General features: G+C 34.2%; 6 protein-coding genes, 1 non-coding gene and 1 pseudogene across 9 annotated transcripts; 6 read left to right on the top strand and 2 right to left on the bottom strand.

Annotated features, from left to right (window-relative positions):
* LOC114726248 (chaperonin 60 subunit beta 4, chloroplastic-like) overlaps positions 1–9,079 on the top strand; it is a 12,818-nt pseudogene extending 3,739 nt beyond the window's left edge.
* A 6,221-nt stretch (positions 9,080–15,300) lies between these two features.
* Positions 15,301–16,971, top strand: LOC114726246 (uncharacterized). The gene has a single exon (XM_028912824.1). It carries the CDS (start codon positions 15,301–15,303, stop codon positions 16,969–16,971), a length of 1,671 nt encoding a protein of 556 aa, XP_028768657.1.
* Positions 16,972–26,279: 9,308 nt separating this feature from the next.
* On the top strand, positions 26,280–31,772 carry LOC114726224 (LAG1 longevity assurance homolog 3-like). Of its 2 annotated transcripts, none has more exons than XM_028912805.1 (7): positions 26,280–26,569; positions 27,633–27,862; positions 27,998–28,153; positions 28,741–28,926; positions 30,150–30,334; positions 30,807–30,883; positions 31,307–31,772. In XM_028912805.1, the coding sequence occupies exons 1-6, from the start codon at positions 26,432–26,434 to the stop codon at positions 30,836–30,838; spliced, it is 927 nt and encodes a 308-aa protein (XP_028768638.1). In that variant the 5' UTR covers positions 26,280–26,431; the 3' UTR covers positions 30,839–30,883; positions 31,307–31,772. The 2 variants fall into 2 exon arrangements, with proteins under 2 accessions (XP_028768638.1, XP_028768639.1); XM_028912806.1 differs by having other exon boundaries at positions 31,288–31,772.
* Positions 31,773–33,556: 1,784 nt separating this feature from the next.
* Positions 33,557–34,560, top strand: LOC114726225 (uncharacterized). Its single transcript, XM_028912807.1, has one exon. The coding sequence runs from the start codon at positions 33,642–33,644 to the stop codon at positions 34,434–34,436; it is 795 nt and encodes a 264-aa protein (XP_028768640.1). The 5' UTR covers positions 33,557–33,641; the 3' UTR covers positions 34,437–34,560.
* A 5,493-nt stretch (positions 34,561–40,053) lies between these two features.
* LOC114726222 (inorganic pyrophosphatase TTM2) lies at positions 40,054–50,614 on the top strand. Its single transcript, XM_028912801.1, has 12 exons — positions 40,054–40,215; positions 41,586–41,936; positions 43,316–43,430; positions 44,266–44,461; positions 44,541–44,654; positions 44,801–44,974; positions 46,968–47,162; positions 47,904–48,026; positions 48,094–48,212; positions 48,714–48,837; positions 48,968–49,216; positions 50,092–50,614. Exons 2-12 carry the CDS (start codon positions 41,600–41,602, stop codon positions 50,317–50,319), a joined length of 1,974 nt encoding a protein of 657 aa, XP_028768634.1. The 5' UTR covers positions 40,054–40,215; positions 41,586–41,599; the 3' UTR covers positions 50,320–50,614.
* Positions 50,615–51,740: 1,126 nt separating this feature from the next.
* LOC114726223 (F-box/FBD/LRR-repeat protein At1g13570-like) lies at positions 51,741–54,075 on the top strand. Of its 2 annotated transcripts, none has more exons than XM_028912802.1 (3): positions 51,741–51,913; positions 52,352–53,171; positions 53,303–53,686. In XM_028912802.1, the coding sequence occupies exons 2-3, from the start codon at positions 52,359–52,361 to the stop codon at positions 53,546–53,548; spliced, it is 1,059 nt and encodes a 352-aa protein (XP_028768635.1). In that variant the 5' UTR covers positions 51,741–51,913; positions 52,352–52,358; the 3' UTR covers positions 53,549–53,686. The 2 variants fall into 2 exon arrangements, with proteins under 2 accessions (XP_028768635.1, XP_028768637.1); XM_028912804.1 differs by lacking the exon at positions 51,741–51,913 and adding an exon at positions 53,722–54,075 and having other exon boundaries at positions 51,930–53,171; positions 53,303–53,473.
* Positions 54,076–55,948: 1,873 nt separating this feature from the next.
* LOC114726264 (protein NSP-INTERACTING KINASE 1-like) lies at positions 55,949–59,699 on the bottom strand. The gene is made up of 11 exons (XM_028912846.1): positions 59,288–59,699; positions 59,071–59,203; positions 58,907–58,978; positions 58,684–58,827; positions 58,524–58,595; positions 58,354–58,413; positions 58,144–58,235; positions 57,518–57,667; positions 57,069–57,410; positions 56,480–56,859; positions 55,949–56,382 (listed from the first exon to the last, which is right to left on the bottom strand). Exons 1-11 carry the CDS (start codon positions 59,385–59,387, stop codon positions 56,062–56,064), a joined length of 1,866 nt encoding a protein of 621 aa, XP_028768679.1. The 5' UTR covers positions 59,388–59,699; the 3' UTR covers positions 55,949–56,061.
* Positions 59,700–67,253: 7,554 nt separating this feature from the next.
* TRNAH-GUG (transfer RNA histidin (anticodon GUG)) lies at positions 67,254–67,325 on the bottom strand. Its single transcript has one exon. It is a non-coding gene; the product is annotated as a tRNA-His (tRNA).
* Between the last annotated feature and the right edge of the window lie 3,901 nt (positions 67,326–71,226).

Genomic DNA, 71,226 nt, shown 5'->3' with positions numbered 1-71,226 from the left:
CGGTTTTGGGACACATGTCAGAACTCAAAGCCACTCCAGTGGCAACGGGTGTACTCATGGGATTGCAGTCTTTCATGTTAAATCGCTCAAGAATCTTGTTGATATAATTCTCTTGTGAAAGAGAGAGGATTCGTTTTGAACGATTTCTTTGGATCTTAACTCCAAGTATATACTCTGCTTCACCCATGTCTTTCATTTCAAAATTCGACGAAAGCCATTCTTTAATAGCCACCACGAATCTAGACTATTTCCGGCTAATAGTATATCGTCTACATATAAGGATAATATGACAAAATTACCCTCAAACCGCTTAATGTAGACGCAGTGGTCTTCCTCTATCATTTGGAAGTCATATGAGGTTATTGCTTTGTGAAACCTCAAATACCACTGTCTGGATGACTGTTTCAATCCATAAATGGACCTTTTGAGTTTACAAACTTTATTTTCTTTTCCTTTTTCAATGAAACCTAATGGTTGTTCCATATAGATTTCTTCATCCAGATCACCATTCAGAAATGCGGTTTTTACATCCATTGATGTAATTCTAATCTAAACTGTTTACTATTGCCAGAATAAGTCTAATAGAATTGAAACGCACAACAGGTGAGAATGTATCTTCATAATCTATTCCTTCCTGTTGTGTGTACCCCTTTGCCACTAATCGAGCCTTGTATTTGTCAATTGATCCATCCACTTTTCTTTTAATTTTGAGAACCCACTTGTTCCCAATGGCTTTACGCCCTTTTGGAAGATCAACTAACACCCAAACTTGGTTCTTTTTCATTGAGTCCATTTCTTCTTCCATAGCTTTCATCCATTCATCTTTTGCAGGACCTGACAAGGCTTCTCGTACAGAACGGGGCTCATCATCCCCTTCTGGAGTAACTAAGAGAGATTCGCTTTCTATTTGAAAGCGTCTTTTGGGAACACTTTCCCTGTTACTCCTTCTGACGGGAGCTATTTGCTTATCTTTCTTTCTTTGTTCAGGTCTTGGTGTTGACCTTTCTTGGCTCCCACTCAGATTGACACACCTAGACGATTCTGGTCTGTCAATTTGTTCTGCACTGACTTGTTCCTGTGTCTCATAAAGAGATACAGTGCGGTCAACATCTCCTCTTTAGGAAATTCAGTCTCAATGAATGTGGCATCTCTTGATTCCATTTCAGTCACTGTTCCATCTTCGTTTTCACCTATGAAAACGTATCCTTTAGATTGTTCAGAGTACCTTATAAAAATACACTTCTTTCCTCTAGGACCCAATTTCCCATGCTTGTGGGAATCATCATGAACATATGCTGCTGACCCCCAGGGTCTTAGGACACTTAGATCCTGTTTGCGTTTTGTCCATAATTCATAGGGTGTGGAAGCGACTGATTTTGAGGGCACACGGTTAAGTATGAAGGTTGCCGTTAACAAAGCATCACCCCAATATGAAATTGGTAGGTTTGCTTGAGCCATCATAGACCTAACCATGTCTAGAAGAGTTCTATTCCTCCTCTCAGCCACTCCATTCTGTTGTGGAGTGCCAGGGATAGTCAGTTGTCTAATTATCCCTTTTTCTTCACAGAGCTGTTTAAATTGATCAGATAAATATTCACGACCTCGATCAGTACGTAATGCTTTAATTTTACTGTCCATTTGATTCTCTACCTCATTTATGTATCGTCTAAAGCACTCAAGTGCTTCAGACTTATGCGAGATCAAATAGACATGACCATATCGTGAAAAATCGTCAATAAAGGTAATAAAATACCAAGCTCCGTGTCTCGCCCTCACACTCATCGGACCACAGATATCAGAATGGATTAATTGCAATGGATTTTCAGCTCTTGTTCCCTTACCGAAAGGTTTTCTAGTTGCCTTACCAGCTAGACAATTTTCACATAAGGACATTTCCATGTTAGGGATTGTGCCCAACATTCCTTCTTTTGCTAGTTTAATCATTCTATTTTGATTAATATGTCCTAGTCTAGCATGCCAGATATTCATATCAGGATTGCTTGAAGAAATAGCAAAACAATCATGAGCGTTAAAACCAAAAGCAAGATCCATAACAAAAAATTTCTGGAATCTGAATGCTGAACCATAAAATTCAGAGTTAAAGGAAATGTCTGCAACTTTATCATGAAAATAAACATTAAACCCAAAGTCTACTAAGCAAATAACAGAAATTAAATTCCGTCGGATGTCGGTAGCATGAAGCACATCATGGAGTATCAAGGTCTTTCCACCACGCAAAGCAAGCTTGCAGGTGCCAATCCCTCGAACCTCGATTCTCGCATTGTTCCCAACATAAAGCCACTTGCTTTGATACGGCAACCGACGGTATTCCACGAAGGATCCCCGATCCCTGCTTACGTGGTCTGTGGAGCCTGAGTCTATAATCCAAGAAGAAGAAACAGGTTCTGTTAGAAAAACAGTACTAGAAACATATGAAACATGTGAATTCACATAATTCACTAATACCTTTTCGCTTTCAGCCTGTTTGGAACAGTCACGTGCGAAATGGCCCATTTGTTGGCAGGCGAAGCATTTGACCTTCTTCAGGTCTAGCTTCTTCTTCCCGCCTTTCTTTCCCTTCTTCTTAAATTGTTTCTTGCCCTTTTTAAATTGAGGACCGCCCTTCTTCCCTTTCTTTTGGGGCTTCTTGCCCTTTTTGAAATTGGGCTTAGATTGGGAAGTACCAGCATCCTCAGTTAAATAAGTCTGTCCAGAGCTCTTGTAAGCCTCTAGACGTTCATCTTCCAGCTCCAGATGCTTAGCTACATCGTTAAAAGTGATGATGTTTTCATTGTGGGTTAGGTTGACTTTCATGTGCTCCCAACTTGCAGGGAGTGACCTGATGACAGCCTGCACTTGCTGCTCATCAGACAGATTATGTCCAGCTTCCTTCAGTTCCCGGATCATATTGGCCATCTCTCTCAGATGTTGCTTCATAGGATTGTTTGGCTTGAGCTTATAGGTATCAAACTTAATCGTCAACCTCCTAAGCTTGGTCGTAGAGACACCGCCAAACTTATCCTTTAATGCTATCCACATGGCCTGTGCAGTTTTGTGCGACTCAAACTCACACATCAGGTCATCAGCCATGGAGCTCAAAAGCGTGATTCTTGCTATGCTATTCTTCTTTTTCCAGGTTAGATATGCCTCTTGGTCTCTCCTGTGCTGGTTTGTGTTGCCAGCCTCAGGTTCAACCATAGCAGTGGTGAGAGGCTCTATCGCATCCTGTTCCTCTAGGATATACTGGACCTTTCGGTGCCAGATGTCCCAGTTGTCCCCGTTAAGCTTTTCTCCCTTGTTCAATTCAGCAATTATGTTCTTGGTTGCCATTCTTAGTTCTGTGACAAATCTATCCCACATTAATCTATGTTCTCTTTAAAGAGAACCGAACCAAAGAACATTTCAGTTATATAGCACAATGAAGTATACAATGTAATGTGCCTATATTATCCTCAATCAGTAAATAATGAAATTACTAGATCCATGATCAGGAGAATACGTTTGTACCTCCCATCACACAGATACTAGCAACAATCATCATGTCCTATCAAGGATTTTATATAAGCACTTCAAAAAATGTAACCTTTAGAAGTCTTATCTTCTAAAAGCTCCCACTTATAAAAGGCATACACATGATATTCACAAATAATCATACAACAATAATTCAAGTAATTTCATTAAATGAAATAACATACTTAGTCTGTTTACAATGCATGAAACCACAAATTCACGGTGAATACAAATATTACATCATTTGATATGAACATAAAGGTAATCAAGCATTGCTTTTCTTAGGCTTCTAAGTTTGCGCGTTTTGTTCATGAAGGAGGACACTAGCTCTATGGCCCAAATCCAGTAAGACTTTCTTATGGGTTTGCCTTTAGGTCCGCCTCTAACTCTTATTGCTCTTATGTACTCCATTATGACTCTTAGGTAGAACTCTGTATTCTTCTTATCGGTCATGTAATGGACGTAGCTAGCGAGCACACCATTGATGCCTTTTATGTTTGTCAATTTAGCTGCATCACTTTCAGCTATTCTCATAGCTAAAGCAGGGGTACAGGGTTGATCCACCTCTTCGCCTTCCTCACTTCGGTTTTATTGGGAAGATCTAGCGAATCATTACAGACCAAATGAGGTTCGGTACGGAGGGGTTCAGTGGGAAACAAAGATTCTGACTCAGGTCCAGAATCCATTAACTCCTCCGGGATTTCTTGAGGAACCTCTTCAGGGTCCTCTTCAGGATCCTCATCCTCTGGCTCATATTCTGGAACTGCATTATCCATGTATGAGTATTCCAATGAACCATCTTGGATATTTTCAGTGCTACTAGAAGCCTCTTGCTTCATTTTCACCTAGAACAAAATAATTTAAATTATTCTGAATATTCTGGAATTTATTTCCGCATGAAAAATACCAGAAAATACACTGAAAATACTCACAAATAGATCCTTAATTATCTCCAAAATTACCAAATTATATATCAAAATAAAGATCTTGATTTTAGGGATTTTTAGAGACAAACCGCACCTCAAACGGACCCTCCACGCGCCTACACGCGCCCCTAGAAGGAAAAATTAGCGAAAAATTGTAAAAAAAATTTTCCCACTCGCCGTGTCGGCGCGTGTACTTCACGCGCCTCCATGCAGCTCGCCGCCGGCTACACGCGCCGAACCGGCGGCCTCCACGCTCCACGAACTGTCAGATGGTGGTCCCCACGTGCCAAGGTGGGGTGCCACGTGGCAGAACGCGCCACGTGGCGCTGCTTGGTCTTTTTTTTTTTTTTTTTAATCCGTTTTTTTTTTTTAAGACAGGCCCTTTTTTTTTTTTTTTTTAAAGTATTTGGACCGGTTGGGTTTGGGTCCATTTCGGCCCAACCGGTTCTCTTCAAAAAATTTTTTTTTTTTTTGTCTGGGCCGGATCCTGCCTCCAGCCCAGTACACCCTTTCCCTTTTTTTTTTTTTTGGTCTGGGCTGGATCCTACGTCCAGCCCAGTAAATACCCCCTTTTTTTTTATTTTTTTTTTACAGGAGGGGCCAAAACGACGCCGTTTTGGCCCCTGGAGGGTCTCCTTCAACCTCCAGCCGGGTCGTCTTGACCCGGCTTCTGCAACCGGGTCGGGTCCGACGGACCCGTCGGACCCGCTTTCTTCTCTCCTCCGTATCTCCGCCGTCCGGTGTCCGTTTTTAGCCTACTTTATATCATTTTCTTCGTTTTTTCGAGTTCTACGCAATGGGATAAATTTTGAAACCTAAAAACTTGATTTTAAGCAAACTCAAAAACGAGAACCGTACGGCCAAAAGAATATCAGTGTAAAACGATCTTCACAGAGGCAAAGAAGCAACCCAGTATGTCTAAACATAAATATAAGATACAAAAACTATCATATTGGAAGTAAAATGGAGGATTTGCATAATATATTGAAGCAAATCGCAAGTTACTCAGACCGAACAATCAGATAAAAATGCTGATATGAAAACGCAGGCCACTGAATCAATAGGAAAAAACACTGCTCTGATACCAATAAAGGTTTTCGGGCATACCTGGAGTCTGCAATGTAATCAGGTTGCCACGCGGAGGTCCGATCACGGTGACGGAGTCGGGTCTGTGTTTTCACAGCAAATGCACCACCAGCGTTTTTCAGAGAGGGAGGGAGGAGTCTTCTTTGGAAGGCAGAAGTCGTGCAGAGAGAGGAAGAGAAAACTAACGTGGCTTACTAAAACTGATCATACAGTTATTATGTTAAATCCACGTTTTGTTTCAAAACCAAAAAACCGTCTCTGCGTAACTGTTCCCTCCTTTTTGCATATTATGTAAAAAGGCTAAAATCACAAGTAGGGACCCATATGTTTTATAATTTACACCAGGACCCCAAGTGATACTGGGCTTGGGTCCAATCCACCAAGGGTGGACTAGCCCATTTCCCTACACTATCTAATGAACTTTCGTATTTTCCTCAAGTTGTTTCCTCGATGATTGAACAAGTTCAGAATAACGACGGCGAATATCTTGCTGCTAATGCTGACAAAATTGTTGTATTTTTCTGTTTGCTGACTATTACCTGTAGTTTCAAGCTTTGTGAATATTCATTTATAACCATGGCGACATTTTAGGTTGAAGATCATGAACTTACAGATGTTGCAGCAGTCAGTGCTGGAAATGATTATGCTGTGGGAAAATTAATCTCTGATGCTCTTGAACGAGTAGGTAGGAAAGGAGTGGTGACAATTGAAAATGGAAGGAGCACTGAAAATAGTCTACAGATTGTTGAAGGGATGCAGTTTGATCGTGGATATCTGTCTCAATATTTTGTCACTGACCGAAGAAAGATGATTGCGGAGTTCCATAACTGCAAGGTAGGACAACAAGTATTTAAGAACTAGGCATCAATTCTATGGAATAATTAGATTCTGCAAACTTGTTTGGTTGCAGTTACTATTGGTTGACAAAAAAATCACAAACCCAAAGGAGATGTTTAAAATATTGGACAGTGCCGTGAAAGAGAAGTATCCCATTGTGATAGTTGCAGAAGGCATTGAGCAGGAAGCGCTAGCTCCAGTAATTAGAAATAAACTCAAGGGTGTGCTGAAGGCAGCTGCTATTAAGGCTCCTGCCTTTGGTGAGCGCAAGAGCCACTACTTGGATGACATTGCCACCTTGACTGGAGGTAGAAGCTTAAGCGTCTAAATCTTATCCATATTAAGTGAGGTAGCATTAAAAAAGTAACCAAAAACTGGAAAAAGCAGTAAAATTAAATACTAGTGCAGTAATTTCTACCAGTTTCATCATAATATATTATGAGCCATTGCAAGGTATAGGACTTGACACCTACAAGTATGGGATTTTGATGCGACGCTTATATGAACCTTGGCTAGCTCTTAAAGTATGGTTCTCCTGAGGGTTTGTGTCATAATAAAACATCCATAATTTTTCAGTATGGACTGCCTTTTGTTCTGAATAAGAACTGATATAGTCTTCAAGTCATCATCAAATCTTATACTCTTGCACATCCTGAGCTCTTTGTTTATTTTGCAGGCACTGTAATCAGAGATGAGGCGGGGTTGACCCTGGAAAAGGCTAACAAGGGTGTACTAGGATCTGCGACTAAAGTTGTCATAAAAAAGAATTCAACATTGATAGTTACTGATGGGAGTACTAGGCCAGCGGTTGAGAAGAGGGTTTCTCGAATTAGGAAGCTTGTTGAGGTGCATCTAGCTTCATTTTCCCTTTCAGAACTTCACCGCTTCAAATTCATGACGTCATACAGAAACACATGGATACTTGACCGGTGAAAAGTTTTTATAGGAATGATGTATCTGCCTATCCTTTTGGTAACTGGAAAAAACTGTTTCATATTATGCAGAACACGGAAGAGAGTTTCCAAAAGAAGATACTGAATGAAAGGATAGCAAGATTATCTGGGGGCATTGCAATTCTTCAGGTAATATGAATTTTTTTTAATTCTTCCTGCAGATAATTGGGAATTTAAACATTATGGTTTCTGTGTAAGATAGAGACTATACTTTCTGAAACATGAGTCACAGGTAGGAGCGCAAACACAAGTAGAGTTGAAGGATAAGCAATTAAGAATTGAAGATGCTCTAAATGCAACCAAGGTATTCCTTATTCTTCGCTCCGATGTGATTCGTTATTAAGCATGGCTAAGATTCTAAGTTGGTATATTGCAGGCAGCAATTGAGGAAGGTGTCGTAGTTGGTGGTGGCTGTTGCCTTTTGAGGCTATCCACAAAGGTGGACAGTATCAAAGAACACCTAGACAACGAAGAACAGAAAGTAACTTCTTTTTCATTTTCATTTTTCCCCTTTCATTTAAGTTTGGACATTCCATACTTCTTTTATTATAAGACTATTATTAGGCTACGTTTTGGTCGTTTTAGAAATATAGTTGAGTTCCTACTTTACAGTTACTTGCAAGTCTTGGACTTGAGTTATGCCTAGATTACTCCAGATAACACAATTTGTTTGAATCTATCATATATCTGCAGATTGGAGCCGAGATCTTCAGAAGAGCTTTGAGTTATCCTACAAGATTAATAGCAAAAAACGCTGGTGTAAATGGCAATGTTATCATAGATAAGGTGCTGACTGTTTTGAGAGATTGTCTTCTCAAGGAGATCACTTAGTATAAAGTGTTTTAGATCTTCTGTTTTGTTTGTAGTTTGTAACCCACGGCAATAGATCTTAAGTATTTGACCTTTGCTCCTCAAATCTTGCAGATTTTATCAAATGATGACGTGAATTTTGGCTACAATGCTGCCAAAGACCGTTATGAAGATTTAATGCAGGCTGGGATAATGGATCCAACAAAGGTATGACTCAAAAGCATTTGAATACCTTTTGCACAAGTTGATAAATGGAGATAATAAGTAGACTATTTTCCTTAAATTATTTATTATGGGGATGCAAGTTATACTGAGGTTCTTTGATGGCTCCAGCTCAAAGATTTTGGCTTTTCAACGTCGTAACAAGTGTGACAGAGTATGAGAAGCCAAATGAGTATCTACAAACCCATTTGTCAATTCTGCTGTTGATATGCCCTATCAAATGCAAATGATGATTAATATCATAATGCTATTATTAGATTCTTGCATTGCTCAAGGTTTTGAACATTTCTGCAGGTAGTTAGATGTTGTCTGGAGCACTCAGCATCTGTGGCTAAGGCTTTTCTGACATCTAATGCTGTTGTGATTGATCGTATGGAGTTAAAACCTATCCCACGGAGAAAACCCTTAACACCCTCAGGTTCATCAATCTTAAAGACCCTAACTTTCTTATAACAGAAACTAAACAACTCACTGCATTCACAACTGATTGACAGCTGGGGTTTGATTCTTCAGGTTTAGGACCTATTGGCTACTGAGAAGGTTTTAGAGTTCAGCCAGGCTCTTAAACTTCTGATTTATTTGTCATCCAACAAGGTTACAGGGAGGAGTTCAATTAGGAAGCTCCAGTTTTTTGTGTAATGATTGGAAAAACCACCCCAGGATCGCACATGAAGTTGTTCACAGCTAAATTGGTTCCCCCATCGGCCAGTTCTAGCGGCAATTACTTTGTTATCTGAACTACTGCATCCGGTCCTAAATATATGTTCCTCCATTGGCCAGTTCTAGCGGCAATTACAGGAAGGGGGCCTATATATATGTCCTATCCTAAGGTTTACATCCTCCTTCAGTGATCAACTGAGGTATTCTTCCAATTAATCAATCAAGCAATGTGATTCAATGTTGTTTTAATTCCTGAAAATATTTCTAGCATTTATCCAAACGATTCAATTGGGTTCAAAAGTTAATTTTTCATCAAAGGTGGCATTTAATAAAATGATTTATTGCTTGGCTTTAACTCATGTATTGACAACTGAAAGAGATTTTATTGACCTATAGCAGTGGTAGTAATAATAAGAGATAGAGAATGGAGTGATATGACAATGGTTGGGTAACAAAGCTAATGGTTTCTTTTGAAAAAAAATTGGTTTTAAGTATTATAAAAAATCATATTAGTAGAGTTAGTTTTTATTAGGTCTTGGCTCTAATAATATTATAATCTAAATTAATAATTAAAAAAAAAAAAAGGAGTGATACGTGTGAAGTAAAATAGTACTACCTCTAATTATTAGCATAAAATCTTGTTTTAATTTTTATTTTGATTCTAAATATGAAACTCTAATTTATTTTGTCTATCATATTTGTCTATTTTTTTCAAGGTAATCTTTTTAACAATTATAGTTATAGCTAATACACTTGATTATCAAGAATATTTTAAGAAAAAAAACACTTATTTATTACAAATAATTAATTTAACATATTTTTTTAAACTATTTAAATTAGTCAACTAGTTTTTATATTTAGAATCGAACGTAGTAAATTATTGGAGTCTTCAGCTTCTTTTTACAATAAATAAATAAGAACTTTCGCGGCACAAATGCATATTTAAAGAACCTTGTGAGAGGTTGCCATAACTATATGTCCAAGTCATCACGATCCTCCAAATCTTCTTTGGGAGTTGAGTTCTGAATGCTCCTCCTGATCGTCTTCCTAGGTCACTCCATCAGTAACCGGAGTAATTTGAGTGGAATAAGAAGAGTAGAAGAGAACGACGACGGTGATCGTTTTGAATGTGACGGGAATATTGGATCTGGCAGTTGCTAGGATTTCCTTCGTCATTTTCTCAGCAGTTTTTGCGATCATTGCTTCCATTTTGTGCTGCACTGCGTTTTTCTTCCACGCCAAGAACCTCTCTTAAACCCTGAACTAGAGGACTTACAATGAGGATTATCATGATTCCACCAGTTTATGATGTTCCTGAATATTTTCTTGATTTAAAAGTCCAGCAAATAGATGCTATAGAAGATTGTGGGAAAACTCAAGCATGGTTAATGTGGTTTGGTTTGATTAATGTTTGTTTGGATGAGGGGAGAAAGGAGGGAAAGGAAACTAGGAAGAGAGAGAATGGGCGCGGAAGAGAAAGGGGTAGAGAAACTATTTTCTCTCTTTATGATTGGTGTTTTTTTTTTTTGGGTAAAAGGCAAAATGATATTAAGGTCTCTTTATGATTGGTTTGATAGGAGAAAACACAGAATTGGGGGAAAAAAAAATTAAGTGTTTAATTTCACAATAAAAGTAATATCATGTGGATAAATTTCATTTAAAAAAAATCATGTGGATAAAATGTAGGTCTCGTTTCTATTTATCCCTCTTGAGACAGTTTTGAAAAAGCATGCTCTCTCCTCGTGCTCTCCACTTCTTTCTTTTTGTCCTCTGCTTTGTATCCATTCTTTTTTTTTCCTTCCTATTTCTTTCTCTAATTTCCTTGTTCACCTACTTATCACTACATCCAAACGTAAGGTGAGAGTTTGTTTCAAGCCTAATGCTGAAAATTGTCTATGAAATACTACTATAACCTAAAATTCCGCTCAAGATCAAGCATGAATCTTTTTTTTTTTTTTGGTACTGAAGTGTGAATCTATTTAGATCTGAAAATATGGGTTAGCTTGCCAAAAGGTAACTGGTCCACTACCCCGCAAGTCAATTGTGGACTCATCTGCCAACCCATTTTTTTAATTTAATTTTTAAATTGAGTTACAAATTGTTGTGCATTAAAATCAAGTTATCTAATTAAATTAATCCCAAAATCTATTTTACATCATCATTCTGTCATTATAAAACTTATAATTATAAGTCAATATAAAAATCTTATTCAATCATGAGACCATGCTTTCAACACAAGACAAAAGTTATCCTTCATCAAATTCTTAATATAAAAGTTATTTAATTAATTTAAATAGATTAAAAATTAAATAAATTAGTTATAATTGGAAAATGTGACATTACCTCCTCAAAATATTCCTGAGTAACATTAGATTATATAAGACAAGTAAATCAGTTTTTTTTATAAAAAAAATAAATGAGACACAAATGAGTGATTTTTTTGCCAGCAAAGGTTATGCTTAAAAATAATATAAAACAAAAAATTCTTTTTTATAATTTATATAAAAAAGAGTTAAAGTGTATCCAGTACCTCAAAGTATTTTGTCGAGTGTATTTAATAACCTAAAATATTTTGTAATGTATCCAGCACTCTGAAATATTATTTTAGATGTGGATAGTATTTTTGAAGTATTTTTTTATACATTCAACACTTCAAAAAAAATTTTAAATGCATCAAGCATCTAAAAATATTTTTTAGAGTATTCAGCACCGAGGCAAAAAAACATATTTAAATATGCTGGAGCCACCAAAAAAATATTTTGGAGCACTGAATGCATTACAAAATATTCTGAGATACTGGATACAAATGAAAAAAATATTTGGAGGTGATTGATACCCATAAACCTTGTAAAAAAACAAAAAGTTTTAGGAAAAGAAGGGGAGGCCAACCCTCTTTTTTGGTGTGGTGGGAGTGTTTGGATGGAAACCAAACCATGGTTTTAAAAGTGCTTTTACGGTTTACGAAATAAATATGTGGATGAGTTTGTTTTGTTTTGCGGAAAAGTGTTTTTGAGTAAAAGCACTTTTGAGGGTTGCCAAACATTCTCTTAAGCTAGAAATTTTAACGGATAAGCCCATTAAACTCATGTTATATTGTCAGTTGGGGATGTTTCCATTAGTTTTTTTAAAAAATAATTTCAAAAAATTCAAAATAAATATACAAAAAAGAGTTTTATCTTGAAAAAACAGTCTTTTAAGCGGTTGTAATGTCCGTTCCTCAGAGGTTAAGGGGCCCAACCTGATATGGGTCTAACTTTAATCATAATTGAAATTTGCCCGTTGGGTGCGCGTGCGCGCGCGTGGGTAGTAGAGAGAAGTTAGCCAATCAGTTAAAGTTTGTGAATACAGGTTTACTCACAAATAAGTGAAATAACTAGGTATTTTTTAGATAAAATCAAAGGCAACTTTAATTTAAGGCCGAACAGCCGATGACCATGCCAGTTACCATTGAAAAAAAAAAAAAAAAAAAAGACAGTAAGAAGAAGAATTATTTAAGGCGGAACAAACAAACAAAAAAAGGTGATGTCACCTTGGGGCCCTTGTCACTGTTCGTTTTTGCACGTACCTGCCTTTAATTTAATTATTTGGGTCCGCTTTGGGTTTTTACGGCTGAACGTACGTCATTTACGAAGGAGCCCCAAGGAATTATTGGGTCTATAATATAGTCTATAACAGTAGTAAATATTCTCATGGGGGGTAGCCTTGTCTGGAAATTTTGGGCTTCAGGTAAAATTACCGTGAACTAGAAAATTTTACATATATTTTTGTACTATTTATCTTAACTGATTTGTTTGTTAAACGGTTACTATTGATCCACTTAACGGTTGTGGTATTTTCACCATTGTAAAATCTTTGTATATTTTTGCACTTAAGAAAAAAATTATGGTATGAAGGACCTATTTGGAATAGCTTATAAGTAGTTTTTTAATCGTGATTTGCGAAATACAAGGTAAATATGTGAAAAGAATTTTATCTTGATTTACATAAAATGTATTTATAAGTTATTTCAATCACAACAACAAATAGGGTCTAGATGTGCATGGGAGAATATTTTATAAGTAAATTTGTACCTTGACTCTTCAATTTATCATTATCTATAGTTTTACATTTGGGTTAAAGTTCATCTAATATTTTAAAGTATTTTTTTCAAGTGAGTTTAGTATTTTAGAATATTTTATTATATTATTTTTTTCTTAAAATAATTTTTAGAAAGGGTTAATGTACAAATTTTCTCTGAAAGTTTTCACTTTGGAGCGCTGTGCATCCAAAAGCTTTTTAAGGTACAATTTTGTTCTGAAAGTTTAAATTTGTAGCAATATTACCCCTTATCGTTAACAATATTAACACTCAATGTCACTATTTCAACAATCTATTTAGCGACACCGGATGCATAATATTTTTAGTATTGTTGGGAACTAAATATGAATATATTTTTTAATAAAAATTTAAATATTGATTTATCACGATAACCTAACTCTTAGAATGACCCCATTGGTTAGGCCAACATTTTGGGCACATCTTATGACTACGTAGAATTCAAATTGAAGAGATTGGGTTGGGGCAATACTTTGAGTAAATTTATGCGTATCAAATCATTGCACGCATACGCCTAAAAATGGCAATGTCTTGGCATACTTATGCATCAATCAACTTCACAACATCCGTTACACAATTATCCCTGGAACCACCTCATTAATTCCCGATGTGTTGGTTAGTCCTAAGCATGAAAGCAACGGACTTCACCTATAAGTGCAAAATCGGGTCCTTGTTCTCTTGCCCCACCTCGGTAACACTACGACTTAATTCTTAATATAAAAATTAATTTAATTTTTAATTTAGTCCTAAATATAAAATTAAGAAAATAACAAAAAAAGACCGATAAAATAGAAAAATTGTAAATAAGGACTATGACAATATTAGTATGTGTTTGGACAACAATAGTATGTGTTTTGAAAAAAAATTTATAAACCGGTTTCTGTGTGCAATTTTTCTAATTCGGTAGTCTTTTTTCTGTCATTTTTCCTGTAAAATTTTTATCTACTGTCTCTCATATTTATCCAATTTTTTACTAAAATAATCGTTATAGTAATGATAGTTTTAGCTATTACACTTGATTATTAAGAATATTTTAGAAAAAATAATATTTATTTATTACAAATAACTAACTTAACTAATTTTCTTAATCTATTCAAATTAATCAACTAGCTTTTATATTAAGGACTAAAGATAGTGGTAGTAATAATAATAACAACAACAATAATAATAGTCTAGGGTATTTTCCCTTCCAATGACAATAAACACCTTATGATGTTTGATTTAACTTATTTTAAGTGATTTTTTAGGGTAATTCAAAGCGCCTGTCTTGTCCGCCTTAAGGGTGGGAAAGGTCACCCAAATTTGAACCTGCGTACATATCTTATGACTATGTAGGTATATGCATTATATGGTCAGTTGTTGCAAGTTTTTTTTTTTTAAAAAAAATACTAGACTCATTCAACAATTTAGTATAGTTACTTATGTTTTTTCAACCCGTGTCCTACGAATATATAATATCATTGTTTTTATAAACTTATATTTAATCATATTTTATGATCTTTATAAATTTTCTTAACAATATTATGTTTTCATTAATAAATTTATGATCAATTTGCCGTTTTTCCCCCCTCAATGTTCCTTGTATCATTTTTTTTTGTTGGGAAATATTTAATTATATGTTGTATTTACTCAAAATACACAGGACACCATATGTCTTTTGAATGTGTGTAAAAGTACGTATGAAAAAAAAAGCAAAAGAAAAAAAAACACAATCGTTAAAATAATATAATGTTGGTTATTCGCTTACTTTTTATAACGAGATTCGCGTTATTTGGGAAATAAAAAGAGTAAACATATAAAGATAGATACACATAAACTTTCAGTGAAAGTGCGCTTAACATCATATGAATTCTGGACGTGTAAATATACACATGAAGAAACCATAACTGAAGAAACAAGTGGATCTGTTACGAAAGTGCTCTGAGTTTTCCATGCATACCAGTGAATCCTATGACCGGAAGCATCCACCTGATCGGTCAATGACTGATCAGGACCATGCAACCGGAATACCTGGACCCTTACTAAGCACGAATGAGATAGGAGGAAGTGGAATGGGTGCCGAACAACAAAAGGAAGCTGAAGGAGGTAAGGACACAAGAACAAAGGAGGAAAATAGAGGAAAAGTCGCATGAAAGGATGGTAACTTCACTGGAGAGGTGTCATTACAGCCAAGAGAAGAAGCCTGGATGGTCGAACCGGAAATGGTACCAGAAACACAGGAGGAGCCTCGACTGTCCTACAGGGAAGCACTGAAACCGAAAACGAACAAAAATGGGGAACGAAGCAAGGACAGCAAGATGGAGGATGCCTGGGATGGTAATCTCTTGTACAGCGATGAAAATGCCATGAAGGAGGGAGTTACGGTCTTGGACACTGATCATGGCCCACAGATAAACTTCACAGAAAAAGAAAGAAGGCGACTAGAACAGAGCTGGCAAAACTCCCTCATCGTGAAACTTCTGGGAGGGAACACTGGATTCATGCAACTGAGGCGCAAACTGCAAGTCCTTTGGGGAAAAAGTGGAAATGTGGATTTATCGGTGATAGGGAACGGATATATGATAGCTACCTTCCAGGAACTGGATGATTATTACTGGGCGTTAGAGGGAGGCCCTTGGATAATCCAAAACAGTTACCTAACGGTACAAACGTGGAAGAGGAACTTCAATCCATGGAATGAGAAGATTCAAAAGGTAACTGTCTGGGTAAGGTTACCGGGACTGCCAGGTGATTACTATGACAGAAAATTCTTCTACAACCTGGGCAATAAAATAGGTACTGCAATAAGGGTTGATGAGATGACACTATCAAGGGCGAGAACGATGTACGCACGTATGTGCGTTGAAGTCGATTTGAATGCACCTCTCTTGGGTTCATACACCATTGATGGGAATAGACTAAAGATCGAATATGAAGGACTCCAGATTATTTGCTACCATTGCGGCAGATTCGGTCACGACCACGATCACTGCCCCAGTAAGCAAAATGCAGTACAGAAAAACACTCAGGCTGAAGACGCTGCAAGCAAGAACGCTGATAAAAACGGAGTGAACAGACCGCCGGAAGTGGAACAGGGAAGCCGATTTGGAGAGTGGATGTTGGCACAACCTTCGAGGAGGGGAAGGCGGCCAATGCAAAAAGAGGGTCAGAATGTGTCAGCGATAAAGGGGCTGATCAAGGAGAGCCATACCTCAAGATACGCCGCCTTAGAATCTGAAGAAGCGGATTTCGAAAATAAAGAGAAAGACGGGATGGTACGAAAGCCCCCAAAGGACATGTCCAGTGCCCCAAGGGGGAAAGAGAAAAAAGGGCAGACAGACACGCAGCCGAAAAAAATGACGGATGGACAGGGAAGAAGTTCGAAAGGACGTAAACCAAGCGGGAAAAAAGTAGGAGATATCGAAACATCAAAAGATATGAGGTGGGGAACTGAACAAATTGAAGCAGAGACTGAGACTAGCATAGTAAAAAGGGGAAAAGAAGAGGCTTCAAGACTAGAAAAGGCCGGGAAAAAGAAGATGGAAAAAAGTGGGCCAGAGAAAATAGGCCAGGGCGAAAAAAGGGGGGAGCAACAAATTGGGCCCAAGGAAATAGACACTGGCCTAATCGAAGGGAACCAATTGGGACAATACCGAAGCACACAAGATGGGCCTCCGAGCATCAGTGGGGGCAGAACAAAAAATCATGCAGGGAACAACGGCCTAGACTCACTCCCAAATGATGCAGACGAAGTTATGGGCTGTGAGGAGGAGAAACCACCAGATAGTGATGACCCAATGGAAGGTGTGGGCTTAGCAGAATTAGAAAGCCATATTGAAGAACAGAGGAAGATTGAGCTGCGAGAAGAGAACGGGAGCCACAAGTTGCTGTAAGTGGCCTGTTTTCCTACCTCTCATGGACGTTAACATGATTTTAACGTGGAATGTTAGAGGAGCGGCCGGAAGAGACTTCGGCAATGCTCTAAAAGAACTTATGAGAAATTACAAAGCCAGCATAGTGATTTTGGTGGAAACTAGATGCAGCGGTAGCAAGGCGCAAAAAGCTATCAAAAAACTGGGATTTAAACACCAGGTAATTGAGGAAGCTTGTGGTCTTTCTGGGGGAATTTGGATTCTCTGGAATGATGATAAGATCAGCATAACAGTCATTTCACAACACAAACAATACATACACTGTGTAGTGGAAGGAGTAGGACGAGGTAATTGGAATCTCACAGCCATTTACGCAAGTCCGAGGGAACAGGAACGAAGAGAACTATGGGAGTGTTTAAGAACTATTGCAGGCAGTAACACGGAACCGTGGCTCCTCCTGGGGGATTTTAATGATATAAGGGATGAAAAGGAACAAAGAGGAGGTGGGACAATAAATGAAAGAAAATGCCGGAGGTTCAGTGAGAACATTGAGAATTGCGGGCTAATTGAATTAGGTGTAGAGGGGCCAAAAATGACTTGGAGAGGCCCATTAACTACACATGGAAACAGATTATTCAAACGCCTGGACCGTGGGCTATGTAATCAAGGCTGGAGGAATGAGTTCGCAGAGGCCTGGATAAGGGTAGGACCAAGAATCAGCTCGGATCACCATCCTTTAATTGTATTCTTGGGAAACAAACAGAAGGAAAAAAGGAACAGACCTTTCAGGTTTGAAGCTTGTTGGATGAAGCATGAAGATTTCAAAAATGTGGTAAGGAAAAATTGGGAAAAACCAAGAACCGTGTGGCAGAATCTTAAACAACTTGAGCCTAAACTCCTCGACTGGAATGTCAACGTGTTTGGACACATTGCACGGAAGAAGGCTGAGCTCCTAAGAAGACTGAATGGCATTCAACGATCACTACACTCTAAACACAACTTCTTTCTGGAAAATTTGGAAAGGAAGCTGCAAGAAGATCTCAGGAAACTGCTCGATGAAGAGGAATTACTCTGGTTCCAAAAAGCCAGGACGCAGTGGTTGAATGATGGGGATAGGAACACTTCCTATTACCACACCAAAACAAATATAAAGAGAAGGAGGAACAAGGTCAACGTGCTGAAAAATGAAGATAATGAATGGATAGAAGGCAAAGAGGAAACGGGACAAATGGTTAAGACGTTCTTCCAAAAATTATTCACGGAGGAAAGTGCTCAAAGAACCTGGCCACAGACGGAGCATGCTTGGCCGAAAGTGACAGACGATGAATGGAATAATATTTGTGGCGAAATCAGCGATGAGGAAATCAGAAATACTATGTTTGCAATTGGGGGACTTAAAGCACCAGGTGAAGACGGATATCCAGCAATCTTTTTTCAGAAACATTGGGAGATTGTGGGGGAAAGTGTCAAGCATTCGGTGAGAAACCTTTGGTACAATCCGGAGAATATCAAACAGGTAAATGCTACGCTTATTGCACTTATACCAAAGGTAGATATTCCTGAAAAAGTGACTCAGCTGAGACCAATTTCTCTGTGCAATGTGATCTACAAATGTTTATCAAAGATTATTGTTCAGAGACTCAAGTTAATCATGGGGAAAATTGTTTGCCCGTTCCAAGTGAGCTTTGTGCCTGGTAGGAATATTCAGGATAACATAATAATTGTTAATGAGATGGTGCACTCAATGAAACAGAAAAAAGGGAAGAAAGGCTTTATGGCGATTAAGGTAGACCTGGAGAAGGCCTATGACAGAGTCAATTGGTGCTTCATTGAGAGAATCTTGCAAGAGTTAGAATGCCCAGATAGTATGATCGAAAGAATTATGGCCTGCGTCCGAACTTCAGAAACAAAAATACTCTGGCATGGGGATAAGTTGGAACCTTTCCAAACATCTAGAGGGTTGAGATAGGGAGACCCACTCTCCCCCTATCTCTTTGTGCTTAGCATGGAAAAACTCACACACATGATTCTAGATAGAGTGAGAGAGAAACACTGGAAAGGAATGAGAGCTGGTAGAAAAGGACCCATTATTTCCCATATGATGTTTGCTGACGATCTTGTTCTTTTTGCAGAGGCTGACACTAAACAATTACATTTAATACTTGATTGTTTTCAGGAATTTGAGGATTGCTCGGGTCATAAACTAAGCAAAGAAAAAACCTACATTTACTTCTCACCAAATGTAGAAAGACGTGCTAGGAGAGAAATCTGCAGAATAAGCAACTTCAAAGAGGTGGAGGAGCTGGGAAGGTACCTGGGAGCCAACATCTCATACCCGAAACGAAGAAGAGAAAAGTTCCAGTCTATCGTGGAGAAGATAAGGAAGAAACTGGGAGGATGGAAAGCTGAAAGCTTATCTCTAGCAGGAAGGCTTACGCTAGTCAAGTCAGTGACCAGCGCTATGTCATTTTATCCAATGCAGCATGAAAAGATTCCTATAAGAGTAATTGCTGACATAGAACAAGAACAGAGAAAGTTTATATGGGGGGAACAGGAGGGGAAGAGAAGATGGCATGCCATTGCGTGGAATATACTATGCAAGCCGAAGTCAGAAGGAGGCATGGGTGTCAAATCCTTAAAAGCAATGAATGAGGCGTTTATCCTTAAACTTCTATGGAGGATGATACAGACTCCGAGTGACCTATGGGTGGAAGTGTTAAAAGGCAAATATGGGAGAGAGCAAGGGGAAGGGAGACAACTAATAGCAAAAGGAAGCGACTCTAAGCTGTGGAAAGAAATGACAAGAGTGTGGGAGGAATTTCATAGAAATATCCAATGGGAGGCAGGAAAAGCCAAGTGGAAACTAAACAAAAGTGGACTTTTCTCCACGGCTAGCGCTTACAACTGGATAAATCAGGGGAGAGACGCTAGAGAAAGAGCCAAATGGAAGTACATATGGAAGCTTAGAGTTCTAGAGAGAATAAAGGTTTTCATGTGGATGGCAACACACGGAAGACTACTGACAGGACAAATCACGGGAAGGTGGAGTGGTGAACACGCTTTATGTGGAAGATGCAACATGGAACCAGAAAGCATATTACATGCACTCAGAGACTGTACATGCATAAGCCATATATGGAAGAAACTAGTCCCATAGAAACTTTGGCGACCCTTCTTCTCCAAATCCTTGAAGAACTGGATACTGCAGAACCTTAAACCTCGCCGGAAAATGCAAGAGAATAGATGGGGACCGGAACTATTTGTAGTAGGATGCTGGTTTGCATGGAAATGGAGGAATCTGAGTGTACACGAAGAGAACTTTGAAATGAAACACAATGCGGCGTCCTTAATTACTCAGTACTTGGATCACTACAACAAGCGTTGGGATGGAAGGACATGCACAGTGATGGAAACCCGCGAGATACAAGTAGGATGGACAGCTCCGACAACGAACTGGTGCAAGCTGAATGTCGACGGGTCGTGGATGGCAAGGAATGATGCAGGATGCGGAGGTATTATAAGAGGAGATTGTGGGGAATGGCTAAGTGGCTTCACTATGAGGCTCTACTGGGTCGATGCGCTAGAGACAGAAGCAATAGGAATGTATGAGGGGCTGAAACTATGCTGGGACCTGGGATTCAAATGGTGGAAGTGGAAAGCGACTCACGAGAACTAATCATGGCCTTGGAAAAAAATGAAGTTCTAGAGGATTGTCAAAATATATATCTAAGAATTCGAGAACTGCTTGATAGAGACTGGTCAATCAGATTAAAGCACGTTTATAGGGAAGGAAATTTCTGTGCCGACAAATTAGCCTTGATGGGAAGGAAACAAGAGCGACAAAGAAGGATTTGGAATCAACCTCCAGAGGAGATCACTAGTTTGATGAGGAATGACCGTGAGGGAGTTTCGACTCTCCGTAGAATTAGTGCTTAGTTCTGAGCTTTGCTCCTTTTGTCACCAAAAAAAAAAAAATATACACATGAAGGGAGGAAAGAAGGGAGTCGATGGATCAACGAAAATTACAAAGAGCTAAAGGTGTGTTTGGCTCAAAAGAGAAAAAGAGAGGAGACAGATTTTAGTGGAGAAAAAGAAAAGAGAAGTGGGGAGAAGCATTTTAATATTATCTTGTTTGGATTGACAATAAAAGAGGAGAGAGGAAGGATTTTTTATCATATAATATATGATCTGATAAGAGTACTGCAATAGTTACCATCCCTTCTACATGTAATGGAAGATCGTAAAGGTAATATGAGAATATTAAAATTAATTATAAACATATTAGTCAAAACAAACAAAAATATTATCCTTCTCTTTCAAATCTCCCCAGTTTGAGAGGGGAGGGTTATGTGAAAAATTTTTCCTCCTAGACTAAAAGTTTTAGCAACCCAAATAAGGAAAGGTGAGCAAAATTACTCCTCTCCCCTTATTAGTCCCTTCCTACTGTTTTCTTTTTCTTTAAGCTTAGCTTGTCTTTGATTGTTAAAAAAAAAAAAAAAATGAAGCTTCTGTCCCCCCCCCCCCCCAAATTTTTTCATTGATTTGGAGAGATTTGTATAGATCAACTCACTTAATCTGAATCAGCATGGTAAAATTGATTAGTATAGTTTCATGTGTACTTTCGCATCTCCAAAAGCATATGACATTTGGCACGCTTTAGGCAAAAATTTATGAATATTACTGTGCCTTTGCTCTTTTTCATTTTTTTAAATAGTGTGGGCCTCACTATAAAAAAAAAGACTCACGTCATGTTATTTTAACAATTGTGCTATTTATCAATAAGGGTTTAATCTAGCGGTAAGGTTAACTCTCACAATATGGTAAATAAAAATTATATTTTTATTAGAAGAAGTGTTTATATTTAGTGGCTAACAATATTTTAAATAGGATTATTTTTAATAAGAGGATATTTATATTAAGAAAATACAATTGAACCATTTTTACTCTAACTTTACGCTTTCACATGTACTTTAAGTAAAAATGAGGGAATATTTGTGCACTTTTATCTTAAAGAGAATTAAAATGTGGTTGTCATGAAAGATGGACAAATGCTGACAACACGAGGGGCCAGCGTTCCCCATGTGGCTAAACCAATGAATGTGCATAGAAAGTGTGCATACGTAACATCTTCAGCCCAAGCGTAAAATCATTGTGGCACGTGTGGGCTCCTTTTCCCCATTCAGATACGCACACATATACAAAATTATCATGTTAGTAATATAAACATTTTTAGCTTCCTTTATAATATCCAGTAACTAACATAAAAGCTAGTTGATTAATTTGAGTAGATTAAAAATTAATTAAATTAGTTATTTATAATAAATATTTTTCATAGATATCCTCACTAATCAAGTGTCATTTGATAAAATATTTAATATATATAACTACTTTAAAAAATAGATAAATATACAAAATAAAATAAGTTAGGACCTTATGTTTAGTATTAAATTAAAAATTAAACTAATTCTTACTAAAAGACGAGTAGTTGTAAATCTTTGTTGCTTGTGCCAATAGATATAATAATCGTTTTCGTCCCGGCATCAACCTCCTCTTGTATGATATTCTTGTTCACTCTTTTAATTACTCAAAGCTATTTTCATATTCAGGAGATTTCTATTTGGGGTATGATTAAATATTGCATGTGGACACATCTCAAATATTTATTTGATTTGTGATGTTATGAGATATTAGTTTTTTTTTTTAGATTAGACTCTATTAATAAAATTGCTACTATTTTAAATAACATATGTCATATATTATAAATTATGCATAAAAATGTATATATATATATTATAATTCTCTGGTCTTAAATGTAAGATTTATTTTATAGTAAAATTTATATTATAAAATAGGTGTCATTTTTAGAATCAAAAGATTATATAATTATTATTACCAAAAAAAATTATATAATTATATAGATATTGTATTGCTATATCCTTGTATTTTTATGACTTGTTTGGATGTGCTTTATTTGCAGTCCGACGAATAAACTACAATTATTAATGAATTCATAGATAATTTTGACCCAAAAAAAATGGAATTAGATTTTTGTTTGTTTGTAATGAGAATGATTTAAGGCCTGTTTGGATAACATAAAAAACTATGGTTTTGAGACCCAAATCATGGTTTGGGTCCCAGACTTGCCAAACACCCAGGAAAAAAAAGAAACCATGATTTTGGATTAAAACCATGGTTTGGAGCTCAAAACCATGATTTCAGAAGAAGTGAATCCATTCTGCTTCTGGCTCAAATGGGAGAGTATGATTGTGCCTGTAGAGTAGATCTCAACGATAATATGATTTTAACATTTCTCAATTATTTTTTTATAAACATATTTAATCTTATATTTTATAAATATATATACATATTAATTATATTTTTTATATATTATTAATTATGTTGGTAAAAAAATATATTATTAACAATTTTATTTTTTCAAATTAAAATATATTATAAAATCTATCTTTTATGTAATTATCATATTAACTTATGTTTTTTTAGTAAAATTTCTACATATAAAAAGTTCTTCTGATAACAACTATCCAAACACTCTAATTTATTAGAATCACTTTTTCACAAAATCTATTCTTCACAAAATCTATTTTTTCCAGAATCTATTCTCCAGAAGCTATTCTCCAAACCATGATTTAGTTTCATCCAAACACCCCCTTAGTTTGGCTTTCAGTCCACTTGAATTGATTTGCATTAACTTTATTTATATATGTAAAAGGATAGATGTTTTTTTTTCTTAATTTTCAAATATTTTTCCTTTTTTCTTAGGTGAATATGTGAGCGTGCCCCCGTAGAACAGTAATCTATTAAGGATAAACGTGTTAAACAATAATCTATTGGCAATGAAAAATTTATCTAAATTATTTCAACTTTATACCAACAATTATTCTTATTTAACGATGATCACTTTAATTTACAAACTAAATCACATTTGATATAAAATTAAAAAAAACATATTTCATTTCTTTATATCAGATAAAATAAAATATATTAACTGAGAGTTTTTTTTGGTCAATAACTGAGAGTTAAGTATAAGCTATGCCACTTTAATTAATTTATAAAGAAATAAAATAATGATTTTTTGACAGCTATAACGATCCCCGCGTTAACAGCGACCCTTGTGGTGGCGCACATGATAGTTCCCCGTCCAAGGATACTTCTGTCTTTTACTATCTGATTCTTATGAATAAATATCAATTTTTTTTTAAAATGTAAATAATAGCAAAATCTCATCTTTGAATTAGTCTACTAATAATTAACAAGAGTTAAACTTTTCCATCAATCAACATCATTAATAAATGAAGTAATGAGGTTTAACTTTTCCTACACTTTTCCTGAAACTTCTTGTGCAGTAATTCAATATTTTTAATGTAATAACCATTAACCATATATTATATTTTATTGCCAAAAAAAACTATGCATTCTCTTTGCTTAAATAACCAATATTTATATCTTATATACTATTCTATATAAAATATTTAACAAAATATATAATTCCATATAATTTTAGAAATTTTTTTAATAAGTCAATGAAATTTTAAATTTATTATTTAAATTATTAAAAACTTTTGAACTCATTTAAAAACAAAAACATACTGTATAACTTTTTAATCTTGAATATTTTCAAAAATTTCTTCTTTTTTTCATGTTACAGTTAGTATGGTCTCAAGCTTCATTTTTATTCTTTTTGGCCAACAATTTATTCATCACGTTTACGCGTAATTAAATTCTCTCGTTCAGTGAAAAAATAAGAAAAGATTTTCTATTTTCTTAACAGAAACTCAATTTGAATTAAGAGATCCTTATAATATCATCCATTTTCAAATTAAGAACAAATGTTCTCTTAATAAAAATATGTTTGAGATACATCAACAAATTATTAGTTGAGGAGATAAGTGGTTTCGCCTCAATAAGACAAAGGACATAAATATGAATTCTAAAAAACGCACTTATTGAGAGAAATAAAAATCATTTGCGCTTTAAGTTTCAAAAGGAAAAACCCTTCATAAAAATAAAAAAAATGTTTGGAATCCTATTAAGCAGTAAAAGTAAGCATATTTTAAGGGAAATTCAAACGTTAGTTTGCACGTTAAAAAGCGACTAACTTTTTTGATTAGCCCATCCCAATTGGTGGTCAATTGTGTTGCTTTTAAATATCAACAATAAAATATGATTATTTCAGGATTTTTAAGCTGATAAAGAAAAGGATCTCTGAGTATTTACAGTGATGTGATCACACTTATTTATTTATTTATTTATCTATCCATTGCAAGTTGTTATTATCATGAACACTTTATCACACATGTTGTAGATAATTGATTATACGTATAAATAATTATCCAACACACGAGGCACAAGGATACACACATACATAATACTCTTCCTGTCCTAATTATAAGACCCAATTGACTTATTTGAAGAGATTAAGGAAGTAAGTTAAGTTAGTTATTTATAATAAATAAGTGTTGTCATTTCTAAAATATCCTTGCTAATTAAGTATATTGGCTAAAACTATCATTATTAGAAGGATTATCTTGGAAAAAATGCATAAATATAAGAGACAAAATGGATTGGGGTCTTATAATTAGGACCAAATAAAAAGTCAAATGAGGTCTTATAATAAGGACCGGAGGAGTATATCCCATTCCCAATATAAAATTTTTTTTTTTTACTTTGAGCATATTAAAAAAATTAAATTGTAATGTGATTTCTTTAAAATACTCGCATGTAACATTATATTATATATATCAATTTATAAATGAGATAAATTAATTTATAAAAAATAATAAATATAAAAGATAAAATGACTTGAAATTTTTTATTCAAATTAAATTTAGCCATCATCTAACCTCTAGGTATGACAAAATAAATACACAATTATTATAAATAATTAATAATCTAACTAATTTTTTTAATATCTTTAAAAACTTATTTAATATTTACATTTAGGGCAAAAAGATAAGTCTTAAATAAAATTGTTTATATGTTGCAAAATGACAAAATCTTACTGTCAATCATTAGAAATGAAACTAGAATTTTAGAATGAAGAGGACCTAAATTAAAAGAGATATATGATAAAATTTATATATTACTCTAGGTATGTATCTATTTGACCCAAAAAAAAAAAACTCTAGGCATCTATCGGAAAATATTAATTGTTAATATTGACATAAAACCTTGAATCTTGACCCCTATCGCCGGATAGGGGTAATTTTGTCAATCCACTGAGATTCGGGAATCAATATAAATGCCTCTTTTTAAGTTGCGGCCACTATAAACAATAATCGAGCCATTTGAGTCCAAACGAGCATCTGCTTCCCGTGGGCTACCGTTTCATTTCACCTTCAGGCTGCAGCGATAAGAAAAGCCTCGCGTCTTTCCGCTATCTTCATGCATATTGACTAGATTGATTCATTTCTTTCTCCTGTTTGTTTCTCGAGGAAATTTTCTGAACCTCCGAGATTCTGCCATGGATTGGATTCGGCCACTAAGCTCCGTTGACTGGCACCATGAATCTTACCCGGCCTATGAGGATTTCGCCATTCTCCCCTTCTTCGTCCTCCTCTTCCCCTCCGTGCGTTTTTTCCTCGACAGATTTGTGTTGGAGGTATTGTGTTTTGTACATTAATGTAACGGTTTTTCTGCCACGTGATCTCGACCTTTTGCTTTTACATGTTTTAGCTGGAGATTTGTCTGTGAATTTTCTCCATAGTGAACTGATTAGGATTTGGCAGAAGAATCTTCTTCCTTTGTTACTGGTGAATTGGATTCGTTTTTGCTGCTTTTCACATGCTTATGATTGCTTTGTTATTGGGCATCAATTGGATGTACACAGGCGAGCATTCAATTCTTAAATAGCTCTTGATTCGGTTTTAACTTGATGTTTATGCGAATTGTGTGCTCACTCTATAATCGAACTTAGCTGCCTTACATATTTTTCTCTCTTTTCCTTTCTCATCATTCGAGCAGTGGCGTTTTTTAAAAATTTAAAACTAGTGTGCATTTAATGTTGGTGCCGACTTGCTGGTTTTTGTAGCAAACAAAACTGTTTTTTCTCCAACATTTCGGCTTATTTAAAACCTATGCTAAAATTGTTTTCTATTCGTTGTGTATAATCTTGGTGCGCAAATGAATGTGTCAAGTCGCTGACAATTCTGCTTTTCTTTTATCTGAACAATAGTTATATGTTCCAAAAAAGTAGGACCTAGAAATAGTTATATGTTCCAAAAAAGTCTAGGACATTGATGCTCAATGCTCATAACGATCCGGTTACCTCTCAAGTAGTATTCTGGCTCCAATAACTGCCCTTCTGAATATTCATGCATCTTTGCTGCTGAATTTATCTTCCTGTTATTGCTTATTCAGATGTGCGTTATACCATTTGGTGTGATATTTTTTTCAGGCTTAACAATTATTGTACTGATTCTCTTGAGGATTAAAGACTCGATGAACCTTGATATGACAAATACCATTACTAAGACTCATCTAATTTACTAGCGGTTTTCCCCCTTCCCCACTTTACAAATAAATCAATCTATGCTCGACAACAAGATTTTATATTTCAACCAAACTGAAATAACTGGCAAAACTTGGCCATTTGCAATTATGTCTGTCAATGTTTTCAACCTTTCAGTTCTGTTTAGTCAATGTTAAGTAAATTCTATTTACAGAAAGTGGGCAGGTGGTTGATTTTTGGAAAGGGGCATGAGATGCTGGATTTTGAGACAGCTGAGAGGAGGAAGAAGATTAGAAAGTTTAAGGAATCAGCATGGAAATGTGTTTATTATCTGTCATCAGAAATTCTAGCTTTGACAGTAACTTATGATGAGCCTTGGTTTACTAATACAAGAAATTTTTGGGTGGGACCAGGTGATCAGGTCTGGCCAGATCAAAAGATTAAGTAAGACTCTTCTTCCCCCCAAATTAATGTGGTTATTCAATTCCTTTGTTTGATTTATTTTTGTAGTTTTTGGCCTTCTTGCATCTTTTCTAGTGAACTTTTGCATAGCAGAGTGATAACCTATTGAATTTTCAGGTTGAAATTAAAAGGACTCTACATGTTTGCTGCTGGATTTTACACATACTCCATATTTGCTTTGATATTTTGGGAAACAAGGCGCTCTGACTTTGGAGTGTCAATGGGCCATCATGTTGCCACTGTCATTCTGATTGTGCTGTCTTACATTTTTAGGTATATTTTCATTAACTTCTGTTTGTCTTAAACTAACATTTTAATTCCGCAGTTCTGCTTGCTTTGTTATCCAAGCATTTCTAAAGGGTGTTATGAATTGTACTTTTGTTGGCATTATTTGTTGCTGTCTGATATGTTTAAATTTACCTTAAACTTCTTAAAAAGAGCTAAAAGATATCAAGATTTAAGAACATCAATATCTGTTGTCTGTAATTTAACTCATTTTACTTAACATCTTAGCATCATCAATGACAAGTTATGTCATATTATGAATTTTATTAGCTGTTATCCGTCAGTTAAAAAAAAAACAAGAAGAAGGGGTGCTACTGATCTTATAGGAAACTATTTGTAGTTAACCGTGAAATAGTTGGCTTTATAACCAGATAAATTAATTTCTGGCTTTCATGGAACGCATGTATCTAAATGGGATAGGATAAGAGCCTGGAGCTTCTGTGAAATCCTTTGACTTTACAGTTGCAATTATGTGGCAATTATAGCTCCAATGTAAAATTATATGTTTATATATACACTTTTGTTTAAAAAGGCAATCTAACAGCATTGTGTTTTCTTGTCTTCACTCTTTTCAGGTTTGCTAGGGTTGGATCAATTGTTTTGGCGCTTCATGATGCTAGTGATGTATTTCTGGAGATGGGGAAATTGTCTAAGTACATTGGTGCTGAAATGATTGCTAGCATTGCATTTATTCTTTTCGTTCTGTCTTGGATCATATTGCGCCTCATCTATTATCCATTCTGGATCCTTTGGAGTACAAGGTTTGTATAAGTTATGTACTCATTTCACTTGTTTGTTTTCTTGTCTTTACCTGTTTAATGTTTTACTGTTAAGTTTTCTTGTAATCTAGGGGTAATTTACATTTTCTTGCATTCTTAACAAAGTTGAACATCTGCTAGTTCTTTTTTTTTCTTTTTTTTCCGGGTGTTGAAAATGTACTGGTTCAAGTGCTGTGCAGCTAAAAATTAGTTATTCTCCCTAAATTCATGTTGACTGTTAATAGAACTGATGGTCTTCAATTAACTTCGATGCAATGAAGCTATGGGTAGCATTTGATGCGTTTTCTGCTTTTACAAATTAAATGCTCAACATTGGAGGAGCTTTTTGGTGATTATTATATATTAAGGAATAACAATTCATAGCCTGGTCCTCTTGCAGAACAGCTACAGATTTCTGGTTGGGTCATCCATCCATGTCACAGTGTGCTGGTCATGCTGTCATGTTAGTTCAATTCATTGAAACGAAAACATTTCAATGATTTCTGGAAACTAAAGAAAATGATTTTTATACTAGTTTAGGAAGATTCTGAAGTGACTGTGTGACGATTTTTTTGTTATGCTTTGTCTTGACACTTTGTTCCTTGCCTGATTCCATATAAACATTTTTTGAACTGGGATCTATCTTGCACTGTGTCAGAATTTGATGAATCCTGATATTTCATTTGAAATGGTCTGAGGGGTTATTTTTAGACCAGTAGACCAGTTCAACTGGTCTATTTAGTTCCTCTTAAATTCTAAAAATTGCGTAATTCTGCATTATGTGGGAGTAACCGTTATTGAGTGAGGGGTTTATAGACTTACCTGGAATATGTCACCTATTTTGCGCTCTGTGGTTTCATACTGTCAATCCATTTGCTTTCCTACTTGATTCTTCATGCTATTGCATATCAATAATAGATGCAGCCATATGTTTAAATCAGTTATTTGTGTTTCAAGTTTTGATTTAGTTGGCATGAAATGTATCATTGATCATTTTGTAGTTTCGTTAAGAGAATCTTCAAAGCTGAAACTTAGCGTGAACAGAACTAGAAAAGTGATACTTATTCATGAGAGGCTGTGACTAAATCTTTCAGCAAACTTCTTACAGAAACAAAATAATACAAATATCATTTCTGATTTTGCAAAAAATTTAATTATTCAGTTAAATTGGGATATCGTATCATTTGACACCTCTTTCAATTAGTCGTTCTTTTTCTCTATGGCAGTTATGAGGTTGTACTCACCTTGGATAAGGAAAAGCACCCAGTTGATGGTCCAATATACTATTATGTGTTCAATAGCCTTCTATACTGCTTGCTTGTACTGCATATTTATTGGTGGGTGCTCATCTACCGGATGCTTGTTAAACAAATCCAAGCTAGAGGCAAACTTAGTGAAGATGTTCGATCTGGTAAGCATGAATGTGTTTTATACGTGGCTTCCTGATTTGAACATTGCTCTCTGCAAATTCTGTTCCCCATCATGCGCTATGGAAGTGGACACATATTAAAAATGATTGTGATTATGAAGTGCTGGTCATTGCCTACGCAGCACACTTCGATGCGTTTATTATGGCGAAGGCATTTAGTTGTTGTGTTTGATAATGGTTAATTGTCCGAGTCTCAATTTCAATCAAGAATAGCTTCAATTAATTATCATGCTTCCAATGCAGGTTTCTATCTTAATTTTAATGAATGGCAATTTATTAATTCCTAAATACTATTTCTGGTCTTAAATATAAGACCTTATTTGTAATTTATAAACGAGGTCTTGTATTTAGTACCGGAGGTAGTATGAAATATCCTTATCTAGTTTTCTGTTCCTATTTCCTGGTGAATTACTGGTATCTGTCTGTAAGTTGTTTCTCTTCATCTTTTATGCAGATTCTGAAGATGAAGATGAACATGAAGATTAAGCAGGAGAGAAGGATTTGCATGGATAACCTAAACCGAAGACATAGGTGAGATTCAATTGGTGAAAAGCTACTATACACGATAGAGATCTTAAGTGATGGTCTAATTTAAAAAGGAAATTGCAAAAATATTCCATAAAGAGCCGAGTTTTGACCCTTTCTCGCCCAGCATGTTTTTTGTGTAGTAATTTTGTGCTTGTCTTCACTGATTTATTATTATTATTTTTTCCGAACTTGTCTTGTATTCACTGATTTGTATACTGGAATTAAGGCAAACGAGATATTGTAAAATTCCTTTGTTAGTTGGAGATAAAACCCGCTAAGATTATACTCCTCCGGTCCTAAATATAAGACCCTTATACTAGTGTGTATAAGGGTCTTATATTTAGGATCGGAGGAGTAATAAATTATTTACACATGGATTTTGTTACTGCCATTGATTTGAGCGATAGTTTGGGTTATTTCTTGCAGATAAAAGAATTGTTTAAGATCCACACCTCTTCTTTGCCCTTGCCCTTGGCTCCCACGACAATCTTGTGGATCAACGTAATCTCCACGTGGAGGGTTGTGGTTATACTACTAATTCAAGAGGAAGTAGATGGAGAGAATTTTCAATCTTCGTCTAAACTTTTGATTTACGTGGCTCAACTCTGATTTTCAGTCTGCAGCTCACAATTTGTTGTAACGATATTGGTTTTGCTTGAGTCGTTGTCATCCACTCCTGATTTCAACGGCGAGCTGTGAAGGATTTTGCTCGCTTTTCTCTTGGGTATGAAGAACTATACCTCATTTTGTCTTCCCTTGTTTTCCTTTTGGGGTTCAATGTTATGCACTTTATTTGTTGGGAGGAACATTCTTAGACTTGGACTTGGGTGCAAGAAATTATTCTATGGTACAGTGAATATCGAACTTAATGCTGAGATTGTTTAAGCTTCAAGTCTTGATTAAAAGGAAAACATTTGGCGAGTAAACTGGTTCATTTTAGTGGGGTAGCTTGATTGATAATCAGCCGGATACAAGCCCCTCTTGGTTATTGTGCCGTTATCAATTATCAAAATGAAATTTGCAGAATTCACGGTGACTAATGATCTTAGGGCTCGCTATGGATGGGTCCCAAGACGTATATACATGTAAGTCTCATTAATTAGTAAAAAGATTGATAATATTTGATCCTCACGTCTACACGAATTTTTGTTTTTGTCTCAAGTTTTAAATTATATGTTTTAATTTTTCAATAGGCAAGATGATACAAGTTTTTGTTAAATTATGTGAAGTAATATTTTAAAATATTTTAAATGAAAAGAAAATTAAAAATTTAGAATTAAAAATTATAATATTAATTTTTTGTAAAAGTATATTTTGAAAGGATGTAGGACTTGATTGCAATTGATGTTTGCTATAAAAGGACATAGATTCCTTGACCTCCCCTCTTTCATTGATGTTGAAAGGGCCGGCGGCCGTTATTAATACTTTAGCTTTTATTAGTTAAATATCACATATTTACAAAAAAATTTTTAAGAATTACAAGATAATTTTCTTACATTTATAATTCAACGTTTTAACATATTAATACTTTAATATTTACAAATAAAATATAAACTTCTTAAGTTTTTAAATAAATATCTAAATTTAAATTTTAATATTTTTAAGTTGATTTCTTAGATTTACAATCTAATCCTCTGTGAAATTTTAGCACAATTTATTTTAGTTCACAATTTCTTAAAAAAAAAAAGATGCAATTCGTGTGAATGCAGGTCCTAATATATATACACGCATGCGGGCCAAAAATATATAGAGTTGATCAATAAAGGTATTTAAAAATGGAAAAAAGGACAAAAGGGACTAACGGCGCATGACTTGAGATGGGACCAAGTTTTTTGTCGTCTTTCGTTAGTTTTTTGCAGACTAATGAAATCTAGGGTTGAATAAATGCGCCCAATCAACCAATGTATGTAGCTGAATTAGTAGCCAACCAGATTCAGTCAATGAGCCTATATGACTTCTGAGTAACTTGCTGACCGATCATTCCGATTTAGTCATTACAGCATTGAAGATAACTGTGAGTTTCAGTTAAGCGGACAAATCGGCAGGACAGCGGACTTAACTGTGAGAAAGGATCAGCACACGAAATTTCAGAGAAAATTCACAGTTGTCCTTTACTCCATAAACCATGAAATTTAACAAAAATAACATATTATATCTTGTCTTTAATATAAGAATATAATTGACATTTAATTTATTCTTAAATATAAAATTTTTATCTATTTTATTTTTCATATTTATTTATTTTTTAAAAGTAGTTCTTATAGTATTTGTACTCGTTAAATATTCTGTCAAATGATAGTTTTAACTAATACATATAATTTGTAAGGGTATTTTGTGAATAACATCTATTTATTATAAATAACTTGCTTAACAATTTTTTTTAATCTCTTTAAATTAGTCAATTAACTCTTATATTAAAAATTATAAAATATAAAAAAAAATAGGAGCATGAAAATATAAGGACCGCAACCCTCCAAATTATTCTAGGGAACGATTTAATAAAGCATAGGGAGTGAAGTGAAAATGAGGGTCAACCATATGGACTAATAAGCAAAATAATTTCCTTCATCCGTTCTAATACGACCCAGCCCGGATGCATTGGGCCGACCCAACTTGAACCACAAGCAAAAGAGCTTTTTCAATTCAACTTTTCTTTTTCTTATTACTTCTGAAAAAGCCATCGAGTTCTTGTTTCGTTTGGTTGCCCTTGATCTGCTGCTGCGAGCTGAGCTACTGCGGAAGAAGAAGAAAGATCAGAAAAATGGAAGATGTTATTACAGAAGCTCCTCCTCCTTCCAGATTCTCCGAAGAAGACCTCAGCAATTTCACTTCTCCATCCCCACCCATTCCTTCTCCATTTCTCTTGTTCTCTGACCGTCACCTTCAATCCCTCCGACCTTCCCTCCTCATCATTCTTCTTTCTTCCCCTTCCCTCTATCTCTTCCACTCTCTCCCCCATAAAACATTAATTGGATCCCTCATCCTCCCTGAGATCCCTCTCTCCGGCAAGTCTATCGAGCCCTCTCTCACCGACGCCACCTGCAACATCTACTCCCTCGATTCTCACGATGCTGTTGTTGTATCCGTTCAGTGTGCTGTCTCCCCCGAGCGGTCTCATTCTGTGGCGAAGCTTCTGATTGGTGATCGAATTGCGCCTAAAAGGGTTGTCATTTTGGATTCAATTCGGATCCAGAATTTTCGCAGTCGGTTGTCGTCGGACGAGGCGTTTGCCTTCAAGCTGGAGACTTCGGCGGAGAGGAAAAGTGGGGTTGATGAGAAATTGTTGAAGGGTCTGGAGTATTATCCTTCTGGGAGCGTCGTCGATGGGTTGAGTGCTGCCCTTCTGGGGCGATGCCAGATTCTGAATATCAGAGGAGTTTTATGCGTTTCTTGGCCTGAATTTGATGCTTCTGTGGTGTCTCTGGTGAAGGGTTTAATGCAAAGAGATGTCTTACCGGGCTTGGACCTAAGTTTGAGCCATGAAAAAGGTGATGAACTTCCTGTTAAGTTTGGTCGGAGTAAGGACCATCTTTCTCAATTTGATTTGTACACTTGATGTATTAATCAACTATGACATTATGCTAGGCTGTTTTCTTCTTCAATTCTGAAATATATAGTTTGCTCATGCAAGACTTCGAACAAGAATGTCTATGGTTTTAACGTTTACTGATTTTAGATCATGATGTCTTGGTTTTCTAGTTGATGGCTATAATTAGCTTGCTCATTGAGTTCGAGTACAATTACAAAAAGAAGCTCGGAAATGGCAGGATTTAATTATGAGGAGAGCTGAAATTAAAATTCATATACAAGGTTTGTGTAAGTTTTGAGAGTAAGAGATGCAAAACAGCTATATAACATCATACCAAGAGAAAAATTGAAATCTTGGGGTTACCCTGAGAGCTCCCTCTTCTGTATGTACCATAACGACAAGTCATATCTCATCAGGTGTAGGATTGCTATACGGATTGCACTGTGTCTTTATCTTGGATATATCATTCACCAAAAACCTCAGCTAAAAAGAGTCTTCTGGCTAAATTATATATCATTTACCAAAAGCCTCAGCTAAAACGAGTCTTATGGTTAAATTAGTTTCACCGTCTATCCCTGTTAAATCATGCATTTTAATCGGTGGTTTCTAGATCAATCAACGCAAGTCACAAAGATAATAAATTTCACATTTGCGGTAACTTCTGGTATTACTTCTTCTTATCTGCATTTACAAGGGATTGATATCCCTTGATGCGTGATGTATCAGAGGTCCCTATCATGTGGATCCTGAAAGCTTCCTTTGATGTTTGACATACCCTGCAAGGGGTTTAGTTAATGTGTTACTTCTTGTGGTTCTTTGCTTGTGAAGTCTGGCAGTTAACCAGTGACAGAACTTTTGGCCTCAATACACATCTGGATTGAATCTGTTTGTTGAGTTTTTTTTTTTCTCTCGTGTTGTAAGAAATGCATTTTTCTCAGACCAAATTTTGCGTCCATGATTGAAGCTGCTTCTCTTTTTCGAAAGATGCTTCTCGAGCGGTAGAAGCCAGTGCTGATTGAAATATAGCTTCTGCTTGGTTTGAATTGAGAGAGATCGTATGTGTCTTGATAAAGAATATTCACATCCCCACGTTGATTCAGCAGATATTCATCACTGAAAAATCAATGATTTGTAGTCCAAAAATAAAAAAAATCGATTATTGTTTTTTTGGGAAAGAAACTGAATTCAAGATATTAATTACAAAATACTCTAAATCAAAACGAAGGCTAACAGCTTCAGATTAAGATAACCCTCTCATCATCCCCCATCTCTCTTTAGACATGGTGGTTGATCAAAGATTTTATAGCTTCCTAACATCTCAGGGGCCAGTTAATTTTCCCCTCATCTTCTTTGCTAGTCATCTATCACTGTCTAGGATTTCACTGGTAAACGAGCATGCTTGTTTTCTTGTGGAAATATGGACTTTAGCCTTGCCTAGAAAAACATAGAGGAGATATGAGGTGAACAAGGAATAAACAGAGAAAGAAGCGCGAAAGGGAGCGTAGAAGATGCATCCAGAAATAATAGTCAGATGAAGAAAAAATGCATTTGATTCAAAAGCCCGAGAGGATTACGAGTGGAATTGACAGCTCCAATAGGCAGAACAATAGTGATGAGTCTTCTTTCATTAACTGGAGTCGGTGAAATAAATGGCATGATATCATTATACCCGATTAATGGGATAATTTTTCTTCAAAGAACAATTGAAAAAATCAATTTCATCCGAAAGCTTAATGATTTTTTGAAATCTATAAATTTGTGATTCTTAGTTGTAGTTAATGTGCTAAAAGGAAAATGACACAAAAAAAGAGATCATCCTCAACTTCATTTTTTTTTTTGAAAAAATATTACTATTCATCATAAATTTTAAATTAAATACAAAAAAGCATGTATTTAGATTTTTTTTCTAGAATTATCTCTTTATATTTTTATTCATTTGTGTTGATTTTCAAATGGATATAAGCAGCTAGTCTTTTGAAGAAAAGAAAAAACAATGAGTTATATTAATGGCAAGAAGTCACATGCAAGGTTTTGGTAACGTCAAGAGAGAAGAAAAACGTTGGCCATGCCTATTATACCCTTTAACCATCATTCATTTGGCTTTTGATGTAAAACCTAATTAATTAATTAATTTGAATAGATTAAGGATGTTAGTTGTATTAGTTAATATGATATATTTTTTAAAACACTCTAATTATCTTTTTTAATTTCTTCCCTCCTTCTTCCCCTTGGTTAATATTGAGAAAATATCAATAAAATTAATTTTTAAAAAATAATAAACATGTAAAATAGATCTTACATAATATTAATTCTTATATATTAAGATCTAAAAAAAGTAATAATTCTTTTTTTTAAAATAATCAAAAGTATAAAAATTGATGGTATAACCATCATATTATTGTACTAAGTTGGGCTTAAGCAGCAAGTTGCTGGTTCTCCTCATTTCTCCAACGGAATTGCATTGTTTTCAATGACAAATTGACAAGGATCTCTCTGTCTCGAAGTCGCAACCCTAATCCAAATTTTCAACTCCGTACGAAACCTATATTGAATATTTGAATTACTCCTTTTTCTTTTGGTTGGTAGGAGTGTGAGATGATCTCATCAATGTAACTATAGAACAGATTCCTTCAAGTGGATTAATAGAATTTTTTTAAAAGAAAAAAAAAAGAAAAGAAAGAATAGATTCCTTCAAAGTCACAAATAGTGGTTATGGTTTTAGCTCCCATTGTCTTCTTTGAGATGATTGTTACTTGCCATAAAAAATAATGCCAAAAATCTCCCATGGCAAGATTTGTTGTCTAAAGCTACTCAAGAATTTGGATCATTTAGCGGATGAAATACAATTCTTTTTTTTTTAATTATATGTAAATTTTTTGTTTACACATAGTTAAATATATGCCGTGCACAACTAAAAAAGGGTTGCACATAGATTTGCACCTAAGTTCTTAAATAAATGTTAGGTTCTTTTGACAATAAAACCCACAATAAATATTATAAAATTTCATAATTCTAAAATAATTATTGAATTCTTTGTCATTGAATATGACAAAGTGAAGTTTAAGTAACGAGAGTCTTATTATTGATGTCAACGTAAGTGATAAAAAGGCTATTTTAATTGTTACTCTCACTTGTCTTTTATATAAATTGTCTTCCTAAAAAATTTCACATTTGAAAATTATTTTAATTAATTATTATTAATACTAAAGCGTGTGGAGCATCAATTTCTAGTGAGGGGATGGGGAATTTATGTTTTGCAAATTTGTAGTATTTATTAGGGACGAAGATGAAAATGAAAATAATTTCTAAACAATATCGCGTGCTGGGTCCAATTATTATATGTGAAAAATGTTCGCTCTATTAAAAAAATTGAGTTATATTGACAATGGAGAATGTTATTTTTTATTACTCCTCTGGTTCTTAATATAGAACCCAATTGTTAAGTTAGTTTTGATCCTAAATATAAGATCTTTTCTCATATTTATCAGTTTTATCTAATTACTCTCTATGAATACTCTCTCAACCATAATCAAATAAGAGGGAGAGGAGTATTAAAAAAGATGATTATGATGTTTTAGGAAAAACGTGTCACTTTTTTTATAATTAACTATTTACCTAACTTTTTTAATCAAATTAGTTAAGTGAGTTTTATGAAGATGGGAGGAGTATTACTAATTCTATGGAAAAAAAATCGCCAACTTTAATACTTTTGACTTGTGAGTTATGACTTGTTCAATTCTTTCCTGATTTGATCTTCCAGTTTCCAACTTCCACCTCACGTCGTTTACTCAGGTCAAATTAAAAAAAATTAATTCTATTGTGAGTTCTTCTAATTTGGTTAAACTTTATTTTTGATCTTTGTAGTTTTAAAATACTTCTAATCCTTAATAGAATCTTGTTTAATTTTTATTTGATTCTAAATATAAATCCCGATCCATTTTGTCTATAATATTTATGCATTTTTGTCTAAATTTAACAAATAATCCATATACTGTTTATAAATTTTGGTTTTAGTTCCTATACAGCTATACTTAAACTCATATCAAAATTCTCATGAAATTATAAAAATTAAAGCCGATAATTTGAAAGTATAGGGGACAAAACTAAAATTAAATGAATCAAAGTGTAAGAGAAATGATACTAACCAAAATAAAAAATAAAAACTCTCATCATTTATTGCTACTGGAGCAAGATTGAATTCATTATTTTACACTTGGAGATAGAAATTAATTTTTCAATGCAAAATCAATTCTAAAAATAAAGATAAATGTCAAGTTTATTTTTATTGGTGCTGAATAATTTTAATTAAAGAAAACTTTTAATAATTGAAATATAGGTGTCACGTGCGTATGGATAAATTTTCATCGTGGTCATGATGAAGAAGATGATCGAGTCCAATAAAGATTCTCATAGATTATTCGCCCGATTATTTTATATACTTAAAATTAAACTTTTAATCATTGAAAGCTTCTTTCAAAAATCATTGAAAGCTTGTCTTAAAAATATCATCTCAATTGATAGGCTGACACTATATATAAAAAAAAAAAAGAGAAAGCCATCAGGTCTTGAATTTTTTCAAAGCCAAAAAAAAAAAAAACAGGTGAATTGTGTTTTGATTTTTGAAAGCTCAATAACACCGCCATATACCTCAAAGCTTGCTTATGAATATCTCAATAATATTGTGAGCAACCAATCTTAAAATTTTTATTGAGAAAAGTCTCTACTGACACAATAAAATTATCTTTAGTAAACAAAATAATTCGTAATTAAAAAATAAATATCTCAATGACAAAATAAAATTCGAACCTATGTTTATGGATATGAATTGTTAGGCTCTCAATTTTTGGAACTTTTTTACCTCCTTTAACTAATTAGAATTTAATCCTCAAAATTTAGGTTAATCACATTAGTGAGAGTTGCAATAAGGTCCCAAAAAATATATTAAAAAAAACGTTTCATAATAATTGAGCAGTTTGTAATAATAATTTCAGAACTAAAAATGATAACGAGTTTCAACTGCTTGCTTACCAATAAAACTTTTTAATAATTGTCTTTCTTCTTTATAATTTTATAGTAATTCTAAGATGACATCAAGCACCTATATTTATTTTAGGTGAGATTGAGAACTCCGCTTGCAAATTCCTTTCACAAGTTGAAAGATGAAAAAAAAAACGATAAAAAAAACACTAAGTTTTATTTTTAATACAATAAAAGATTTAAATTTTAATATAATATTTGGTCTTTATATTTTGCCTAATTTCAGTTTTAATTCATATAGTTTCAAACTATACATTTTGATTTCTCAATACAAAGAAAGTTCGGGTTTTTTTTTTCAAATATATGGGTTAACATCTTAAATGAAGAAAATTTAAAAGACTAAAATCTATAATTTAAAATTATAAGAATCAAAACTAAAATAAAAATAAATTAGAAGAATAAAAAATTTATATTAACCTGAAAATTTATTAATGAACGGGAACGAAAATTTCGCCGGTGAATTGACTTCTAATGAACAAAAGTTACATAAATATGCGCACACATACCAGCTTGACTTGCGCAGTTCGGAAGTGGGTTCTTTTTGTCTCCATATATTGTTATCTAGATCGTTTTATTGATTCTGTAAAAATATTTTGTTCGTCAAAAAATCCAGGAAAATCACATTCCGTTCTTTTAGCGGCAAGGTTGCGAGGGTGTTACAGAGAGAATAATTTGAATGCACAGCTTGCAGAACCGACCTTGAGGGGATTCCCAGCTTGCTCTGGCTGTTGTTGCTGAACTCAGTCCTTGAGACAGACATACAGCCTCGGTGAGTGTTTTGATCATTACGAACGTGTGAAGTGCGTGAGCTCTGATTCACATTCTCTTCTGGGTATCATTTTTTCTGTTAAAGATTGTATTGTTTCCTGTCTTATGAATACATAATTGTTCCTGTTGCGACGTTTTGCTTGGCCATCACTGTTTTGGACCAAGAAAGACCCCTAGAACAGAGTTTCTAAGGTCCTTCTTCCTTGGTTAAGCATGGCTGCTGTTGCTTTTGAACTATGGCTTTGCTCTGATTTTGTTATGACATCATCTGGATGATCCTTCCCGCGCTCTTGTGGTAGCTTGGCCAATTATTTATTTATTTATGTTGGATAAAAATGCTGACTGTTTCGTTTTTTGGGTGTGCATTCAAGATGAGGTTATATGTGGTGCTTTAAATGAGATCAATTAATGGAATCCAAAAAGCTAGTAGCTGAGTAAGTTTGGAGAAAATTATGTATCCGTGATTATTAGAGTCCGCTATTCTTATGCACCTTCTAAAAACGATTTTTCAGTTTTACCAAAAAGATTCCGGTTTTGGTCTGCTTGCTTTTCCATGAGCGCTCCTTATTAACTCTTGCTTATTTATTTTTGTCGCGGCACAAGTTGATTCCGCATGGGGTCATTTAATTGAACATTGGGCATGTTTTTCTTTATGGCTTGTAATGCTTTCAGTTCCGGGATGACTTATCATGTCAAATGAGTTTGTTATGACATCTCGATATGATTGTTGTCTATAAAGTTATCTTTTTACGTACAATACGGATATGCATTTATGCCTCTTATAGCCAAAGGTCCTAAGGATGGAACCCGTGGCATCATTTTTGTCTTCTGGCTCTGTTAATCATTACGCAAGCAATTTTTCACTTCTCACCTATTGTGGTTAGACTTTGTATGCAGCATTTATACTTTCTCCCTCTAAGCTATTTTCCTGTTGTTGTTTTATTCTTATTTTATAGTTTTATTGCTGGAGTAGGACTGCAGAAATCCTAAGAATACTGCTAAGAAGTGATGATATAAATTCAGATGTTTTTAAAAATGAGCGAATGAGGTTTATGTTCTTCGTTTTGTTTTTGTTTTTTTAAATTTATGTTTCACATTTCAATTAATATTTCAACTGGCAGTTCCATTGATATGATTGCTAATTTTCAATAGAGTACTCCAAAGCTAGGGTTTGCATGGGGCATTAGGGATTGAAAGTGAAAAGATCCTCATTTTGTGATTAAAAAAAATGTTTGAAAACATTTTGGTGTGATTAGGAGCTGCTATTGCAGGATCTTACCTTGTATATTTATGCATGACCTCCAAGTATAGATATTGGTTCACAGACTCACTGGTTTATTTTTGGTTGATTTCTTTATCGTTGGAAAGAAGTCTGGGCTTATTCAATGGCACAAGATACTTCTGCTGTTGATTCACATCACAGGCGGCCTGGGCTATTGAAAGATCAAGTTTTCTTGGTTAAAAGGAAAGACTCTGATCGCTATGAGATTGCTCCAATCCAAGATCAACTATCATTTGAGAAGGGTTTTTTTGTAGTAATCCGCGCATGCCAGTTGTTGTCCCAAAATAATGATGGAATAATATTGGTAGGATTGGCTGGTCCTTCAGGCGCTGGGAAGACTGTATTCACTGACAAAATAGTCAGTTTCATGCCCAGCATTGCAGTCATTTCGATGGACAATTACAATGATTCTAGTCGAATTATTGATGGAAATTTTGATGGTAATTAAGGCATTTATCTTTTCCTTTTTGATGCCTTCTGCGTACTATCTACAGTGCCTTTAACAGAATGCTGGTTGCATGGAATGACTGAATCTATAGTGCTCCTCTGATGATGATGCAATAAGTTATTTTGCCTTCTGAACAATCACACACACACACACACACACACACACACACACATTCTGGTAAACATTAGTGACTTTGCTATACAGTTGAGTGGTAATATTTGGAACTTCTGCAGTTTAAATACATATGTTAAAGCTGATAAAACTTGGATATGATGATTTCTTGTGTTTCTGCCATAACATCTTCATTGTCATGTTTATTCCTTAATGTACTGCCATTTGCAAAGTCAGCTTTCAGAAAATCAACATTTTTGTACTCTTCCCAGATTTCAAACTAACAATAATTCCTCTTGGATGAAGGCAAGTTTGAATACCCTGAGAAAAAAGTAAAAGCGGAAAGGTTGTGGAGAGGACTAAACTGTTTGGAAATGAAAAAAGGTGTTCTGAAGGGGAAGTTTTGTCCTAAGATCTGAATTTAAATATTATTATGGCAATGAATGATGAGGCACAGAACTTAGCTTCATTTTTTCAGCATATGAACTGATATTACTCACATCGAGCTTCATTTTTTCAGCATATGAACTGATATTACTCACATCGCATTTTCTTTGTCTCTCCTGTTTCTTTCCCCAGGCCTTACTTTTACTTGAAGGACATTTGAGGCCCTTTATCATGCCTCTCTTTTTAGATTTCTATGCCGTATTTGGTGTCTAAACTTCGCTAAAATGCTGGAATTAGTATTTTAAGGGTCAGCTGTCTGGCCTGATCTAGTCAGAGCTGAGATAGTCCAAGGAGAAGTTATTACTAGGGTTAATAGTTTAGTTGGAATGCAGGATACATGGAATGTCAAGGATGGATGTGATAAGAAAATTGTTATTGTAAAAGATTTCATGTTGGATGGCATCAAATTAATTTAGAACAAATGAGATTTTTACATTAGTAGTAAAGTCTTTTTGGTTGATATAAGTAGAGCGAAGTAGACCTTTTTATGAGCTCATTTCTGAAAATAAAAATGACTTTAACTTCTACGGATAATTTAGCAACTATACTTCATTGGTTATTTAATGGGAAGTTGAATCGTTTATGAAGAACAGTTCAATATCGTGAGATCAGGATGAATAAGATAATTTATATACACACCTATTATCGCACATTTGATGTATGGATCAACCTGATTTTTGAATTGTCATATTTATTTTTTTACGGTCTTACTTTCATTAGTGCTTACTTTGATATTTAGAAATTGGTTAACAATTTGAAGTCAGGACAATAATCTCTGCATGTTTTTGTCACTTCTATTATCTCTTTGAGCAGATCCACGCTTGACGGACTATGACACATTGCTTCAGAATCTTCAAGATTTAAAGGCTGGAAAGTCAGCTGAGGTTCCAATCTATGATTTCAAGTCCAGTTCTCGTATAGGATACAGGTAAGTTCCCAGCCATCTTGTATGTCAGCGCACTTTAAAATATGTTTCTTTGAATTGAGAAAACTCCTGAGATACAAGTCAGGGATCATTTTTTCTGAAGGCAAAAAAAACAACAAGAAGAAGCTTTATTCCATTACATGGCATCGGCTACCCAATGCTATTGTGTTCTATTGACAACCAAATCTTTAGGTAGGTGGTTAACCAAAAGGCTCCATTCAATGATATCATTGAGTGTTCTCCTCAACCTTCCTCTACCCTTTTTAAAAAGACTCCAAATTGTTTGATCTACCTTTCTCACTAGCACAATGCATGAGCGTGCATGGGTACCATGTTGTGATGAAAATATCAAGTTTATATCAAAGTTACCTCAAAATTGGCTTCAATTGAGTTGGCATATTGAGTTACTCTATTTTGGACTGAATGCCTTCAGCTTAACTGTTATGAAGAATCTAGGCAAACAGATTACCCAGTAAAGTTTCAGGAGAAAGATTCAACAGCACCTCTTTTAACTCCACTGTAAGAAAGGGATTTGATTACGCAGTGTTATCCTTATAAGAGAAGCTTAACTGATTCACTCCTCAAAGCAATAGCTAATCAACCAACAACGAGAAACAACTAACTACTTAGTTCTAACAACACGTAACAATTATTCCCCCTCTACAAAATTTTTTACCTCAAGGATTATTATTATTCAGTTATTCTTCATTATTATTGCTTTTGGGTAATGATCTGATCGTCTCAAGTAGCATCTTCTGAGCTAGCATTTTCCCTTGCAACAGAACTTGAGTGACTGTCATGTAAGCTCTCTTAGCACCTTCATATACCTTGATAACAGGACAGTCGAAGTCCCAAGCTCCCGAATTGTGATCTTAGAGGGTATCTATGCTTTGAGTGAGAAGTTGCGACCACTACTGGACCTTCGTATATCTGTTACAGGTGGAATTCATTTTGACCTTGTCAAACGAGTTATACGTGACATTCAACGTGCTGGTCAACAACCTGCAGAAATCATTCATCAAATATCTGAGACGGTTTATGCCCTTTCTATTTCCATTTACTTTTTGGAAAGTTTTTATGTTTCCAGAAATTTTGAAATCCATTGTTTTGCAGGTATTTCCAATGTACAAGGTCTTTATTGAGCAAGATCTGCAGACAGCACATATCAAAATAACCAACAAGTTCAATCCATTTACTGGGTTCCGGAGTCCTACTTACATATTGAAAGTTAGTGCCTTGATATACATTATTTTATATTCCAATTTTCATTAAGGATAAAAAATAGTAGAAAGTCTTGTGATTTCTGATGCTTATGTCTGATACTGATGCTATAATAAGGATAAAATAATGATCAGTTGTGCTATTCATTGCAGTCAGCAAGGGATGTGACAGTTGAACAAATTAAAGGTGTTTTCTTTGAAGATTTTAAGGAAGCAAATGAGCAGATTTATGACATATATCTTCTACCACCGGGTGAAGATCCAGAAACTTGCCAATCTTATTTAAGGATGCGGAATAAGGAGGGGAAGTACTGTCTAATGTTTGAGGTTTGCTTTAAGTTTAGTTTCCATGTGCTTGTTCGAACTCCAGAAGGTCTTTTAATCTAGACCTTTTGCTGTGTACTTAAGATGGAATAACATATTTACTTTCAATTATAAGGTTCTGAAATGCTGTCTAATGTTCGTGGTTGGCATTTTCAATTTGAGTTCCTTGTTCTTATTTTAATTCCCAAAGCTGTTTGCTCTGGACATTCAGTTGTGATTATCATGTGATGCGTAGGAAAGGAGTCTTGTGAACTTGTCTGCAAGATATGAAGCATGGATGCCTAGAAAAAGACTTTGCTGTCCACATTGTTTTTGTCATTGTCCATTCATCTTATGCCCCATTTGGTCTGTGGAAGAGATTTTGATGGAGGTAGAAATGCTAGTGGAAGTGGGTTAAAAGTTTGATTGGCATACCCATAAAGCTCATAATTTCTAATCAATGTGTCGATTCATAATATCAAAAAGACCTATATGCCCTTGACTAAAAAAACCCTACTCACCCTCCCAAACAACCAAAGTGGTGTTGTTACCCACCATAGCCACTGGCCACCACAGAAACAACCATAACCTTCCATTTTTGCGCAACTTTTGGTCATCAACAGGCATTGAGACATAGAGGTATCATTCATGTTGAATCTGGTTTCACATCACTAGAGAAGAAGAAAAGAGAAGGACGATGAGGACTTGATTGAATAGAGAAGATGACTTGAGCATGATAGCAAGGGAGAAGACGAAATTGGAGATGAGAAGATGAGATCTAGTGGTGAGTGATGAGTGGTGGAGGGAGGAAGGAGATGAGATCTAGTGGTGAGCAAGAAGCCATGGAGGAAGGGATGATATGAAATCTAGTGGTGAGCGAGGAGCCATGGAGGAAGGGAGGACTGGAGGAGATAGGATATGGTGGTGAGTGAGGAGCCATAAAGGAAGGGAGAAGATGATGTCTAGTGGTGAACAAGGAGCCATTGAGGAAGGGAGAAGATGAGATTGAAAGGAATGCTGGAGGGGAAGGCTGTGAGCATTGGAGGTGGACATCGAAGGGGGAGGATAGGTCATACAGGAGAGGGAGGCTATTTGAGGGAGAAGAGGAAGAAATATGGTTATAACTCTAATGGGAAAGATTGTCAATTGATAAAATAATTGAGAATACAGTGGTCATAAAATCTCAGTTCCATGAAACTCATCTAAGTTCCATTGGGGTACCCAAGGAAACCACTTGCCTCAAATTTGATGGAACCTACTTCTCTATGAACCCACTTCACACATGCCAGACACACAAAATAATGGGTTCCACTTCCAATTCCACTCCCCTCCCTTAAATTCACTACTACCAAATGGGGCATTAGGCTGCATGTAAGAAGGATGCTTTGTTTTCTTAAGCATGAGGTCTCGAGTTTGAGTTTGAGTCCATGTAAATGCAAAAAAAACACCTTTGGAAGAGCTACCCCTAACTGGCTCAACAATGTTTGAATCTGACCTAGCTAGATAGCCATATCAAAAAGAAGGATGCCTTGTTTTTACAGGGGAGGGAGATAAATCCAAGATGCGCCCCTCTTATACGCTGGGTTTTTTTAGCAGCGACTTTCTTCTTGAGTAACCTGTTTAAAGTTCTTGGAAAGTTTTGGGAGTGCCCAAAGACCTAGAAGAAATTTCTGTGTTTCCCATATTTAAATGAGTATAGGAGGCCAAGAGCTCGTGTATGCTGTCCTCTTCATATTTGGTTGGAGAGGAATGATTGCATTTTTAAGGGGATCTATTTGCCCTTGCATATGCTATAAGATTAGGTCATGCTTACTGCCTTTGGTGTTCAGCTCATGGATTGTTAGGAAAGACACTGTCTCTGATAATGCAGAGTGGTTTGTCAGCTTTGTTATTTCTTTTTGCTGTTTTGTCTCTTTCTTTCATTCTATTTGGATCTCATTCTTTTATTTCTAATGACAATTCATTTTCCTATTTGAAGAAAATTAGAAAAACTAATTGATAGCTTATAACTTTTCAGGAATCGGTGACGGATAGTCCATTTGTCATTTCACCAAGAATAACTTTTGAGGTTAGTGTGCGGCTCCTTGGTGGCCTGATGGCCCTGGGATACACAATAGCTACCATTCTAAAAAGAAACAGCCATGTATTCTCTGATGATAGGGTGTCTGTGAAACTAGATTGGCTTGAGCAACTTAATCGACAATATGTTCAGGTACTGCTATAGCAAGTGTATCCTTCTATTTTATCACTGTTGAAAGCTTTCACTGGATTTCATATCTGTTGAAATCGCTAGGATTTGTCAGATATATTCCTTCAGTGCATTGCATTCTTTATGGGTTTTGTGTAATGCATTGTCTGATGAAATTTGTGGAAGCTAAGATAAAACCTTTCATTTTTATGCATTCCTGGACGTAAATGAGTATGTTTCTAATTGGTAATTAGCTTTGCAACACCATTTCATATTAAATTTCACAAATAGATCAAGCTGTTTGGGTTCCAGCATTTGAACTAAAGATAGAGAAATGTAAAATTGATATTCAAGAAATCTGAGAGTTCAAATACATTCTCTTCGTCTTCTGTTCCCCTTTCGTCATTGATGCTATGGCCTGGTTTTTAAAGAAGATGTTATCTGATAAATAAGTGTTAGTTTTAACTGTTGTTTATCCTGATGGTTCTTGGAAATATAAGGATAAAAAACATTACAGATGAATAGTTTATTTATCAGGTAAGTAGAGGAAGACCTAGAGGGACACTCAAGGAAGTCATTGAATGGGATCTTTTGGTAGATGGTATATTTAAAGAATTCGATGTTGATATAATACATTGACATAATGCGATCCATGTAGTCAATCTCATATATAATGGGATGAGGCTTGGTGTTGTTGTTCTTGCATTATTTGGTTTGTAATTACTATTAGTCCTTCTGATATGTGAGTAGTGAAACAATGAACAGGTGCAAGGAAAAGATCGCTCAATTGTCAAATGCATTGCCCAGCAGCTCGGCATGGAGGGTTCCTATATAGCTCGTACGTACATTGAACAAATACAACTGGAAAAGATTGTAGATGAGGTTATGGTATGACATTTTCTCATCTGCTAATGTCGTGTTCCTTGTCAATGCTCTCTGTCTAACTATTCCACAGGCCCTTCCAGATGATTTAAAAACAAATCTTGGCCTTGATGAGGATATGGTGTCTAGCCCCAAAGAAGCACTTTCTAAAGCCTTTGCGGATAGGATTCCTGCAAAAAAAACGCACATGAGGTGGAAATTTCTGTACTTTTTATTTATTTTCTGAGATCAAAACATTATTGACACTGGCATGAATAATGCACTCATGTTCTTGTAATTTAATAAGCAGGTAAGTGGTTATACATGTCTATAATTTTAGGATGTAAGGTATTTTCCTTAACCATGTTTGGTAACAAGTAACATAAGTTCAGAGTTCTGCTTGTAATGGTCATTATGGAAAATGGAAGTTATGTGATGCATCAATTGCATTGCACTTCGTAGCCGTTGTGTTGTTTTTTTGGGAGAAGCACTTTCCTGTAGTTCAAGAGTTCCGCTTCTTGATTGAACTATGGTGGAAAAGATGTGTATTAGTGTTCAATAAAAATCTATATTAAATTTTGAAGTAAGAGGAAGGTGTATGGGAGTTCTGTTAAATTTGCTCGTAGAAAGGTGTCTATCTTATACTACGTGAAAGCAAGTATATTTTGGCCTTATCTAATAGATGGACTAATGACTAATGGACATCTTCAACAGTGGTATGTCCCATTCGTATACAAGCCAAAGGGACAAAAATCTACTCAAACATACTCGATATGGTGCCAGCAACAAAGGGTTCGGTGAAAGAAATCCAGATTCCTCCATAGCGCTAACAAATGAGGTAAATACATATAAAATAATTACTTCTGAACATGTTGCAGTTGATCTGAATTTTCACTTGTCTGTCTGTATATTATTCTATTTTTTTCTTGCATCACTCTCTTAATACATGGCATGGGGCCTTGACACAGCTTTCAGAACAAATTTCTTCCCTCAACGATAGAATGGATGAGTTTACAAGTCGTATTGAAGAGCTGAATTCCAAGTTAAATAAAAATTCTCCAAGCCAACAAACCGCCACACTCCAAGCTGAAGTCTGCAATGGTTCTGCTCCCACCTCTCACTTCATAACTCGTTTGGAAAGTGGTTCTCTAGCTGGATCTATTATGAAGTCCTCATCTTCATTGCAATTAGCTAAGGAGTCACCTTTAACGGATGAGGTATTCTTGCTGATTTTATATGATATTGTGGCCCTTAAAGATAATTTTCTGACACTGCATTTTCTTGTGAGATTAAAGTTAGATGGTTTCTCTTATGAATGAAACCAGAAAAATTTCTCATGAGGTAAAATGTGTCTAATTTGGGTGAAGCAATGCGATGCCTGACGGAACTATAAACTCAGTCGAGTAATAAAAGGAGTGGCCTATAATAAAGTGTTCTCCTATCCATTTATGCCTGATTAGGTAAATGAACTTAAAATGTAGCAACCTTCAGATGTTTCTGGTTGACATATAGATTAGTGGCTCTAACTGATTGTCCCTGAATGGGATTGTATCAGCTGTTACTGCAAGTTCAGATGTTTCTGGTTGACATATAGATTGGTGGCTCTAACTGATTGTCCCTGGATGGGATCGTATCAGCTGTTACTGCAAGTCCCTTTCTTTCAAATGCCCACCAGTTTTTTTCTAGTTTTTATTGCATAGAATTTGTTCTTGACTTTTTCTTTCAAAAAATTAAGTTATTCTCAGCTTTTAGAATGTGCTGGTGTGACGAAGATTCCTGTAATCACTTCATATTGGATGGAGCTTAAATAAAGTTCTCCAGATGATTGCTATGGGATTCTCCAGTAAAATTACGCTTGCATATTGTACTATCAATCTCACACTGGCGACTCTTCAATGCAAGTTTCTTCATATCACCATGTCATACTTCTGTTGAACAACTCTAATGAATATGCTTTAAGTACCTTTAAGCCAGAGTCTGTCTCGAGACGACACGTTATGTTGTGTGTCATGTTCCTATGTCTTATCTCTAAATAATATACACACTTTTCAAGTTTATTATTTGATTTGGTGAGGCTACTGTTTGTTCTCAGATATTGGGTATTGCAAAAGGGCAGCGCCATATCATGCAGAAAGTAGACAACCTCAATAGCCTTCTCCTTGGAATTGGAAACATGGGAGCAAGGTCTCACCAAGCAAGAGCCAACAGGACAAGCATGGCTTCTTCTGCATCAGAATCTACTTCAGTCCGTGCCCTGCTTGCTATCACTTTTGGTTGTGTTGGGTTATTCATGGTGAAGGGCTTGATGTCTAGAACTTGATTCTTCTACACATTCTCAAGCTCCTGCTATTACTATTACTGCTATTATTACTAAGATATATATGGTTGTATGGCAAAATCTTCTGCTTGGTCAGAATGGTGAGGTTGAAGCATTGGTAGTACAAAGATGAGGATGGAAGGAGTATGAGCTTTGAGGGGACGATGAGGGTTTTATGTCCACTGGAAATTTTGTTGATTCCATGGGACTTTTCTAAATTTTAGTTTATAACATTCCCACTGTCTAATAGAAAAGAAAATAGAATTTTGTTTTACTTTAAATGATATGTTCTTGTGTGATTCTCCATTGCTGAAAATAACTTAGATCTTTTAGAGAGAAAAAATCTTTTCTATGTATAATGTGAAATATACACACACATATAGAGGTTTACTACTCATAGGATATGTCTAAAGTAAAAGTGGTAATTACATAAATAAAATAAAATTATGCATAAAATTAACTTTCTCCCTTTTTGTTCTCTCTTTTTTCTGTAAAATTTCATAGAGCTCTTGAATAAAGAAATAATAAATAAATAGTTATAATACCCTAATAATAATAAATAAAGATGTAATATTGTATATAATAGTTTTATATAAAAGAAAAATCATCTTCAACCAACACCAAATGGGCCAAAAAAAAATCATAAAAAAACTGCTGAAATAAAAAACTTATAAATAGAAACCCATTATAATATTAGTATTGGTTTTGATAATAATAGTATGAGTTTTTATAACAATTTTTATAAGCGAGCCTTTGTGTACAATTTTTCAATTTTGGTAATTTTTTTTTGCAATTTTTCCTTAAAACAATGCGGATCATTATGAAATATAAAAATGCTAATAAACTATATTATTTATGAATCACATTACTTTAGCAATAAATATTAGGCCTGCCATTTTGCGGTTTTGTCTAGGAAAAATAATTTTGAAAAACTAAAACCAGAAGTTAATTATGTTAAGGAACCAAGAATTTTTTTTAAACTACTCTTATAGATCTAAGTTTTTTTCCTGTAAAAATAAAATAAAATAAAATAAATTGCGATGACGGAATTACCCTTAATAACTTATGCCACTGGCAAGCGATAGATTCCTGAGTTGGACTTGTAAATTTGCATTCGTTTGAGTGCTAAATACATAAGCTTAACTTTATACGTTTGTTCTCTCTACAACTATTTAGTACTCTCTTGGTCAAAAAAATGATCGGTAAAATTTGCTTATTTGTTTTTGCAAAGAATGATCTCGGTCATTCAAAACAATTTTAGAAATCTACGATCCTTCCGCATAAATGATCTTTCATTTTGATATTTCTGCATAATTTTCGCTTTTGTTTTTGCTTTATTCGGATCAAATTCAGAAAGAACAACCAGCGACGAAGTAAAACGGCTGGGATGCCAACTAGCTTTTTTTTTTTTTTGGGACCCCCTGTGACACTTTCTTGTCCCATTTTTAACGCTGGGGTCTCTGGGCACCGAACCGAAAGAATTCTTCCTAAACCAGTAAACCTTATCTTCCCTTCAAACGACGGGAAAGTGATTATTGATTTTTTCCGGTAAAAGAAGATCGCAAAATTGTGTTCAGCTTCAGCAGCTTCATTCTGGGTATGATTCTTTATCTTTGCGCTTTCTGGTGCGTTTTTCGATGCATTATATTCCAAATCGATTGGAATTGAATTATGGGCTTCTTTTAAATATGAGATCTTGCTTCGTTGAAATGATTTGTGGTCTCTCTCTGTTTTGTATTCAAGCAGAATTTACCCGAATTCTCATTGTTGGTCATTTCGTTCGTTTGGACAATGAGAGGAAATATATTTATTTAGTAGAATCAAGGATAATTAATTCCGCCCCCCCCCCCGAGGGTGTGGGGGGTCGGTTTTCTTTCTTGATAGATAATCCACCGTTATAAAAGAGAGGGTTAGTGATATGAGGGATCCTGTACACAAATTTGCGGGAAAATACAGTTGAGTTTAGTTTTTTTGTCTCTTATAATTTTGTACTTATGAACTATTTTCTGTTTTTCTTTATATGGATTAACTGAAGCACTCAAATGGGCGATTTTTGGGGTCCTGATTTGATAAGTGATCTTCCTCAAAGTATTATAGAGAGTATTCTGGTAAGATTGCCGATAAGAGATGCCGTTAGAACAAGCATTTTGTCGAGTAAATGGAGGTACAAATGGAATGGCATCACTAAAATTGTGATTGATGAAAAATGTGTTCCTTCCGGTAATGATCCAACTATTGTTGAGAAAAGCCTTATAAAGTTCGTCAACCAGCTGCTCTTTCTTCACCAAGGTCCAATACATAAGTTTCAAATCACGAATTCATACTTGCAGAGCTGCCCAGAAATAGATCAGTGGGTTCTTTTTCTTTCAAGGAATGATTTAAAAGAATTGGTTCTGGAATTAGGTGAAGGTGAATGGTTTAGAATACCATCATGTCTTTTCAATTGTAAGAAATTGACTCGCTTGGAGCTCTTCCGCTGTGAGTTGGAACTTCCTCTTACCTTTAAAGGATTTTTGTGTTTAAAGACTCTCATCCTTCATCAAGTTCTGATATCTCCTGAAGCAATTGAGAGTCTTATTTCCAGTTGCTCACTTTTGGAGAGTTTATCACTGTCATACTTTGATAGTTTAGCTCTCACTATTCATGCCCCAAATCTCCTATACTTGTATCTTGAAGGTGAATTTAAGGATCTATGTCTTGAAGACACCCCACTTCTGGTTGATATATCTGTTGCTATGTATATGACTGACGACATTGCTGAGCACTTTGAGCAAAGTTCAAGTTGCAATTTTACCAAGTTTCTAGGTGGTGTGCCTAATCTTGAGAGGCTCGCTGGGCATATCTACTTTACAAAGGTAACGTTTTGTTTTTATCTGTTTGTTGAGTTAGTCCAAGTTCATTTTGCTTGGAGTTTCAGCCACGCAAAATAATTTCAGTGTCGATATGGCCAAAACTCTTTCTTATTGCTTTTCCAACATTCTTGAAGTATTTGAGCATAGGCAATGATCCAGGAAAGCTACCAGTAACATATCGCAATTTAGAGACTGTTGAATTATATCAAGTAAGTTTTGAGGATATGAAAGAGATACTTGTGGTCCTTCGCCTTATTACAAGCTCTCCCAATCTAAAAGAGCTTCAAATTTCAGTAAGTCCTTGTATATATATGATGCTAAGAAGCATTTACACTAACCTGCATATGAGATACGGCATAGGCATAGACATCGTGACATGACAGTTTTAGGTGTGATGTATGGATAAAGTGTTGCATCTTGTGTTAATGTCCATGATTCATTGATGTGAAGGCATTCTTTTGTTTCTACATAGTAATAATGTAAAGCTCTTAGCCTTTCATACATTTTAGAGTTCATGACTATCCAATTCTTGCTTTTGTACGGTTCATCAAACACACCGCCTGCAACGGATACTCCGGATTTGGATTTTTGGAGTAAGGAATGCCCTTCAGATTGTACACTTAAACAGCTTAAAGTTGTGAAGTTAACAGATATGTGTGGTGTACCGCATGAGATGGAATTAATCAAGTTTTTGCTTGCCAACTCACCTGTGCTTGAAACCATGAGCATTGTTCCCTGTATGTATGTAATGGAAAGTCAATTGAAAATGTTGATTGAGTTGGTGAGATTTCGACGAGCTTCTGCTCGCGCAGAAATCATTTTTGTTCGTGATTAGATTTGTATAGACCATCTTATCAAATGCATTCTTTCCCTCCCTTTCCCCATATATTGTCTTTATCTTTTCATCTATGCATTACTTTCTTGTGTTGCAAGTATCACCCTAAGGACTTGCCAGAATTTGATATTGATTCAATAGAGCTCAACGGAGGTGGTGTTCTTGCACTGTTAGATGCACTTGCAGATGCAGATTATCGTATTGTTGAAGGTGTTTCCAACTGCATATTTCACATGAAACTTTGCTTTGGATTGGCTTAATTTTTCAATAATAATTAGCAAGAACACTTCAGAATGAGGAACATTCATCGAATGGATATCTCACTAAAGCAAGCTTCAAAGAGCCTTTTCTTCCTTTTCCCCCTCCCCTTTTGGAGGATTATCATTTCTTGCAAATTCCATGAATTGTCCGTGTTGACCTGGAACATCTGTCGTCTGGTTGCATATTTCTTGGGATAAAGAGAGAGAGTTTCAACAATCAGATTTATATCTCTCAGATTAGTAGATTACTGTAAAATCTGGTATAAATGTATGCGATGTATGAATATAAAATTACTAACCAAAAAAAAAAAACAGATCAATGCGATTGAAAGGATTTTTTTTTTTTTTGGTGAAGAAAAATTTTGAATTCCGATTGAAAAAATTTTGCTGAAAAATTATTCTCATTTGATAATATTTATATCTGAATTAGCCAATAATTTTGAATATTAAATTGCTACGAAAACAATATAGAGGAAATATAACTTGTGGTCTGTAAATTTTTACTTAATTATTGATTTGGCTTTTTTGAATTAAAATGATTTTGGTTCCCATGGGTCTTTGACCAAGAATGATTCTGTCCTATCACTTCCTTAATTCAATAAACTACAAAAACTAAGTTGTTTTGCATCAAAATTCAGCGACTGAATCGATAATTAAAAAAAATGGATATATTTTCTTTAAAAAGATCTCACACTATCTCCGATTCCTAATGTAAAAGTTAAAAAAAATTAGTTAAATTAATTATTTGTAATAAATATGTATTATCTTTCCTAAAATATCTTTGTTAATCATATACATTAGCTGGAACTACTATTTAATAAAATATTTAACATGTGCAATTATTACAAAAACTATTTTGAAAAAAATAGATAAACAAGAGACAAAGTAGATTGGGACATTATATTTAGAAACAAATTGAATGTCAAACTAACTTTTATATTAAGGACCGAGAGGTAGAGTTTCATAGACAATTTTCCATATGCTTTTTTTTTTTAATTACATGGCAGTATTGTTACTTGGAAAAGAAACCCGTATTCTAATTAATATCCGTTGATAAAATATCGTTTGTCTCGCATCTCTAAATCAATAAACGCCTAAGAACTTGATTTCTATGAAGAATTGTCCAAAACATCTCAGCATCTGCATTCTAGTTAACAATTAACCAATACTACCTCTAATTTTTAATATAATACATAATTGACTAATTTGAAAAAATCAAAAAAACTAAAAAGTTATTTAATTATAGCATATGTTTTATGATCTTTTTTAAAATACTTATGTGCATCATTATATTATATTTTAGTTTATAAGCCAAACAAATTAGTTTGGACAAAAACAATAAACATAATATTTTAATGTAATTTATTTAATTTTCTTAATCTATTTAAATTAGTGAACTAGGTATTGCATTAAGGACCAAAGGTAATAATATAAAACTGCTAAACGGCAGTGTAATTGTACAGTAAAGAAAAAGTGCAATAGGCAAATAGTTAACCGAGAAAAACAAATTTCAAAATGCTATGGACATTTGGTTTAGTAGAGAGAATACAAGGAGAAACCAATCCCAAGATCATTATCACTACAAATCAAAGGACCCACAAGGATGCCCATTTTTTTTCTACTTAATTAGATTCTTATTTATTATATATACTCATACGCCCAGAAAAACCTTGGCTCTAGGGGAATTTAGAATAACATAACACAATCATGACTCATCTATATGTGAGCGTCTGTACAGTCAGAAATTGACTTAACTCTTTAGAAGATGCTAAAATGATGCTAATGTACAACAGACTCATCATCTTGGTCCAGAAAGCTCCATTGCCTGTGCGAGCAATGAAGAGTCATCAGTAAGATCAGAGTATCTCTCTGAAGAAGAGAGTTCATTCCCTCTGCTTCTTGTTGATTCTGCTCTCTGTGAGGCTTCCCATTTCTCTGCAAGCCCATCTCCTTCAAGCATCCTAACCACTTCAGACATCTTTGGTCTATGACTTGGAAGATACTGAGTACACAGAAGAGCTACTTGAACTATTTCTTCAAGTTCAATTTTATCATAGTTATTTTTCAGGTCCTTGTCAATTAACAAGTCAAGCTTCTTATCCTGATGAACCTTCTTCACCTGCATTTAACAAGTTAAGAGCAGTTTAGTATTTATCATCAGATTTCTGAATTCCTTCACATATCATGATTTCTTATTTCAAGATTATTTGACTCACCCAGTCGAGAATAGCTCCTTTCTGGTTTACTGCTTTTCCAAATTCAAGAGCTCTCTGGCCTGAGATTAGTTCAAGAAGGAGGATTCCAAAGCCAAACACATCTGTTTTCTCAGAGGACTGGCCAGTTGAGAGATATTCTGGGGCTATGTGCCCAACAGTGCCTCTAACAGCTGTTGTCACATGAGACTCATGGTGATCCAAAAGCTTCGCTAACCCAAAATCGCCCACCACAGCTTCACAATCATCATCTAGCAAGATATTTGCAGCCTTCACGTCCCTGTGAATGATCTTGGGGTCACACTGCTCATGCAGATATAGCAAGCCCCTGGCAGCTCCTAAGGCTATCCTCTTTCTTGTTCCCCAGTCAAGAACAGGCTTGGCTGTAACATCAAAAATAGCAAACCAATTTTCAAACCTCATAAACCATAGTTTTCGTGTAACATCTGATACTACGTGAAACACCACTTTAACTAAAAGGTTTTTAGCTGTGTTATAACCTCAAATATGATGGAAGTTCCATTTTTGTGACAGAAAACCCAGAAATAAGTGGATGTATAAGCAATGACTAGTGGTAAAAATCTACAATTACCTTTGAGACGGGAAGCAACACTACCATTGGACATGTAGGGATAAACCAAGAGTCTTTCAGTTGCTGTCATGCAAAATCCATAGAGGCGAAGGAGGTTCCGGTGCACGGCTAAGCTAATCATCTCGACTTCTGTCTGGAATTGGATCTCCCCTCCAATGGCATTACCATCTTTTAACCTCTTCACTGCTATAATTGAACCATCAGAGAGGTACCCCTTGTACACATTCCCAAATCCTCCTTTGCCAATCAAGTTCTTGCTGCTGAAGTTATTTGTAGCAGTCTGAAGCTCTCTGAAATTGAACTTCTTGAGGTTTCCAAGGCAAATTTCTTCACGGTATTGTTCTGAAAAATTTGGCACAAGGATGTTTAAGTGGGGACAAATTGAAATTACATGGCTGCCAAGTTGGCGTTATTAACTTGTTTTAGTTTCTAGTTTATGATTTACTGACCACTAACGTCAAAGAAAATCTGTTTGTTGTATCTTTTTCTCCACCAAAGGACGAAACCAAACCCAACAATTAGTAGGCAGATGCAGCTTATGCTTGAAGCAAATGCCAAAGCAACTTTGTGATGTTTAGGTCTACCAAAGGATTGTGAATCTGGAGAAGCATTTCAAGAAACCATCTCAGAAACTTAGATCATGGAGATAATAACATAGACAAAAGAGATAGATAAAGAAGCAGGAAACTTATTTGAAAATTAATTGATCACAACAGTGCTTTATGGTCTCAATTTGCAGAAGAAAACAGTAGTATTAAGCAGAAAAGTTAACGTCATTATGAACTCGAAGTTTTTTCCTTTTTGCAAAAAGAAAAAAAGATCTTTGTGGAACACTTGATTTGAAATAAGAAACAGTACTTTAGAAGAGGCATCATGTGGTATGAGAAGCGAAAACTATGATTACCTTGAGAATTATTTAAACTTGGAATTAAAAAATTATTTTGGGGAAAAAAAAATCTTTGCCAGGCATTTGATTTGAAGTACGAAACAGAACTTTAGAAGAAGCATCATGAGGTATGAGAAGCAGAACTTTAGAAGAAACATCATGAGTATGAGAAGAAGAAACTATGATTACCTTGAGAAATATTCATGGAAGAAGAAAGTACAGAGGTTCTAAAGCAGTTTTGCTCAGTTCCAGTGGCACAAATCTGGGGATTGCCTACAATACTGTTTGAAAGAGATAAACATATTAGGGAAGCAATTAACAGTCTAACTTCATGCCCTCATAACAGGAAAATTAAAAAGAAACTAAATGTGTCAATGAGGAAAAAATAGAAGAGCTTACCTGAATGTTGTTGCATTTATTGTAGGTACAGGTCCGCTCAAGTTATTATAGGAAATATCCCTAAACATATTTCAGAAGCAGACAGAATATTAATCGGAGACAAAATTAGTAAGGTTAAGGAGCAAAAAAAAAAAAAGAAAGAAAAAAGGTATAAATAAGGTAAAACTTACAGAAAAGCAAGCTGGGTCATATTAGCCAAAGAGGATGGAATTTCTCCACTGAGACTGTTATTATTCAGCCGTCTGATTGCAATTCATTTTCCAATTATCAGAAACAGGAAGGAGAAATATAAAGCTATTATATATGTATCCTGTGCATTTTTTAACTTACAGGTAATGAAGACTGTTCATTTGAGAAAAACTATCAGGAAGTTGACCAGAAAAGGAATTATCAGAAAGATCAAGAGTTTCGAGCTTTTGGAGTCTCCCAAACTCAGAAGGAATCGTTCCTGATATATTGTTATCTTGCAAGAGCCTGCAAAAATATGTTATAAGATAAATTTCAAACTATATATCTTACTTTCTTCAACCATGGTTGATTATACGTCACTCACACAGTCCGTAGATTTGTCAAGTTTCCAATGCTTGGAGATAAAGTCCCTGATATGTTTTGGCTTGGAATTCCACTGAGGAAAAGAAAGGGCAAAGTCTTTAAGAAGAAAATACCATAAAAACTACGATTTCTTCGTCTGATTTAGAGTGTTCAAGCTTGACTTACAGAGCAATGACAAAATGATCAGGAGAACAAGTGACCATTGCCCAGCTACAGGGATCCACAGCATCTCTATCCCAGTTATAAAGTGCAGCATGAGGATCCACCAAAGCAGCTTTAATCCCCATCAGAGCTTGCACTGTAATCTCCTAAAGATTAGTTCTTATGTGTTCAAACACTCTTCTGTAATTATGAAACGACCATTCCCAGTTTCTTAACTTACCTTCAAAGTTTACCCCTTTAGGAGAAAGCAAACCAGATACAGAACTCCACAAGGAGAACAGAGATAAACAAAAGAAACCCATATCTCCTCTCTTCTCCATTTGGGTTAAAGAAACTTGTTCTCTTCTCAGAACAAAAGAAACTCAAAAGGTTCAAGATAAATCAAGCACAAGTGAAGTAAGCAACTAAAGGGGAGGAGTTGAAAGAATCAAGAGCAAGAAAATTATGGGGATTTGGTTGTGTTCACACTCTTCTTGTGCCAGATTTCAAACAGAGCCAGGTACTGATAGGAAAGAGAGACTGAAAAAAGGACAGAACTAAGCATGCCTTGCCTGCCAGTGAGTTCAGCAAAGTTACCAAAGAATGTGTGTGTGTATATATAAAAGCAAAAGGGACACTGTAAATCCATTCTAGATATATGCAAAAGATGATTGAGAAAAAATAGAAATTCCTTCAACCATGCAATGATCTAGAGGGGAAAAAAAAGATAGTTTATTCAATTTATTTCCCTTGATTATAATATAAATTGAAGTAAGTGAAGTATTATCTGTTAAGCACCGCAAAAGGTTGGTACATTGGAGCTTGATTAAAATTGACCGAGTGGATCAAAGAGAAAGCTCTCTCTTTCTGCAAGGAGGGGAGAGAGAGAGAGAGAGAGAGATAACTAAGTGGGTCCCAAATTATTCTCTTAATTCATCTTAAAACAGCCTTATTGTAGGTAAATCATCCAATAATTGCATCTAAAAAGAACTGTGTCAGTGACTTAAAAATCACTTAAATTATTGCTTTAAGCTGTGTCAGGTTACAGTAAGCATTAGAATCAGACATTCTCTGAGGGAGGCCATTATCTTTTAGCAAGTACCAAATTCCACTATCTTTGGTTTTATTCAATTATTATAAGGGAAAAGTGAAGAATCCCGAGGGATTGATGATCTCAAAGGGGATAATTATAGGTCCTCGTGAGAAAGATCTTTGTTGTGTCAAATTTGTGAATATAAATAAATAATGTCCGCCACAGATTAGGGTGGGTTTGGTCTCTTGACGTTCAAATTAGTCACAGCTTGGAGGATTTGCTTTATTGATTCTAATAAATCACTCATTTTGTCTCCAAATAATCACTTTCAAGGCAACAGTTGGATTATGTATAATTAATTATTAAAGAAAAAGCTCAAAAGCAAAGTCTACTTTTAAAAGCAAAAGCTGTAATCTCTCTGTTTGTCTCTTTGAAGCAGCGCTCTTGGGGGATAGATTGAGAGCTTCCCACTAACTGTGCCGTCCCATTAAGGACATAGGCCTTCTTTTTGACTCACATCATTGTAGGATAAGGATTTTTTTGGCTCATTCCTATCAACCATTGGATTTATGTATTATTTATGTAGCTAACCTATCATATTATCATTGTTGTTGTTCTTATTATTATTTGTTAGGAATGATTAATATGTAAGTGCCTATGATTTTATCTCATTTATCCACATTCAAATTAATTCTAATAAACACCCAGTTGGATCTAATAATGTTTGAATCTAATGATGTCCAGTAAATAGATCAAAAAATAATATATGATAAGCTTAGAAAGTACTATCCATGTCCTAATTAAAAGGCTTCATTTATAGTTTATAAATAAGGTCTTATAATTAGAACTGAAAACAATAATATTTATGATTGATGAAACTGTAAGGAGTCAATAAAACAACTATAGGTCCTCAATCAAAAATTAAATGAATCTATAAAAACTAACAAATTAATTTTTTTCTTAATAGTGTTATTATTGTGTGTGTCTTAATAGCCCATTTGCAGGGAGAAATTTATTTTGTAAATGCACCGAGCTTTAGAATGCACAGAAAAGTGATGGCAAAAGTTATTCTATTTTTTATATGTATCATACTACATTCGCTTTAAGAAAAAATAAATTTTTTGGTTGTACCATTTTGATTCGATTGTAATTTAATTTCTAAATTTTAATTTGATGAAACTTAATTTTTGTAATTTTGACTCAGTTATAACTCGATAAATTTAAACACTGAGTTTATTTAGTCTGTTAAAACTCACAACTTCCTTTATAAGAAGATGCGGGGGGTATGATTCAATCAAAAGTTTTTTGGGAAAAAAAATAAAAACAAAGCACACGTGCATGCACGAACACAATCCAAACTCTGTTCCCCCCCCCCCCCTGCCAATACACAATTTAAGCCAGTTAAATCTGACTTGAATGAAGAATGAATCTTTCCCATAGTACTTAATTGAGTTATCCCTCTTTCTCAACTTAACCTTAGCTAAAGTGAACGTGAAATAATTTTTTCCAACTCACTTTTTTTTTTAATCTTTTCGTTTGGTCCTTTCCTTGTATGGGAGAATCCCCCAAAAAAAAAGTTTAAAACTGTTAAATAAGAAATTTCTACTCCAGGCCTAAAAAAATAAAATTTATACAAAAATATTTTTTTATTTACAAGCATAATATTATCAAAACCTGTTAAAGTATTGTTATCAAACTTGATTTAGGATTTAGTAATTTCAAATTTCTTATCGTGAAATATTTTCCTATAGTTATTTTTTTGTTTAAACTTTAAATCTAATTGAAAGAATTATTCATTTTTTCATAAATGATGCATCAGTCAACGTTATTATTGTAATATTCTGGTTCATGCATCATGCAATCATTGTTGGCTTTATCTAACTTAGAATTTCTTTTGGGTAGGGGGGAAAATAAATACATATATATATATATATATGCACACACATTACTTCATCTTCTTAATATAGGAGTTATTTAATTAATTTGATCTGAGCAGATTAAAAAAATTTAGTTAAGTCAGTTATTTATAATAAATATAAGTTAATTTTTCTAAAATATTTTTTTATCATAATTATCCCAAAGTACCCTAGACAAACTTGGAGAACAGAATAGGACTAAATTTAATTCTTAACTAATCTTTATATTATGAACAGAAGGTAGTCTAAATATTTTGTGTGCCGGCAACTTGAGAACATGCGAACGTATTTTCATTACATCACGCTAATTTATGTATTCAGATTAAAAATTTACGAAATTGCGCTAATTAAATCCATAGATTGAAGTGTTAATGTGAATAATAATGAAAACAATTACCTGAAAATTGCTAAATTAAATTAGTGTAGATAAATTATAAAATCTCAAATCAGATGTATTTTAGTATTTTAAATTTTTTTAATTTTTATAAAATGACATAAATACCCTTCACATTTAAAATTTTTCAAAATAATAGAAGAAATTTGGATTTTAAAATTGACCCAACTAAGTTGTTATTCAACACTTTTAGGATTTTTTTAATAATAAATAATATACATAGTTCAAAGCTGAAACCACTTTTCCTTTTATAAGGGTTTCCCATGAATAGTGGCTCCTCTGACTGATTGCTCCCTCGTTGCACGAGCAATGTAGGTCCCACCCACTTTTCTACCATTTATCTTTTTATCGGATTTTATTATAAATGATTAATTGTTTCTAAATAACAAAATAAAACATTGTTGCAATTATGAGCAATAAAAGAATCTCATTTTTCGCTAATTAAAGTACTGCGATGGTCCCATGCCAGATGAAAAAAGCTCTTCTTCCTTTGGATTCCTAACAAAAAAGAGAAAAAGGCTCGTTTAATACCCTAATTAAAAGGCATGGTTTGACTCAAAATTATCATATTACCGTTATATATCTTTTGAAAAAACCGAAAATACTTCACATAATCCCAAAACAAAACCCAAAGGGGGCAACAAAAAGCCTTGCTTTGTTAAACAGACACAAAACAGAAACGAGTGCTGAAAGGTGAAGAAGTTAAATTTTCAGTCAAAGCAATGGATTACAAGCAGATGGGAAGTTGACCGTTTGACCATAACTAACCAAATGATCGGGAAATCATTATCCCTTAATCTCCTCTCTTATGTGTGGGACCCCCACAATGATCATTTTGTGTGTTGTGCCAACCAACCCACTAATTCATTATTATTATTGCTACTATTGTGCCTTTGGCCCTTTCCTCTTTTACAAAAAGAACATCGTATAAGCTCCCAAATTTCTTCACTATTCATTCCCTAGAATAAAAATAACTATAGCCATTTAAACATTATATCTCAAGTTTGAATTCATAACAATACCAAAAAAAAAGATATTACAAAATTATTTGGATTGATATTTTATAAATAATTTTTCAGCAGTATTCTAAATAAATACGTAAAAGGAGTTTTATTTAAATTTGGGCGAAACCACTTCTTTGATGAGATGAACTGATTTTAATTTGACATGTGGGGTTCATGAATCCATCATTATGTGATTACTTTGACCGAGGTCTCATCAGGAGATCCCATATAACTCTTGAACTGGTTACCATCCAACAACATACGTACACACACACAGTTCTTGATTTGTCTTTTCATTATTTTCCTTTTCCTTGACAGGGTTTCCTCTATTTGACATCTTTTCCTATGGTACTATGTTAATACTGATCGATTATATGAACTTCTCTTTCTATGTACTTTTTTTCGGTCTTACATATAATTTCTAGCTTATAGTGCATCTGTATTATAACACAGTCACATGTATGTGTAATATGGCAGGGAGATGTTTGTTTAGGTATAATATAAAACCTCGTTTGATTTTTATTTTGGTTCTAAATATAAGATTCTAATTGACTTTGTCTCTCATATTTATTTATTTTTTCAAGATAATACTTCTAATAATGGTAGTTCTAACCAATAAACTTAACTAGTAAGAATATTTTAAGAAATACTCCTCCGGTCCTTATTATAAGACCCAATTTGACTTTTTATTTGGTCCTAATTATAAGACCCAATCCATTTTTTCTCTTATATTTATGCATTTTTTTCCAACATAATCCTTCTAATAATGATAGTTTTAGCCAATATACTTAATTAGCAAGGATATTTTAGGAATGATAACACTTATTTATTATAAATAACCAACTTAACTTACTTCCTTAATCTCCTCAAATAAGTCAATTGGGTCTTATAATTAGGACCGGAGGAGTACAATACTTATTTATTACAAATAAATAACTTAACTTATTTTTTAAATTTACTTAAATTAGTCAACTAGCTCTTATATTTAGGACCGGGATAGTATATGTGTTGTAGTTGTGACTATACTCTGAATGCATGACACATACAAATCAGTAGGCTTTAATCAAAACTCATATGATGTACACACACATATACCGCAAATGGTGCCTCACTAAACGGAATTTTCACTGCAAAAAAATCTGACTCTCACGGTCTTCTTTTCAGCAGCTTTAACAAGAAATCGTTTTAATTATTGAATTACAATTTAATGTTATTAGTTTTTGTTAGACCATGAGATTTTTAGTCACGATTATTTAATTTGATCAGTGGTGTGATTCATTATTAAGTTTTAAATGCTAATGGAGTTTTTTCAGGTACATGGTTCAAAATTTAATGGAGTTTTGTGTACTTTAATATATATAAATATATATATATATATATATATATATATAGATCACGTTAGTCCAACAACAATTTTCTTCATTCATGATATTTAAATTTGTTTTGGCCAGCCATTCACAATATTTAAAGCCAATTGAGATCCTGTTTAAAGCTGCCGAACCTTTTTTTTCTCTCAATATTATATAAAGAAAAAACTTTTTGCATGGTAGAAATGATGGAAAGGGGAAAGATTTTGGGAATGTGATTCGAAGGGATATTGCCCTAAAAGAGCAGTATAAAGAAGGAAGAACAAATATTAGCAACTTTTAGCAGAATATTTAGATCACAAATGGAATATAAATCAATGGATCAACCTCATATATATAGCCAATTAATGCATGTCAAATACAAAAAAGAAAGAAGCTTTCTCTTTGTTAAACTTGTCACTGAGATTTGAGAGCCTTTAAATGAATTGAAAAGGGAAAAAAGGGAGAATATATTCTCAAGGCAAGACGAGGCTATCCCATTAAAGATAATAAGATATACCTCACATGCAGCCCACATATACATAGCGGTTTGCTACTTTTTTGCTGTCTAATTTCATTAGGCATATTCGATCATATTCTTCAACATATTCTACGGAGCAGGTAATATTTGACATAGTGAGAAGATCATGTACACTTTATTTAATGAGAAAAGAAATTGATTTTATATCACCAGCTGAGTTGAATTCATTGTACTTATCGTAGTATTAAAATCTAATTGAAATCCACCAATCATATTAGTGAATTAGACTCCTGAACAATCCAATCAAGTGCTTCAAATGAGGCTGATTGGGTTGGATTTTATTTTGTTCTTCTCATTGTTGAGTCTGAAATGACCTAGTTTTGAGTTTTTTTTAAATAATAGTTCATCAAATTTGTGTTTTAATAGTTCTATTTTATGGGATTATTTATGATTTATACATAAGTATTCTATTTACCTATGTATTAATAACTTTTTCTATTTAACTCTTATTTTTTAAGTTATATATATATCTATGAATATTTTTATATATTTTAATTAATTAATTTTTAAATCTTTGTCTTGATCGGTTTAATTTAATGATCAATATAATTTTCACTACATGATATTTATATAAACTCTATGTGTTGGGGTGGGTATGAAATATTACCTCTAGTACTTAAAAGTAGATTATGAAAATTAGTTAAATTAGTTATTTATAATAAGTATATGTTGTATTTCTTAAAATATCCTTATTAATCAATTGTATTAGTCAGAACTACTTTTTGACAAAACATTTAACATGTACAATTATTACAAAAATTATTTTTTAAAAAATAAATAAATATAAAAATAAAATAAATTAAAATCTTATATTTAAAATTAAATTAAATGTTAGGTTTAGTTTTTGTGTGTATGGCTGTATGGGATACCAAATTTGCCCTCTGCATGTGCCTTACCAAACCCCACAATCACGCGCTCCGAAGTACTATTGTCATGTGTAATTGTAGACAGAGGATAGAAAGTGAGAAGGTGATCTTCGGGTATACCCTACCAGCTTCTCCTATGAAGCTGCTCATTTCAGGCCAAAGAATCCTAAGCATTCCCTTTTCCCGATGTATATGGTATGCATATCGTCATATTGGCGACTAATTATACTCAATATTAGCTATTGGATATATCAGAGAATAATACGTACAATATTAAGATAATATAAGAGTGTTACATATATAGAAGCCATGATCAAGAAAAAACCCATTATATTAAAAGAGAATTATAATAATTCTCACATAAGAGAAACAATTGCTAAAAAATCCTAATAACAGTATGAGCAGTCTGTAATGACAAATCTTATAATGAAGAATGACAACCTCTAAAATTTGTTTTGTAATTTTTTTTCCTTGTATAAGACTTGATTGTAATTCTCCCTTATATATAACATGTCCTTGTAAGTGCATTGCTTTGCATAAAGCATTTACGGCTCAATCACAAGCATCAAACAGTCAGAAGCCATTAATTCTTTGTTTATTTTAAGTTGATTAATAACAAGTGAGGTTTTTTTTTTTTTTTGCGGATCATAAACAAAAGAATTACATTGTACTCCTCCGATCCTTAATATAGGATCCAATGCTTAAGTTGATTTTGGTCCTAAATAAAATATTCATTTCTCATATTTATCAATTTTCTCTAAATTATCCCTATGAATATTCTTTCAACTATAATCAAATAGAAGAAGGAAATGGTGTATTAAGAAAGATGATTATAGTGTTTTAGGAAAAATATGTCATTTTTCTTACAATTAACTAACTTATCTAACTTTTTTAATCTAATCAAATTAGTTAAATAGGTCTTATATTAAGAATCAGGGGCGTATCACACTTGTATGAGTGATTTTCTGCGAAGTTTTAATACAATTACTTTACAAGGTCACCAAAAAAAAAAAAAAGAATTACTCGAACGGTCCCCGGAAGTCGCGATTTGTTGGAACAAGCAGCAAGAAAATGGAAATAACCAACAAGGGGGATGCAAAACAGCTTTGTGGCTGCTGGGATTCGAGCCCAGGTCTCCACGGCCACAACGTGGAATTCTTACCACTAAACTACAGCCACTTCGTTGGCAAGCTAATGATTTTTCAATTTTTAAATTTGACAAGTGTTAATCAAACACAATCAGATTTAAGTATTAGAAAATGAAAAATACAATTATGTATATACACCTTGATTGTTATCAGGATACATCTAATTTTAGTTTTTATACTCAGTTATCGTAAAATATTAGAAGTTTGAAACCCTAGCTTACGAATAGTGTTAAATAATGGGTTCGCTCTACTATAAAAAATAAAAATATAAAATGATTTTCAGAAAATGTTACGAGTATTAAATAATTATTGACAAGAAGTAATGTCTACAAAATACTACCTCCGGTCCGTAATATAAAACCCTATTTGACTTTTATTTTAGTCCTAAATATAAGATCCCAATCCACTTTGTCTCTCATATTTATACTTTTTTTTTCCAAAGTAGCCCTTCTAATAATAAGAATTTTAGTCAATAGACTTGATTAGTAAGGATATTTTGGGAAAGACAACACCTATTTAGGACAAATAACTAACTCAATTTATTTTCTTAATCTTCTCAAATTAGTCAACTGGCTCTTATAATTAGGACTGGAGGTAGTAAAATCTTAAAAATTGCTTCCTAAATTTAGTCTCTGGCAATGTAAACGCGTGAAAATTATTGGAATTTTTGTTGTCTTTTATGAAAAAAATAGATTCATCTAGAAAACTGTTTTTATTGGTTGTTCATTTATTTCAAAAATTATGCTGAGGAAATTCTGGACCTAGTTTCCCTATAGCTATTTAATTCTTAGTAAGTGACATCAGATTTTATACAAATCCTAATCTGACACAAATAATCAACTCTAAAATTCTGCTTCATTAATGTCAAGCCTTTGTTCTGACCCAAAAAAAAAAACACACACACACACACACAACTAAAACATTTGTAGGCTTAAAAGTTGTGTCCGAACTCCAAAGGTTTGAAGAAAGCCCAAAACGTGGATTTGAATGAAATTTCAGGACACCACAGAGATATAGGTAGTCGAGAGAATGGACATAATTACTAAAAAAATCCTGACGGCAACAAAACAACGCGTAATAATAAGTTTCAGTATAACAAATAATGACTGCTCACTTGTTATTAAAAATTTTTAATAATTATTTTCTTTCTTTGAAAGTTGAAACCTCATTGGAATTTTTCCTGCTAAAAATCCTTCAAGTTATGTATAGCTGACTGCTTTAAAATTGGGATAACCGTATCAAATCATGTTTTTGTTTGAACGGATTGCAATTAGTAAAAGTGACTTTTATCTCAAATAACTTTTGCACGTTAAAGTTGAGACAAGTTAATTTGCATAACATAATTTATGCTTGGATAAATTTTTATAAAAGCTTCAATTAGACAAAAATTTGTTTAAATATAATATATTAAAAAGTCATTTTCAGAAGGTTTAAATCTGAAGAAAAATAAAAAAAAATGGTTTCAACTTTAAAAATAGTTTTTTTCCAATAAAAAGTTAGTTACTTCATAGTTATATATCAAACATCATATGTTGAGCCAAAATAGCTTTTCACGACAGGGCAAACAAGCTCGAGCTAATAATTTATTAAATTTTTGGCCAAAAAATAATAATTTATTAAATTAGCACACGGTTCCAACCCAATGTCACACAATTCACATTCTCTCTTACAAGAAATTGTATCCCTCTCCCTTTCTTTTTCTGTTGATTCTTTAGCAAATACCATGGGAAAATACTACAAGCTCCGATCTTTAACATAAAAGTTAGTTTAGTTTTTAATTTGGTTTTAAATATAAGACCCCAATCCACTTTATCTCTCATATTTATTCAGTTTTTTCAAAGTAGCCCTTATAGTACTTGTATATATTAAAAGGTTCATCAAATGGTAGTTTTAACTAAAATACATGATTAGTAAGAATATCTTGAGAAAGACAATACATATTTATTACAAATAATTAACTTAACAAATTTACTCAGTCTGCTCAAATTAGTTAACTAGCTTTTATATTAAAAAACGGAAGTAATATTATGTGTGTGTGAACTATGAAGGAATAAAAGATGACAAGTCAGATTTGCCAATTATTTACCTATAAAAATATTTGCTAATTAGAATAATTTGATTAATTGATGGTCTGTCTTTCCACTCTTGCATATTTCTATTCTACCAAATGTAATGATAAGAAATATTCACATTTTATTTGAATACATACCAAACCAAGCTAAAAATAATATCATTGCATTTTCATTCTTATTCCATTCCGTTATTATTCATTCTATCATATCAAACAAATATAATTTAGTTAATTTTTGGGGGGTGGGACCAACTATAATCGATATAAAAACAATACACAAAGTTTAGTAACAAAAATAACCCAACTCTTATTCCAGCATTCCTACAGAACAATTCCAAAAGAAAAGGTGGTGGACAAAAAACCCAATTAAAAGGACACATTATGATGAGTACAAGCCCAAAAAGAAAAACTATCTTAAAAGACTAATAAAACAGAGCTTTTTACACTTATCAACTTCATAATATTTGTGAAATTTGTTAATACGAGATTTATAACAATATATCCCCTTTAAGAGCCGACATTCCAGCGGCTCCACACAACAGCATTTCACTCGACCTGTAGGTCAGAACCTTCGTGGATAGCTTTTTTTGTGAACATCAAGCTCTCAACGAAAATACCCATGTGATGAGTATAAGTTCAAAGGTAGAGCCTATCTCAAAAGACTAACCTGTTAAAAAGAAAAACCCTTTTATACTTATAAACTCCACAATTCTTATGAGATTTCCTAATATGAAACTTAAAACACAGACAAGTTTGAGAGTAGTATTGGCAAGCCAATCAACAATCAGCTATCAAGTTAGACTCCATGGGGATCCATAATACAAAATGATTCGATATGTCTTTTATCAAATTATTACCTATAGTATTTAATATAAAAGCTGAAATAATTGAAATTGTCCTTTAATGAGAACCTCTTGCAATCAATATGAATAATTTGTAAAAAGATGAAAAACAAAATAGATTAAAGTCTTATATTTAATATTACATCTAACACTTCAGTCATATCTCATATTAAGGATTAGAAGTAGTGTTAAACTTTCAATACGAAGCCATGACATTTTTTCTAAATACATGCCCCCAAGTATTTCTTATCATATTCAAAGATCACATTTTTCAGTTCATTGTTAATAGTATAATGGATGGCTCTTTCGGTTGTCAATCCTTCCCTTTTTCTAGGTAAAAATTAATGCTTCTTTTGTTTAGATTTTTGTTCCTTAAACATTAAAAATATTACATAATTATATGAAAATTAAAAATAAAACATTCCCCTCTTTTTGCTATTTTGTGTAACTTTTTCTTTATATGAAATTGTCATGATATCATCATTATTTTCAATAGCATTGAATTTTGTTTAAAAAAAATTATTGGAAAGCAACATATCCGTTTCTTTTATGAAGCACTTTTGAGCATTTTCCTCCCAGCTAGACTAATTGACAACAAATTTCAATATCAATTAAGAAAGTTTAAGAAATAAGTATTCTCCCTCGTCTTATATATGAGAGTCAGTGTAAATTATATCACCAAATGGGTCTTAATATTTATGATCTATCAATTAACTCAAGTTTTACTGTTTTAGGGAAGGCCTTTAAAAACTTTGTATATTTTTTTTAAAAAAGACTTTGACTACTACCTTCAGTCTTAATTATAAGAGCTAGTTGACTAATTTGAGGAGATTAAGAAAATAAGTTTAGTTAGTTATTTGTAATAAATATGTGTTGTCTTTCCTAAAATATCTTTGGTAATCAAGTTTATTGACTAGAACTACTATTATTAGAGGGACTATCTTGGGAAATAATGCATAAATATAAGAGACAAAGTGGATTATGATCTTATAATTAGGATCAAAATAAAAGTCAAATGA

The sequence above is a fragment of the Neltuma alba genome, unplaced genomic scaffold, assembly GCF_004799145.2.
Source record: "Neltuma alba isolate B1F8T4 unplaced genomic scaffold, ASM479914v2 tig00012348_pilon, whole genome shotgun sequence".
In the NCBI taxonomy this organism is placed as follows: Eukaryota; Viridiplantae; Streptophyta; class Magnoliopsida; order Fabales; family Fabaceae; genus Neltuma; species Neltuma alba.
This window is presented reverse-complemented; position numbering and strand designations above follow the sequence as displayed.

Coding starts and splice junctions, on each gene's coding strand:
- LOC114726246 (XM_028912824.1), top strand. CDS start 15,301: ATGGTACCAGAAACACAGGAGGAGCCTCGACTGTCCTACAGGGAAGCA.
- LOC114726224 (XM_028912805.1), top strand. CDS start 26,432: ATGGATTGGATTCGGCCACTAAGCTCCGTTGACTGGCACCATGAATCT. Junction 26,570..27,632: donor TCGACAGATTTGTGTTGGAG/GTATTGTGTTTT, acceptor TTCTATTTACAG/AAAGTGGGCAGGTGGTTGAT. Junction 28,927..30,149: donor TGGATCCTTTGGAGTACAAG/GTTTGTATAAGT, acceptor TCTCTATGGCAG/TTATGAGGTTGTACTCACCT.
- LOC114726225 (XM_028912807.1), top strand. CDS start 33,642: ATGGAAGATGTTATTACAGAAGCTCCTCCTCCTTCCAGATTCTCCGAA.
- LOC114726222 (XM_028912801.1), top strand. CDS start 41,600: ATGGCACAAGATACTTCTGCTGTTGATTCACATCACAGGCGGCCTGGG. Junction 47,163..47,903: donor TTAATCGACAATATGTTCAG/GTACTGCTATAG, acceptor AACAATGAACAG/GTGCAAGGAAAAGATCGCTC. Junction 48,838..48,967: donor CCATAGCGCTAACAAATGAG/GTAAATACATAT, acceptor GCCTTGACACAG/CTTTCAGAACAAATTTCTTC.
- LOC114726223 (XM_028912804.1), top strand. CDS start 52,359: ATGGGCGATTTTTGGGGTCCTGATTTGATAAGTGATCTTCCTCAAAGT. Junction 53,172..53,302: donor GGCATATCTACTTTACAAAG/GTAACGTTTTGT, acceptor ACATTCTTGAAG/TATTTGAGCATAGGCAATGA. Junction 53,474..53,721: donor AAATTTCAGTAAGTCCTTGT/ATATATATGATG, acceptor GGTTCATCAAAC/ACACCGCCTGCAACGGATAC.
- LOC114726264 (XM_028912846.1), bottom strand. CDS start 59,387: ATGGAGAAGAGAGGAGATATGGGTTTCTTTTGTTTATCTCTGTTCTCC. Junction 58,596..58,683: donor ATGAACAGTCTTCATTACCT/GTAAGTTAAAAA, acceptor AATTGCAATCAG/ACGGCTGAATAATAACAGTC. Junction 58,236..58,353: donor ATAAATGCAACAACATTCAG/GTAAGCTCTTCT, acceptor TCTTTCAAACAG/TATTGTAGGCAATCCCCAGA.